At 33.4% G+C, this 72,089-nt stretch overlaps 2 protein-coding genes across 2 annotated transcripts in view; one reads left to right on the top strand and one right to left on the bottom strand.

Moving 5' to 3' along the window:
- The first annotated feature begins 17,739 nt into the window (after positions 1 to 17,739).
- LOC145295949 (uncharacterized) lies at positions 17,740 to 38,975 on the top strand. Its single transcript, XM_080141839.1, has 2 exons — positions 17,740 to 19,927; positions 37,762 to 38,975. Exons 1-2 carry the CDS (start codon positions 19,255 to 19,257, stop codon positions 38,517 to 38,519), a joined length of 1,431 nt encoding a protein of 476 aa, XP_079997965.1. The 5' UTR covers positions 17,740 to 19,254; the 3' UTR covers positions 38,520 to 38,975.
- Positions 38,976 to 64,376: 25,401 nt separating this feature from the next.
- Positions 64,377 to 72,089, bottom strand: part of LOC145295952 (myosin regulatory light chain 12A-like) — an 88,629-nt gene continuing 80,916 nt past the window's right edge. Inside the window, exon 4 of the mRNA XM_080141841.1 lies at positions 64,377 to 66,771. Coding sequence (XP_079997967.1) covers positions 66,563 to 66,771 — 209 coding nt within the window. The 3' untranslated portion in view covers positions 64,377 to 66,562. The remainder of the gene's footprint in view (positions 66,772 to 72,089) is intronic.

Below are 72,089 nucleotides of genomic sequence, written 5' to 3' on the forward strand. Positions count from 1 at the left end.
GGTGAAAAAATGGTTGCATCATTCTACCACTCCAGAAAGTATCTCACTTATGACACAATCCTCTACCTGTAAAAGAACCAAATAGGCCCTAAAATGGAGTACTGTTGCCATATCTGGCAGGAGCTGCTCGGAACATCCTAACTAGCCTTGAGTTCAAAACGGACTTTGAAATCTAGTAGGTGATGCTCTTTTCTGTTCCCTGCAACCTCTTTCCCATGGAAGAGATATTATGAGCCTATCTCTGCTCTATCGTTATTTTCATAGCAAGTGATCATCTGAGCTTCATTCTATAGTCCCTCTTCCAAACTTTCATAAAAAACACTCGTCAAGCTACAACCACTACCAACAATTTTCCCTACTCTCTATCAATGCCTAAATCTAAACACAAATTCCATGAACAAAGCTTCTTTCCTAGACCTGCTCTGTTCCACTGACCTGCTTTCCAGCTGACTATAATATGGTCGTCTTCAAGTCCAATGTGAACAAGTTCTTGCTATTCTTCCCCCTTAAATAATCAAATTCTACCCAATTTCTATAAAAAATGATCACCTTACACTCATTAACATTTCTCCTCGAGTGGGCCTTGATAAGTGATGATTTCATTGTAAAAAAAAAAAAAAGGAAAATATTTTGTTTAGTTTTAAGCATACAGAGAAAGAAAGGAGGTTGTTTACAATGATTGTAGCTGAACAAATTTTTGCTATAAATGTTTTAATAAATGTCCATACATTGGAGCTCAGTCGAACACCTACCATGAAAATAATGATAGAGTTGAGAAAGACTAGCAACGTATCTTCTGTGAGAAGAAAGAGGACATCCTTTCATCAGATTTCAAAGTCGGTTTTGTACTCTGTCAAGACAGGAAAGAATGCTCTGAGCAGCAGCTCTCAAGAAGTAGCAACGTCTTAGAATGTATTTTACTCTTATATAAGTAGTAGTATATTTTAGTAGCTTTATTTATTTAAACAGAATTGTAATGAGAAAGTTGTCTTGTATTTAAACATCAAGTCAAATAAATACACAAATAATGACTGCCACTGTTGTTGTATTTTGATATGAATTAATTTGCATATCAATGAATTAGCTACACTAACAAGATGCTATAAAAGACTGAAGGCAATCGGACAGGGTCGAGTAGTTGACAGCGAATAGAACAAGACGAATGTAAAAACTCGTACTCATGCAGACAATTTTTTTTTTTTCTAATTAGATTACAAGCTAAATTTGGCAGAAATGTGAAATTGATGTGATTGAGGTAAGAGTCAGATTTTAGAAAATTGCCGTAGTCATGAAATTACAATTTGAGTTGTATTTTTGAGATATGGAATCATGAAGAAGTTTAAATGTGCATTCTAAAGTCAGACTTTGTGAAAATTCGTCATCAAATGGAGAGATTAAGTCGCGATTCAGGTCGAACTTTATGAAAATTGTCACTGCCATGAAATGGAGAGATTAAAAGCCTATTCAGGTCAAACTTTATGAAAACTGTTCTTGTTGTGAAATGGAGAGATTAAAATACGATTCATGTCAAACTTTATGAAAATTGTTGTCGTTATGAAATGGAGAGATTAAAATATAAGTCAGACTTTTGAGATATGCATCATTAAGTTATGGAGAGGATTGAGTTACAATTTTAGAAGAATTAACATCATTGTATAGTGAGGGCTAGCTGTGTCTAGTCATGTAGTAAAGGGCTAGTTGTATCTAGTTTTGTTTCAAGAGTTAATCGTGCATGGCAGTGTAGTCAGAGCTAGTCCTTTACTACACGGTTAGACACAGCTAACCTCACTACACAATGATGCCATTATTTAACTATGTTTGAAGAGCTAGCTGTGTCTAGCCATGTAGTGAAAGGCTAGCTGTCTCTAGCCATGTAGTGAAAGGCTAGCTGTGTCTAGCCATGTAGTGAAAGGCTAGCTGTGTCTAGCCATGTAGTGAAAGGCTAGCTGTGTTTAGCCATGTAGTGAAAGGCTAGCTGTGTCTGGCCATGTAGTGAAAAGCTAGCTGTGTTTAGCCATATAGTGAAAGACTGCCTAGCTGTATAGTGAAGGGCTAGTTGTATCTAGCTGTGCTTGAATGTCTAGTCGTGTCTGGCAGTGTAGTTAGGGTTAGTTGTGCCTGAAAGCCCTGAGGTGTGATTGCCGATCTCAGCTCAGGTTTATGTGAGATGATCTTTAAGGATCATGGAGACATGTATTTTGATATGCATTAATTTACAAATCAATGAATTAGCTGCAGTAAAAAGATGTTATAAAAAGACCAAAGGTGAAAGAACAGGGTTGAGTGGTTGACAGCGAAAAGAACAAGATGAATTTACAAAGCCATACGCATGCTGGCAATAGTTTTTTTTTTTTTCTAATTAGATTATAGTTGTATGTCACATATTTCTAATTGGGGTACTTATGCAGTATGAAACTGTGCTATTATCAGAATCATCCGGGTGATTTATGGAAAACGCCAGAAGGTGCTGAAACACTGAACACCTTAACCCTAATACAAAAAAATCATAAAAGAAACATGTTTGCTATTATTGATTTATTATAAAAGAAGATCGAAATATTTATATTTTGATTTGAATTAAAAAAATCATAAGCAAAAAATAAACTCATAAAGAATTTTTTAAAAACTTTTATTTGCTATCAGTTGTTTGTTATTCAAACAATAAATACAGGGTGACCTCCCCCCCCTCCCCCCAAAAAAACGGGCCCCAACTCTAATTAGGCCCTGTTTCTTAGTGTTTTATCCGAATGAAATGAAACTTTGGTCATAACTAGTTTATTATATTCAAAACATCACATCTAAAACATTAGGGTATTTGGCTTTTTTTCTCCGTTCTACAGCATATGTTCTAGATGGCGTTCATTTAGCTTTTGTTTTTTTTTTGGGTCACCCTGTATTTATTCATAAAACTTACCTTACAATGAATGTTTTTTTTTTTTTCTTGATTTAAATTTTAATTTTCTAAAAGTTTAGTAAAAATTCAAGAATATTGTTTTAATTTTTCAATTAATTTTCCTATTGAATTAGCTTCATACTAATAGAAATGATATATTTTTCATTAAAAAAATTGGCCAGCGTTTGTATATAAAAATAAAATAAAATCATGAAACTTTTATCTGGCACCTTCTAGCGTTTTCCTAGATGATTCCGACGATAGAAAGGTTCTTCTGCTGCATAATTAGTGAAGTTATATGTTGCCAATAGTCTATGTCATATATTGCCAATAAATATACTTCACATATTGCCAAGTGTGCACATCCTATATTACCAATAGCATACATCATCTATTGCAAATAATGCATGCTATATATTGTCAATATAATACATCATATTTTCCAATGGTGCATGTCATATATTGATAATTGGTTGACATTGATATTCGCCTTATCTTGCCAATATTTTATGTTGTATAATATCAGTGTTATACATTAAATTTTGGCAAAAATGTATGTTATACATTGTCAATAATGTTCGTCATATGTTGCTATTCATGTACATAATCTTTTGGCAATGTTGTATTCCATATATTACCAAAAATGTATGTCATACAAAATTGTATATCATACGTTGCCAATAGTGTTTGTCATATACAGAGTGGCGTATAAGTAATTTTATTATTTTAAAATGGATTTTTTTCAATAAATTGGTTTTGATTTACATGACATTATTTTTCATACATAAATAAATGAAAATAAAATTCCAATCTTTAAACTATGCAATAAAAAAAGAATTAATAAAGTACGCTCATCTACAAAATTGATAATTTTAAAATGGCAAAGTTATTTCTGCGCCGCTCAGTGACTTATGCACCACCCTGTATTATTAATTTTGTACGTCATATACCGTTGCCATTATTGGACATCAGATACTGCCGATAGTCTACGTGATATATTTCTAATGATGTACGTCATATATTTATGTTTGCCTACGTCATATATTTTATCTCACATGCAATGCTTTTATCTGGAGTGTTATTAAGCTGAGTTAAAAGTACGACTTTTAATCAGTACAGAAATAGATTTTAGCTGTAAAATTTAAAGAACAAATATTATCTTATGATTAATAAAATGAAGGTTCATATGTAATACAGAGGGGGGGGGCTATACTTAGATTTTTGTATAGTCCTTGGATATTGGTTTAGGACGTTGGCCGTTCCTCTCATCCTCGTCTCTTTGAGGTCAATGACATACTTCTTTGCTATTCACTCAAATATGGAAGAATGGAGACAGCAGTAATTTACTCTACACTATATATTTTATCTTACTTATTTTGGGGGGATTTATTTATTCAACTATCTGTCGATTCTGTCTAAATAGGGAATATTTACTTGCTGCCCCACGAGCAAGCTTAGATACGAGGTCAGTTTTTAAAGTGGGGGAAATTCAGCTGCTTCAAAACAAAAATAAAAAATTCCTCTGTCTAGAAAGATTTTTCCTTTATTGACCGAAAACAAAACGGATACTACACTTTGATCCAAGCCCAAGGCTGTGAGGCCGTAACGTTTAATATATGCTTAAAGGGTAAATACAAAAAGCAAAGAAAAAGCTATTTTACCATTTTTTTGGTTAAAAAATTAAATTTTTAAAAATAATTAAGAAATGATGTTTCTTCAAAAAAGAAGAAAAAAAAAAAACAAGTTCTTTGTTCTTTAACTGCAAAATTAATAACTTATAGAAACAGATACTACACTTTGAAATATTTATTTATAGTAATATAAAAAAATTACATAAACAACAACTTAGGCACAAGGCCATTCAAAAGTGTGAGAAAATGGGTGTCTTTTGTCACAATAACTCGTAAATGTCTATCCTACCCTTAACTAGAAACATCAATCACCATAATACCACATTTATTCCAGGGAGCCTCCTACTTAAAATTTCCCAAATATAATTTAAAATTTTTATTGAAAATAAATAAATAAATAGATACTACGTATTGATCTCAGATAGTAAGTGTTGACATGGTGTTGTGTGTCAATAATATGGTTAACAAGGTACTAGCTTGAACCAACTTGCTTATGTTCAAGTTAAGTGTAGAGCGGTCAAATGGTTACCGGTGACATATATCAAACTCATTGACTTGAGTCCATGAACACATTACACTGAGGGACTGACAAGAAGTCACGAGGCAGGTGATACAGGAACACTTTCAACAACTAACCCTTTTTCTATACAACCCGTTTTTGTCCTATATTCTTACTAACAAAGATAACAAATAAAGTTACTTTTAAATGTTAGATTGAGACTTCTTTTCTTGTCTTCATCTATAATCTATGATATAAATTTCACTTGTCTGTTTAAATGTATGTATGTATGTATGTATGTTTGTATTTCTTGCAAAAACTTTTGACAGAGGCGACGGATCCTGACAAGATCGGTATCATTTTGAAGCTCGACATCTTGAACGACAAATATCGAAAAATTGGCCAAAACATTAATTCCATCACCTTAAACTCGACCGTTTTGTACAAGGAGGGGTCGATATTTTTGCCAACATTTTAGCAAGTCATCGTCACCATTGGATTGACTTTGATTAATTTCAACGTTTTTGACTTCCAATCGTGTCGTGGAGACATCGGCTAAGACGTCAGATTTTCTCTCACTTTCTTTCCTACGTTTGCATCACAGGTTCGAGCCTGCCTGCCTACAACCACTTTTTTTTTTTAAACACCTCTCTTCACCCTGGCTATCTACAGTTGTTTTGATTTCCTCCCCATGCTACTGCTATTTTTTTAACACCTCTCTCCACATTTATAGGTTCGAGCCTGCCTAACTACCACTTTTTTTTTTTGCTACACACACATCTCCAAATACCCGGCAACGCCTGGTACCCAGACTAGTTTCAACTAGAAGAGCAATGTTTTTAAGATTTTAATAAAGTTAGGGTCGATTAGCTACCCATCTCCCACTCTTCTGTGTTAAGAATGGGTTTAATATTTTTCTTCAAATCAGTAAGTGAATCAACTTTATTTATTCAGGGGAAGGGGAGGGGGAACTAAATATTTTTTAATCATAATCTAATCTGTTTTTTTTTTTTTACTCTTGTTCACCTCAAAACAAGAGATATTGCCAGTTGGACGTAAGAAACTACTATTTGGGACCATGTCTACTGGAGACTATGTGAGGAGATGAGCCATGAGATGTTTGTTTGCATTATATTTAAACTTCTGCATGTTAGTATAGTCAAGAAAGTGGGAAACAGGGAAGCAATTCCAAAGTCTAGCAGTCCAAGGGAAGAAGCTATTATTCAGCATCTAGAGATCTCTACAATGAAGGGGTGAGATTTTGCTACTAGACGGATTTGTCTGGTGTATGTACGTCGATGGGGTACAAGAGCTATGAGTTAATCAGAACACATTCCATTAAAATACTTGTAAAACAGGTACAGAGATGCAACATAATGGCAATGGTTTTGTATTCATATGCTTTAGTGTTGTCTGCCTTATTACATTATTTTCACGGCTTCCAAATTTCATATTATCTGGGTACCAATTCTTTATAAATACTATTCCAATGTACACTGAAATATTTATTCTTTTATTCCATCCTAATTCAAATTTCAGATACATTCAGTCATCTATTTGCTTTAGATCCCATTATAATGTTAAATAGATTATTTGCGGGAATTTTTAAGTATGCATAACGCATCTACACTCAAAGCTCTGTGAAGGTCATATATGGAATTTGGTATTACATTCCAGGCATGGAAAATTCTTCTATACATTCGAAAAATTGTTTGTTTTTTTAAATCCCTTTTCAGTCACTTTTGTCAAAACAACTTTTATTTGTTTATACATTGTCAAAACAGAAGTGTTCGTTATCAAAATTAACCAAAAAAAACAACAAAAAAAACACACACACACACACACGTATATATATATATATATATATATATATATATATATATATATATATATATATATATATATAATATGAAGAAATCTTATTCTTTTAACTCCCCCATATATATATATATATATATATATATATATATATATATATATATATAAAAGCAAACTTGTTTCTCTCTTTTTTGTTTTATTTTACTTCAGTCAAAGTTCTCAGAAATCAAGGGGGATCTTCAACTAGAACTAACACTTGATCTCTATATGATTAGATACATATATATTCGAATGTTTCATTAAAGTTCTCCTTTACATCTCAAACACTGAGTTAGTAAAGAAATTGAGAACATAATTTTCCTCTCCCCAAGTGATCATTTTAATTTTATAATCTATCTTTCTTGTCGTCACTTAGTATTACTGGATTCCATGACAAGAATCCATCTAGTCTGGTGGAATATCCAGCTTCATGTTGTTACTTGTAAAAGCGAGTGTGGGTTAACCATATGAAGGATATCTTATTTGGGCCACAAATACTATGTGATTTTAAATATTTAGTCAGGATTTGCTTGTATGGAAAAGTATCCTTGTGTCAAATTTTTCTGACAAACCCCTGTACAGAGAGACCTTAGACATTCGAAGACAGTGTCTAGTAAGCATTCAAGTTCTCTCCCAAAGTTGTCTGTATATGTGTATGTGTGTCACGGCGTCACAGATAAAGGTATTATTCCACTTCTTTCCAGACTATCAGACTGACTAACACTCTTCAGTGAGCTAGAGCCAAATGCCTGATTACTCTCAGCAGGCCATCCGCCTTTCAGAACATGGGGAGACGAATCCAGCAGACCCTATTCAAAAATGTGAAAATTTCATGTAACTTTTGGGTAAGATCAAAACAAATACATTAAAGTAATACAATTACACAAAATAACACATTAATTATCTGAACATTTATTGAATTAAAATAATATTTATAAAATTCTGAAATGAATGAAAGCTGTCATTATATGAAAATGTATGACTTTTAAAATTTATAGTTTTGAACAGTCATTATTCGAAAGTGTGTGACTTTTTTTTGGAAAACGAACTTTTTCTCTACAAAATTTAAACTTTCTCAATAAATAAAGGCACTTTCAGAATTTTCTTAATTTTATTGTAATTCCATCAACGTTAAAACAATTGATGTTTTATTTTGTGCTAATTTAGTGTGTTTGTTTTTGTATCAGTTCTGCAAAGAATTCTTCAAAAGTGAAAATAAAAAAACATTATTCAAAATAACCAAAATGCGCAAGCGTCTTTATTGCTATTGTTTATGAATTTCTTTTCGGTCATTGTCATTCGTTTCTTAATTTATTCAAGACTAGCGGAAGTATCCGGCGTTGCCCGGGTGTGGTGAGGTGTGTATGTGTGTGTGTGTGTGGGGGGGGTTAAATCAAAACAAAATGGAAAATAAAGAATAAGTGAATGTAATAATCCTGTTTAAGTATTATAACTTTTTTTTTAATCGGAAAAACAAAAATTAAAAAAAAAAAAAAAACAGCGAACATGATGCAAAATAAAGAAGAAGCGAACGAAAAAAGAAATGGTATAAATAACCCTGTTTAAACTTTAAAACTTCTTTAAAAAATAAATCGGAAAGACAAAAGCCTAAAAAAAAAAAAACAACAGCGAACGTAATGGAAAAAATTAAAAAAACGAACATAAAAATGGTGTAAATAACCCTGTTTCATTATTAAAACTTTAAAAATCAAAAAAAAATATATCTTTTGTTTTTTTTATTACATTTTCACTCCAAACAAGGCACATTGCCACTTTGATGTAGGGGACTACTATCAGGGACATAAGCTACAGGGGTACTATGTGGGGAGTTGGGAAGCAAGATGTCGGTTCACATTACACTTGAACTTCTGCATGCTAGTACAATTGGGGAAGCAGGAACCCGGAAGGGAATTCCAAAGTCTAGCGGTTCTGGGGAAGAAACTACTAGAGTAGAAGGCTCTCTTATATCTAGGGATCTCTACCGTGAAGGGGTGGGATTTAGCTGCTTGTCGGATTTGTCAGGGGTATTTATGTCGAGGGGGTACAAGTGCTTGCAGTTTGTTGGAGCATTCTTCGTTAAAGTACTTGTAGAACAGGCAGAGAGATGCTACATTTCGTCGATGGGACAGAGGCTGAAGCTTAGATGACAGTTCAGGACCTATCAGATTGGCGACTCTCTTTTGAACCATGTCTAGGAGCGTGAGACTAGTAGCAGATGCACCAGCCCAAATATGACAACAATACTCCATACATGGGCGAATGGTGACCTTATAGAGGTACAGAATACTTTCGTCCGTTAATAGCTTTCTAGCACGGTAGAGAGAACCTACCTTCTTTGCAGCGGTCCTGGCAATGCTCTTAATGTAATTGTTCCAACTCTTGTTTACTGTGAACGTTAGGCCGAGGAGTTTAAAAGATGTACTTTCAGATAAAAAGTCTTTGGCCATTGCTATTGGTGGTAGAGATGGTTTCTTGTAATTATTGAAGGAAACAAGTTTAGTCTTAGCAGCATTGAATGTGACCATCCATTTTTGTCCCCATTCCACTACAGATTAGAGGTCATCCTCTAGTGTTTCTGCCATTTCTTTAGATATGTGTTCATTAGTTTTCCTGTCGTGTCTGTTATAGAGTGTGGTGTCATCAGCATATATACCTATCTCACAGACAATTTTGTCAGGGATATCATTTATGAATATTAGGAATAATAGAGGTCCAAGGATAGACCCTTGAGGCACTCCCGCATTTATATCATATTGTTTAGATGTATGACTGTCGAGGACAACCTGGATTTTTCTCTGATCTAAGAAGGATTTAATTATGTTAAGTATTCTTCTAGTGATGCCGTATGATCTGATTTTCCTGAGAATACCTTCATGCCATACCCTGTCAAAAGCCTTAGATATATCTAGAGCTACTGCTCTACCCTCCCCTGCTTTGACAAGTGAATGGTATATATGCTCAGATATTACAGTTAGGATGTCTGCTGTGGAACAGGTTGTTTAAATCCATATTGTTTGTCGGTCAGAAGCTTAGCATCTGTAAGGTGGTGGACTAGAGTTTGGTTAATTATGGACTCAAATATTTTGGTGAAAAGTGGAAGGAGGCTAATGAGGTGATAATTTACTGGGTCAGTTTTTTCACCAGAATTCTGATATCTAGGCTCGAACGTGTAATCTTAAGATAACGATACTGTCACTATAACGACTGGTCTATGATCACGTGAGCGAAGTTAGGTCGTTTTTTTTTTAAATATTTAAGCTAATTTACGAAAGAACTTTTTTACGTATGCATGTTTGGCTAAATTGTCATGAAGGAACAATTTTTTGCTACCCTTTTGGTAGAAAAGTTCCCAGTTGAGGGTGAAGAAATTAATGTTTTTAGCCAATTTTTTGATATTTGTTGTCCAAAGGGACGAGCTTTAAAATGATACTGATTTCATAAAAATTTGTTGCCTCTGTGGAAAGTTTTAGGTAGAAATACAAACATACATACATACATACATTTAAACAGATTTTTGCCCTTTATATACAAGACTAGTGGGAGGTACCCGGCGTTGCCCGGGTGTTTGGAGGTGTGTGTGTTAAAAGAAAAAAACGTTGGCCGGGTGTTTGAGGTGTAAAAGAAAAAAAAAGTTTTAGTAGGAAGGTAGGAGTGAACCCCCGAAGCCTTGACACGAAGCGAAGGTGGAAATGAAAGGGAAAAAAGCCAACCACCTAACCATCTCGGCCACGAGGAGAGAGAAATTGATAAGCGTTAAAAAGTGAGTCATGTCAAAGAGGTTTGATTGACAGGTGGCCGCTTAATGAAGTCATCGCGGGAGCGTTACGATGACGTGGCAGTTTTTTATTTACTGAGGGGCAGCTTTTTGGGGTCTATTTACTTTGTTTTTCCCTAGCTCCCCATTTAAAGGGGATTGTCCAAATTGAATAGCAATTGTCTGATATAAGGAGAAACTCCGCATTGATCAAAGCTGATTGCTTTTGGATGTTCCCGGCGATCGCGACCAGAACAATGACACCAGCTCCGAATAGTTTCGCTTTTATTATACAAAAAAGCCAAATTCACACGCGGCGATCAAAAAATGTAGAATATTTAGCTTTTCAAAGTTGGGCAAATTAAATAGACAGGCAACCCCGTTCGTAACTCGTAGATATTATGATTTTGACGTGATAGACTTAAAGAAAGAGAGAGAGAGAGAGAAAGAGAGAGAGAGAGAGAATGCAGAAAACAAAATTAAGCGGCCGAATTCATTAAAAAAAACAAACAAAACATGGCACACAAAAAGTGAAGAAAAATAAAACAAGTAAAGCAATCGAGAACGAAGGAAGGAAAGAAAATCGAGGAATAAGGGAAATGCGAGATGGAAAAAAAGGATATGCAGTGAGTAGTTTTCTCTTATTTTGTGGCTCTGCACAGAAAAAAATAATCGGCAAATTTAGGCCAATTTATTTTTTCATTTTGATGAAATATTTTTCTAGCTTTTTTTGTTTAGTTTTGTTTTAGACGTATGTTTTCTTGCCTCATAGAAACATGTGCAAATACAGGTTTGTCCATGTGTGATTCATTGAGAGAGAGAGAGAGAGAGAGAGAGAGAGACGGAGAGAGAGAGAGAAAGAGGGGTGCGTCATAGCATTTAAAGAAGACAGAGGAAATCAGGTAGAAGCGACCTGACAATGAAAAAAAAAAGGGAGTGACTGGGGTAGTCAGCCGAGATAGAAGAAAAGAGAGAGGAGTATCAGGAAATTGGTGACTACATTGAAAAGTGTGGAAATAACGGAGAAGCTTAGTTTGATGAGAAAGAAGGTAGTCTTAAAAAAAAGAAGGAAAATGAGGGTGGGGTTGCGCACATCTGTGTGAACATAAATTTGTTTTTTTTTAATATAGTGGGATACATCGCAGTTTTTCTATATTTTTTACATTTATGCTTAAAGGGATAGGAGAAATGCATTGCTTTTTTTTTTAAAAAAAGACAGAAGCAATGTCGTTCTTTTTATATACATATTTTTTTCTCTCTTTCGTTGATCATTATTTTTCCTTTTGTTGTGAGAATTGATCTTTTTCTCTAGATGTTTTTTTTTTCTCTTTACTGGAAGGTCCCTCCAAGTGGAGGTGAGAGTAGGGACGGGGTGCAACACGCTGGTGCGAGGATCCATGAGAGAAGGGAGCCTCACAGCTGATAATTATTTTGGGAAATTTTGATATTATATAGTGATTTGTATTGAAGGAGTTTAAAAGTGAGGGGAGCAATTCACATATTGTGAAGTTTTTCTCCCTACGTGTTGACTAGGAACATGAGATGTGTCCACATGCATCAACTCCTGATGCACGGATTGCATTCACTCGGTGTTAAAGTGGGATCAGAGTGTATGGTGGTGCATCATTTTGTTACTTTGTGGAAATGTAAGCCTAGGACGGAATTGCTAAACATTTCAATTTTTGTCCATATAGAGGTCTTCTACATTTGTGGCAATACGGCATTCTCACGTCTTTTCTCTCCTATGGTTTACAAGAACTTCTAGCAGCATAACACATTTTACGAGAGATGTTCGTCAATTTAAGGAACTGAGAACTTTATCTGTTGTGGGAATAGGGATTTATCTTACGTCGCGTGCTAGGTGATGGGAGGTTGGGGCGATAGTTAAAAAGAATTTGAGTCATGGTGATTCGACTTGGACAGGTTGTTGACAGAGAACAGAACATGAGTTTTTGTGGGATGCAGGAAAAGAAGCATCCAAGAAATTGGATAGTTAGGGACATGACACACTGGCACGTGAGGTACGTTGGTTCTATAATCCGGTGGCAGATAAAGAATCATTGAGGAAAATGTGTTTAGAGATAGAGTGAAAATGTGTAACATGCATCGACAGCGTGGATAAATGGCTAGCAGATTAGATGAAAGCTTAATGTTTGGAGAGTGAGTTAATGGTGAAGAAAGTTGACGCGATGAGTGATTGCACTGAGGTCAGTCAAGAATTTTAGGATTTTAATGTGATTTCTTTTATTACTGTCTATGATTCAAAGAGACAATCACAGTAAAATTTCTTTTATTGAATTTTTTTTATATAAATGGAGACTGCTTAAATATTTTTATATAAATGGAGACTGCTTAAATATTTTTATATAAATGGAGACTGCTTAAATATTTTTTCTCTACATTGGCATACAAACTTTATATTTTTATTGTTGGTAAAAAAAAAAGAAGAAAGAAAAGAGACTTATTTTGATTTTAAAGATAAACATTTTTGTCATGTGTTAAAAAAACTGCTTAAATGTATTTTTATATATTTCTTACGATGAAGATTACATAAGTTTCTTGCATGTAAAATTGCACAAAGACTTCTTAATCGATTATTACAAGAAATGAGAAAAGATTGAAAGAAAAAAAGAGACTTATAATTGTTAAATGCTATTTTTTTCAGGTTGTGGGTTTTATTGTGTTGAACTATATTGCTGTTTTAGTATTGTCAAAAACAGAAACAGTAGAAAAGCAATTTTGTTTTGTCAAAATGTTACTTGTTTTTTTAATAATGTTACAAGTGTTGTTTAAGTAAAATATATAAGATCGTCCTTCTTATTGAAAAATAAAAGATAGTGAGAGACCAGACAGGTTCAGGGATGTGCACAAGGTTTTCCCCGGTGGGAGGTGAGAAAAATCCTTCTGATTTCTTTTGGGGGAATGAAGGGAGAGAGAAAGGAAAGTGACAGTATGCCTGTTATAGTTGACGTGGTTAAAATTCCTGTCTCTGCTATTTCATTATTTATGTAATATGTATGAATTGTATATAATTTATGTTGATATGATTTTGTGTTTTTGTAATTTATGTAATAAATGACAAGTTGGTCATGGGAGGTGTGTGATACTATAAAGTGGACCTGAGGTGGACTTGAGTCAGTAAGTGCTGAGAGGGGGCGGGCAATAAACAAAGAGATAGGAAATGTCCTACAATAAACAATAGATAGAAAGTAGCAAAGAATGAATCTGTAGGTATTTTTAGATCGAGCTTTTTAGATTTGACACTGACAATAGAAACCTACAGATAAAACAGGTAAGGGCAACTTCTGGTAGCCGGGGTGTGGAGGCGACCTCAGATACCAATGCAGAGGAGACAATTAGTTGACAACTAGATGCCCTTCGCGGTGGATGGGAGTTGATTTTGACAATGGTTGAACAGTTTTTAGAATTAACTGCGAAACAGAAATAGAGACGAATTGCGACTGACAGACGAACGTAACATCGATAGAACGGGGAGAAGACACATACACATACACAAGTCCAACCATCAACTATATGTGAAACATTGGCATTTGTGTTTTCCTTTCTTTGTTCCACGACTTATAATATTTTTACTTTGTGAACCCACACGTGTTCCTATCGGCAGTCGCCAGCGAGAAAATGACGATCCGGCCATAAGAAACACAGTGAATGAAAAATCCACAACACATGACATTGGGAGTCAGCGATCTGTCCGGGGCAATACACGTTCTAGGCACAGAACTCTGTCAAGGTAAGATAGGTTGGTTTGAGAAGCATCTCCTCAGATGCAACAGTATTCCATTTTAGGTTGTATTTGGCTCTCATACAGGTAGAAGATTGCATCAGGAATGAGATACCTTCTGGAGTAGTAGAATGATGCAACTATTTTTCCAGCAACCTTGGCAACAGATTTGGTGTAATGATCAAGAGTGAAGGTCAGTCATAGAAGATTGTCGAAGTAGGGAGCTTCTTTGAGACAAGAATCATTCATATCAGTTGGGGCTAAATGGGGATCAGAGCGTTGGTGGTGAAAATAGAAGCTTGGTTTTGGATGCATTAAAATTCACCAGCCATCTTTTGCACCATGAGAGAGACTTAGAGAAAGTGGTTTCGTTTCTCCAACTCTTTCAATGTTTTTCTTTTTTAATTTGCATACAGCTTGAAAAATCACAATAAAATTTATTTACATTCAAATAATGAACTATTTACATCACCGCTTTTTTTTTTTCTAGAAAGAGGTTAGGAAATAAAATTAATATCTATTGCTCATGGCTTTCAGATTATGAGATTTTTGTCTTTATTAGTTCCTACCTCATACTCCTGCCCTCACACAATTTCTTGTCCCATTCACCCTTCATTGTCACATATTAGATGTTCAGTAGTTATAGGATGGAGGGAAAGCATGTTTGGAAAATGGTGGTTGAGAGTGTATAGGAGAAATTTTATGTGAAAAATACACAGAAATAAGGAGTAAAAAAAGCATGTGTCCACAAAAGAGTATTACACACACCCACACACACACGCAGATATTAGTGATGGGACGATTCCAATATTTTTCCCCATTCTGATACAATTACCGATTTCATACTAAATTCCCAATTCCGATACAATTACCGATTCTGATACTTTATAAATCTCTAAATATTTAACTATAGAGTTGTTATTTTCCCCGATTTCTGTAAAAAAAAAAAAAAACATATGTTAAATGTGCAGATATTTTCCTAAACATAAAATTACACTTGTGCAAGATGATCTATTGATTTTTTAGCTTTATTGGTAATTTAAAATCAATAAATATTTATTATTTTATCATTATTACCAGCAATGAAAGATTTTGCTTTAAACAAAATCAAATAAAAAAGGACAATTAAAAGAATCGTTTTAGCATTAGAAAATAGGCACCAATTTTTTTGGATTCTGATACCTCCAAATTTGTTGATTTTTCTGATTCCGATTAATCGTCCCAAAACTAATATATATATATATATATATATATATATATATATATATATATATATATATATATATATGTATATATATAGTCTTATTTGTAGTATTTCGAATTTTACTGGGTTCATATAATTCAGTAATCGTTCATATACCAATAAATTTTAAGCCAAAAAGAGATGACTTAAACTGTAAGCTACAAAATTGACATAATGTTTGGATTTGTCCGAATAGTCTTGAAACAATTATAACTAACGATGAAATATATATATATTGCACTTAATTTTATTATATATATATATATATATATATATATATATATATATATATATATATATATATATATGTATATATATATATAATACAATTAAGAGCAAATCTTTAACAAAGCAAAACTTGTCAAGATAAGAAAAGCTCAACGCTATTAAGAAGAGCAAACAATAATATTAAATGAAAAATGAAGAATAAAAGTTATATATCGGAACAATAAGGAAAAGTTAATAGGGAAATTAAGAAAAAAAAACGTTTTAAGCCATGGCATTTCGAAGCTAAATGCTTCTCATCAGAATAGGAGAAGGGACAGAATTATGCAAAATGCTAGTATAGAATAAAACTGGCTTCATGACATTTAGATATGAAACGAGAACGAAGCAATAGGATAATATAGTAAATAGTAATTAAAAGTAGGTACAACATACAAGGGCAAATCAGAAGGGTAGTATATGTGTAGAAATAGGGAAGATAGAAGAGAAAGTGGAGAAAGAAGGGGAGGAGATAGAAATAGTAAATAGGGGATAGAAAAATACATATATGATTAGATAAATAGATACAAATAAAAATAAACATTATTTAATCAACCTTTAAATTTAAAAGCTGGATTATTCATCACTCATTTCCAGTTTATATATATATGATTTTCCTATCTCTAATTCCACTCTTGTTTTTTTTTTTTTTTTTTTGATTGTTTTTGAAATTTCTCTTGGATTTCAAATTCAATTTTTTAAACGTTTTTTTCTCTAATATCGAATCTGAAATCTAGATTTTTATATTTTGAATGTGCTCAACTTTCGTTCTGATTACGGATTTTCCGTCTCGGATTTTATTTAACAAGAATGTAACTTTGCCGGCTTTTGGAATTATTTCACTGACCCTCTTCTTTTTGAAGTGGTCTGATATATGCCTCTTCTCTGATACACCAAACTTTATATGCCAATATAAATCTTTACCTTGTCAGGGTTGAAACCAATAAATTTTTGGAATTCCACTAATTACCTTCTTGTTTTGAGAATTCCTATCTGGATCTTTCTATTTTCACATCAATTCACAGGATTATACCAGCATTCCAAGGATTTTGATATACTGTACAAATACTTTCTGGATATACGAGGCTTGATGCTTCACAAATTTTTACCCTGTTGGATTTGTAAACAGTTTCCGGAACCTTAAACTAAAGACTTCCCTGGAACTTGTATCATTTTATTTTTATTTTATTTTATATTATTTTATTTTACTCTTTAACTTTTTTGGAACACTTTGTCGAATATTTTTCTAATCCTATTTTTTCAATTTCAGATTGTTTTATTTTTATCTATTTAAATATGTATTTCCGTATCCCCTATTTACTGTTTCTATCTTTTCCCCTTCTTTCTCCACCTTCTCTTCTATCTTCTCTCTCTTTTCCTTCCTTCTTTTATTATTCGTTCTTCTTTAATGACCCCCATTATTTCATATATATGGCATATATATGTATTTTTACCTACATACATACTACCCTTCACATTTGCCGTTATATGTTGTACCAACTTTTAATTACTATTTACCATATCCTATACCTTCATTCATATATACACTTGTCTGTGTTTCATTCCTTACAATACAGTTAAATGGCTTACCTTATCACTAACCCTAAGTTCGATTAGCAATCCCTGGACTGAGATACAGTAAGCTTCTTTTTTTTTTTTTTTTAAACTATGTTTTAAGTTTAAAATTAGAGATCATCTCTAAACAAAATCTTTTTTTTTTTCATTTGCTCATATTTGGCCAAATAAAAGTGACAATAACATATTCAGAAATAAATCTTACAATCAGTTTTAAATTATCCAAGTGGATAGAAAATTAAATTTTTTGCGTTTGGTAAAAGTTATGTATTGTATCTTTTGTTTGTTTTTGATTCCTTATTTTTTATGGGAATCGCTCCAGGCAGGGCCTCAAGTCATTTGATTAATTAACATGATTTTTTGGTGTACAATATTTTCTTTCCGGCACATGTACATACATCACACAGATTTTTCTTTAATTTTGTGTTTTAATAGGTGGAGGGGGGATTCTGGACAAACCTGGAAAATTATACACTTTCCCTTTTTTAGATGATTTCATGTTAACGTCATTAAAAATTGGACAAAAAGAAAAATTAACAAAAAAAAAAAAAGAAACATTTTAGAAATGTCGAGTGACTCCTCTCCCTCATATGTCATTCTTCACCTCTTTTGTAACAACTAACCCTAAATCCAAGTGGCGAAGTTGTAAGACCACATGTAATTGCTTAAAAAAGTAGTTCCCCACGAAAACGTACACACACAGGATTTATCTATCATAGTTAAAAAAATTTGAATTTGGTTAACTGCTCTAAAATGCTATAATGGCCAGGAAATGGAAAGCCATTTTACGATAAATTTATATACAAAGCTGTTTTGCAACCTAAATTCCGAAATAATACTTTTTCTTCTTTCTGGTAAGTTTTTCCAAGCATACACATGTAATCTACTAAAAAAGTCGAATGTTATTTGAGAGGTGTGTGATTAACGCAGTTCTAACAATATATATATATTTTTATTATGGTAATTGCTCCAGATAAAGCATGAAGCCACTTGATATAAACACTTATCAAGTACAAAAAATGACTATCGAAAAAACAGATGCCTATTGACCTTAGTCTTAAAAAGACTAACCTTATAATATGAGGAAAACAGTCAGCAGGGAGAGCGTTTCACAAAACTGCGGTTCTTGGAAAAAAGCTTTTGGGATCCATATATAAAAAAATACAAAACCCCATTTTGAACATTAAAAAAAGTTTCGTTATAATTTCCCTACTTTTGTTATATTTTTAATTGCACATCGGTAAATCCAGATTCCTTTGTGTGTGTGTGTGTGTGTGTGGTAGATTGGATTACAATGATGAGATTTGTGAATCTCATCATTGTAATCCAATCTATCACACAAAAAATAGCCAAATATTTTGTAGGCAACATTATAGTTTTTTTTTCCTGATTACGTTTTGATAAATGAAAATATTTTTCCTTGTGATTTTTATTTTGTAGAAATTTTTACTGCAGTTGTTTCTTAATAATTAAAGGGAGATAATCCTAGCTGAACATTTCACTGCTAAAAACGGTAGAAATTGTCGAGTTTACCCGATTAGTAATGGTTAATTTACACAATTTGACGGTAATACAAACAAGTCAAAGTCCCAGCAAATGTTTGCATATGTCATACGCCTCAACTGTAGAAGTTGTGTATAATAGGGAAATTGGTCAGGTAGAAATATTTTCTAATCGAGGCGGCTGATACCATTTTTTTGGAAACAGCGGTAAAAGTAAACACGCGGTAATAAAGACGGGCTTACCCGCCGGTATCCCGTCATGCATTTCGACTGCCGTCTCAATGTTGTTCAAATATGACTGACTACAGATTTATGTTGAAAAGGCGATCGAAAAAACGAAATTTCTCCGAAAAGGAGGTTGCCATCCTAACGGAGGAGTACAAGAAGCATATGCTGATCCTAAATTCGAAACTAACCAATTCCATTACGAACCAAAAAAAGCAGCGAATCTGGGAGCGAATCACCGACGCCATCAACACTGTCGGTGTGAACAGGCGACGGGTTAGCGAAGTTAAAGAAAAATGGAGAAATATGCAGAGAAAGGCTCGGCGTATTTTCGCCGAGCGTAAACTGCGGTTGAGTCATCTGGAGGGTCATGGAGCAGGAGTAGTACCTCCCCCTCATCCCTCTCCGAGTTCAGGGCCGTCGAATAACCTGAACCTCAAAAGGATGAGGGAGGTCGATAAACCCCTGGTGATTGATATCGACCCCGTTGCCTCTGCTTCTTCTTCTTCGACGATAATCGAAGATAACCACCGCAACAATAATAATGGTGCTTCCGTCTGCCAAACGACATCCGAAAACGATTTGATACATGCAAATTCTAGCAGTATCATAGTTGATCATCATAGCACAGAGGATAAACGTTCTATAAACTTTAATAACAGTTTCCCCAATAGTAACAATAATAACAATAATAACGAGACTATTGTTAACGATGTTGAACTCGATGATCATCTAACCATTGGTAAGTTATATCTTTTCAGCGTGGTAAAGAATAAATGTTTACCAACGAAAGGTGGTTAAATTAAAGTTGTACTTTATCGTACCATATGGTTTTGTAATTTGTGTCTAATTCATTTTAAACCATTGAAATCACTTTTTTTTTTATTCAGAAAAATAAAATCGTTATGGACTGAGGATGCAAATTTACGAAAGAGAAGAGGTCAAATTTCTAGCCACGTCTTGATCTCGAAAAGTTAGGTCATGTGATACTAGTTGGCCAGTGGCACATAACCCCCCCCCCCTTTTTTTTTTACTTGCATTGGTTGTATATTTGTTTCTTCACTACTTTTTCAGTTTGTTATCTATAGTAATAAATGCACGAAATTTTTTTTTTAACTTTTTTTTTTTTTCTAGTTTATTTCTGTTCGACTTTTAATATCAATAAAAGTAACTAATTTAAAAAAAAAAGAACTTGTTTTGTTTCTAAAAAATAAATGAGGTGTGTGTACTTGTTACTTAGCTTATTTTTAAGGGGGAGTGATCGAAAAACCGCACGGGTCAAAAAAGAGGAGGCTATGTTAGTTGATGTTACACCGGATACCGACGTAACTTTTCCGAGATCAAAACGAGGTTATAAAGTTAGGTGGCCTTTCGTGTACTTGCGCCAACTGCTTTAAAAATGAATTTGCGAATATTTATATTTTAAGTATTTTTAGGTAATTTGGTGCTAATGCAGAGAGTGATCCACGCTATTTTTTAAAAATCATATTTCCACGATTAATTAAAGTTTTATATGTTTTTTAATTCAATTGTAAGGTTAAAGTACAGGTACAAAACACCCTCCCCATGTTAAGAATGGCTTTTTAAATAATAACGTTATTATTTCAGCACGGATCACTCTCTGCATGGTGATTCAAAATTGTAATTTGTGTTAACAATACTACAATATTGGCACAGTCAAATTGTTTTTCTTTGGTTTAGAACGCCCACCCCCCTCTAAAAAAACAAACAAACGGTGGAGTGTGCACAGTGTGGACGTTTACAATGCGCACCCGCACATCCTTATATATATATATATATATATATATATATATATATATATATGTGTGTGTGTGTTTTGCAATTTTTTTCAGCGGATTATTGTAGATTGGACACTAATCTACCAGATTATGAAAAATAAAAAAAATTGTTGTTTCAAAAAAAAAAAAAAAAAAAAAAAAATTTGCTAAAACGAAACTGGTACGTGTAACGTGTACATACATGGGTGTTACCATTAGTTTTACTTTCAATTCGGAATTAATAGAACGGTATTTGTGTCCTGGTCAACCAAATCAAAAGACTTGTAATTAAAAAGTTGATTTTTAGAGGTCGGGTCTGTTTTGTCGTCAGCAAGTAATTCATTTTCCGATATTTTACCTCTAAATTCACTGGTCGCTATTAATGTTGTTGTTTACAAGTAAAACAAATCAACCGGGTCTCGTTTCCGAAACCCGGTTTTGTTTTCAATTTTCCTAATTTTTGTGAGGTAGGTGGAGTCATATCTACCTTTTTTTTCTCTCATTTGTAATTTAATGTTTAGGGGTGCTACCCCCCCCCCTTACCAAAATGATAAAAAAAAAAAAGGTAGATATGAATTCCCCCCCCCATTCCCCAAAAAATAAAGAGCGAGAAATAGAAATGACACCTACATCTATTAAAAAAAAAAAAAAAAAAAATTCCTTGCGCAGACGGGACCCCCCCCCCCCAAAAAAAAAACAAAAAACAAACACCCGCTCTTTTAACTCCCAAGTTTTCGTCTGCTAAAATTTTAATCACGTGATTACGGTGTAGCGTCAATTTTGTATTACACAATCGGCACCCGCATCTCCAAAATTTACCACAGAATTAACCCCCCCCCCACGTATGTAACACGATGTAACTTTATCATAAGTTATCAATATAACTTTTGTACCATTTAAAAGAAGAGAAAAACAAACTAGTTATAATTAAAAAAATAATTTTTTTCATCGTACGAAAATAATGAAATTGCGAGACGAAAATCGTGTTTACATAATTGGCGCTTTAAAATAACGTTCCCATGTAGTAGGAATTCCGAACGTGAAAACACCCGTGTTTAATAAATCTAGTAAAAATCAACTAATGGTCAGATTTTCGTGGAATTTTCGATACTTATCCATTTTAGAATGAAATAACATATAAAAGGTAGTCTTCGCAAAATATATGAATGGAAATAATTATTTTTAATGCGTGCCCCCCCACACATTTATTTTTTCGAAATTTGAACAAAATATATTTAAATCTATCGAAATTTCTATTTATTATGAAGCGTAAGAGTTCAAATAAGTAAAAAATATTTGATTTAAAAAAATTTACGTACACATATTGAACAAAAACTTACTTTGAAATTGCAATTAAAAAATTGTTATAAATTTAATAGTATGTTTTTTTTTCTTAAATAGCGTTTTTTCTAATTAATATATACTATAATCAGTTGAATTGCCAAGAAAAAGAAACTTCCTAAAAATTAATTAATTTTTAAAAGATGAAAATGATTAAAATTCCATTATTTCAAAATGTCCTGTTACAACATAGATTTTTAATTAATTGTGTTTAAATTTTATTTTAAATATTAAGTTTTAATATAAACACGGCTCTTGTCAGCTATTTTATCGCCAGATTAAAACCGATTTGAAAATATTGCAAAAATATTAAGCATTTTGTAGACCTCTCTCATATTTTGTTTGTTTCATTTTACCAAACAAAAGTATGGAAGCTGGTAATTAACACTCGTACATATTTAGTAAAACCGTATTTCATATTTAATATACAAATGTTTATACTATTATTAATCGTTAAACTGTGTAAATCTTAAAACCTAACAATTATAACAAAGGTTAATTATTAATTGCAGTTTGAAGAAGATAAAGAAAGGTTTTAAAAAATCATTAAGTCGCTTCTGCTTTTCCATAGTTCGTATAGGTTACACAAGTCTGACGTCACGGGGGACATGCGCTCCATTTTTCACAATCATTTGACAGACTCTAATACACATAGATTCGAAAAAGTTGTCAAAAAAACAAATATATAACAAATAAATGTTATCAAAGGCAAGATAGGTTACTTTTCTACTTGATAATTTTTTAGTGTTTTTATTTAACGTAACACGTTTATTCAGTGCTCGAAAAACATACAGTGTATTGGAAAATTTAAAATGACGTTGGACTCTCTGTTGAACATGGTAAGTTTGGGAAAAGGAGTAAAAACTAAAAAAACTCTACAAAATACTGTTAAAAACCCACCGAATATATGTCAGCCTATTTCACAGTAACATATAGTGAGCAAGTTTCTAACTGTTTTTTGACAACTTTTTCGAATCTATGTGTACAATAATACCAACCCAAATAAACCATTCGTTCAAGTGTCGCTTGTTATGGATTTAGCTGAATACGATATTAAAAATCACTTTATTGGTACTTATGAAATCGAGAATTGAATCTTTCATCAGAAGGCCCCTTCAAATGGCTGTAATTAATCCGATCTTTGAACAGTGCTGAATTCGAATTCCAGTTCCTGCTGAAGATAAAGGACTATTACCTTTCGAGGTGTTAACAGCTCTGTTCAAAGATCGGATTAATTACAGCCATTCTGATGCCTTCTGATGGAAGATTGAATTCTCGACCAGAATCGATATCACAGAAGTTCATAAGGAATGTTCATTAATGACAGATCAATAATTCCAACCTTAAAAAGTCTCTGGGAGACATATAATAATAACTTAGTCTAATCACTTAGGCTTTAAAATAACTGCCTAAAAAAAAGAAAAGTCATTCAAAGGCTAATCTTGTTAATCTAAATGAAAACAATGGGCAGCCAATCAGCCAATGAGGGGCCTGCTTATAATTGTAGAATTTCTCACAAGGTTTCAACTCACCTTCTGCCGAGCAATTTTTTTTTTTTATTGTTTTTTCTTGTATATAACAAACAAAAAAATGAAATCAAAAAGATTTAGGTCCTTGTATGCTTATGTTACCATGCTATTTTTTCTTAGCAAATAAAAAGCCTCATTAATTAATTGATGCACACCTTTTTTCATGCGCGTGTTTGTTTTATTTTTACTTTGTTACGGACCGGTATGAAGCTGAGTCGGGGTGGATGTCCCCTGGTAAGAATCTTATGACTCTAGGTTAGCGCTTCACCCTACGTTGTCCGTAACACAATATAAAAATAAAAATAAAATAATGACAAGTAAAGTGTCGTCCACGATTTGTGACCTATTTGACACGTTGTCTGAGGTTCTCATTAGCACATTTTGTTCCGAACGATTCAAACTCAAAGCAAGAATGACACAATGCTAAAATCTTAAAACACAAATTTTATTCAGCATCCTTAAATTTAATATCACACCGCAATAGGTTGGGGTGAGGTCGGATGATAAAAAGGAAACATCATAAAAGAAGGAAAAGAAAACAAGGTGACAAACAAAAAAAAAATAATATAAGAGAAAATGTATATACCATTTCCATTATGGTATGACAGTTCAGCCAAGGACAAGGAGCAGGGATATCGGGATGGGGAAATCATAATAGTCACTTAACTTTATCCAATTGGACTTTCGTGTTTCATAATGTCTCCGCAAAGTTCATCATTCGTGAGATTTTTCCTGTTTGGTTACTTCTTGGATGGGGACGTCCGTCGACATGACGATATTTTTGTTCGTTGCAACTCTCTTCTTATTCATCTTTAATATTTTCGCCGTGAACTTTTCATGATGTCCATTCTTGGCCTAAAGAATTCAACTCCTGTTTATTTTAGGGAAATCTGTTTATGTTGCGCTTTGGGCATTCCTAAGCATCACCGGCTCATAGCGAATTTTTGTTATTTTATTTTATTTTTTTTATTCATTATTCGCTCAAACGTAAACAAAACAACCAGTCCATTTGACAACGTTCACTGCTCTCCACAGTCTCTTTTTCTTTTTCTTCTTTTGTTTTCTTGCCTCTCAATATTTTTATACAAACGCTATCATTTTGCACCGTTACAAAAAAGTTCAGTTCAAAAACTGCTTTCTCTACTTGTCCGCGTCGACTTTCACTTTTTCTTTCTCTCCCTTTCATCAGCTTCGCTGATAGTGGGCTCTCTCGCGCATTGCATTTTCAGAGGGAGGGAGGGAGGGAGGGAGGGGTGTGTACGCCTCGAACACTAGTGCGTTCATTTGTTTGTTATTATTATTTATTTATTTCCCAATTTATCAACTGATATCAACTAGCCTCTCTACCAATATAATAACTTAAATACATTTCTTTCATGTATTTCCAATATTTGCATCAATGATGCAATATAGTGTTTGTCATGACAAGATGACATTTAAAAAGGGACCATTTGTTAAACAATAACTTTATTTTTCAGCATGGTAACATAAGTGCTTTAATACAAAAAAATCAATTGGAAAGGCGCCACTTTCAAGCAAAATTCTGAAAATAAAAATGCCAAAATGCTTAAAAAAAACAGTTAAATTCACAAAATTTGGCCTAAAAACGTTGAGTGGTTCCAAAATGGGTTTATATTAGAAACTGAGCGTACCCACTACAAATCTTTACATTTTTTTTTTCTGCCTTAATTTTCTCTAATTAAAGAAATGCATTATGCAGTTATCAAAAATTCTTTAAAAAAAAACAAAAAAACAGTATGGCAAAATCCATTTAGAAACAAGATGGATGGCTAGGAACATGAAGAAATAACACAGCCTGGCGCATTCAACACTGTGGCCAGTGCCTATTTGGCAATGGGGGTTCGGCTTGTGTATGTCAGCCGCTTTTTGTTTTTGATAATCTGATAGATTAGTGTCCAATCGATAATAATCTGCTGAAAAATTAAAAAAAAAAAATGAAAAGAAAAAAAATAAATAAGGGGGATGCGAATTGTACACGTCCGCCAAAAAAGGACAACCTTTTAGTCTATGGTCCCAAGTTTCTTTCTTAAGCACGTAAACAGATATTTTCCTTTCCTGGTAATTTGTATGTGCATAATAAATTAATGATTTTTACATTGTGTCCTTAAATTAAATAGGAATTGTTACCTCCCTTGTTGTTTTTACAAAAAATTGGACCCTATTTTGGACTATTGCCATTTAATTCTAGCTCTAAATTACTTTCGAATCAACACTTTAAGAACTTCAAAATCACTTCGAATATCAAAGACTACAAAGTAGGTAGCAGGTAAACAATCTATCGGCATGATCTACCAAACCAATGTGCATGTTTCCATTTTTGGTACTTATACAGAGAAGTTGGTAGGTGTGACCAATATTTTACTTGCCTACGTGAAAAGTAGCAAAAACACAGAACCATCACTGAAAAATGAAACAAAATAAATAAAATACAAACTGAAAAATGGGGTTTGTTTTACATTACACATTGGTATGTAAAGGTGGTAAAAAAACAAAGATATAACAAATGTTATCAAAGGCAAAATAAGTTACTCCTATACCTATCTGGAAAAGCTTTTAAGTGATTTTACTTACTTTAAAACGTTTATTCGGTTCAAAAGATATCTTTTTTGCACTTATGCTACCGTGCAATATTTGAAATGGCATTTTCAAGTTAAATTCAAGTCTTACGATATCATTTATTAAATTGTTGGGTGAAAATACAGAATAGTTACAAAACACCCTCCTCTCCCCATAATAGGAATGAGTTTAGAATAACTTTATTTCAGCATGGTAACATAGGCGCATAAATAGCTTTATGTTGAAAAGTAAATAAAACAATAACACAGCACATTAAACTTAAATTGATATATTTAACAAGAAAAAATTTATTTTGAATAAAATAATTAAAAAAAAATGTGCTGCAAAAAATAATTTCAAGATTTTGAAGAAATTGTTGGAAAGAATTAAAAATATTTTGACTTATTTTCCATTTCCAGTTCAGTGTTTTGATTTCGGAAATCTATTTCAAGACGAACTATTTCTGATGCAGGCTGAATCACAACAAAAGTAAACTATTTGTTACACCAATTATCGTGCTGAAATAATAACATTATTATTTAGAAACTCATGGGGAAGGGCGGGTGTTTTGTAACTATTCTGTACTTTCACCTAACAATCTATATATATAAAAGCGAAAATGTGTGTATGTATGTGTGTTCGCTTTTTCTGTATGTCTACAAAAGGCTTTTTTCGCCGTGATTCTCGGTTGGCTCGCTCCTTCTTAAAACTTTTTATATGCTGTCTAAATAATAATATCTACAACTAAGGAACTCGGGTCGCAGCTATCTTCAATTTACCCGACTTTTACAAGCTATTTTTGAGATATGTTTTGATCGCCGTGTAGCGGGGAAAACAGAAACTGGCTTCCAGCGCAAAACTAGTCAAATATCACGCGACTTAACGTTCTCGCACCTGTTAATTTCACTTTATAAACGTCAACTTAACACACTTATCACTTCACCTATTCCCGTGGTCGAGATGGTTAGGTCGCAGGTTTTTGTTTTCCATTTCCTTTCCACCTCCGCGTCAAAGGTTCGGGGTTCAAGCCTACCTTTCTACTAAAACTTTTTTTTTTCTTTTGCACCTCCAAACACCCAGCCAACGTTTTTTTTTTTTTTCTTTTTTAAACAGGGTTGTTTTGATCTACCCCCCCCCAACACACACACACCTCCAAACATCCGGGCAACGCCGGGTACCCCTCGCTAGTTTATAATATAAATCTCACCTGTCTGTTTAAATGTATGTTTGTATGTCTGCCTAAAACTTTTGACAGAGGCGACAGATTTTCACAAGATCAGTATCGTTTTGAAGCTCAAACCCTTCGGATGACAAATATTGAAAAAATTGATTAAAAACATTAATTCCTTCACCCTCAACTTGGCACTTTTCTACAGGGAGGGGTCGCTTTTTTGGCCGATATTTTCGAAAGTCATCCCCTCTTTTCAATTGACTAGCTTTAATTTAAACATTCGTCACTTCCAGTTTGGTGATGGTCGCAACAGCAAAGATGTCACTTTTTTTATTTATTTATTTTTTTTTCACATTCTTTTCCTCCTTCACGGTACGGGTTTGAGCCTGCCTGCCTACTACCACTTTTAACTCAACACACACCTCCAAACACCCGGGCAACGCCGGGCACCTAAACTAGTGTAATAAAAAAAAGATAGAATACTATATAAAACAAATAGCGCTGTAACTTCACTGCATAAGAGTATTTTTTCCAGAATTAAACTTAAATAAATAACAAAAATACAGAAAATCGGTATAATGTGCATCACGGAACGAAGATATTATATTCCAAAAATTACGTAAATTGATCCAATAAAATTAAAAATTTTTTCTAATATTGTCATTATTCTTTCATATACTAACTCGTGTTTACTACGAACTGCATTGATATAGCCTTCAAACACAATTCCTTTCACACTAGACACAATGCTTCAAGCAAACTACATCCTTCTTGATCCAGTAGTTTTAGTTTTAACTAAAAAATAAAATTTCATGACTAAACAAAAAAGGACTGCTGCATCGCTAGCTTGAAAAAAAGGGCAAATAACTCTGCAATAATTAAAACTTGCAAGATCGGCCTTATAATGCTAACGATTTCCCATTAGTTGCTTAAAACGCTTTATTAGGGTAAACCCATGGCATTAGCATGGCCGTTGTAAATATAGATTCATGCCCTTGCACTGAAAAACAACGTCATGGTCTGAAGTCTTAGCAAGCAAGATCTGTTGAACAATCAAACTGCCCATAATAAAAGATTTTTACAGATATTTAGCTACTACAAGTATGATTACATTTATGGCCGCCTTTCTAATTTTTTCTTTTTATGAAAGTTGATCTTTCCTCGAATTATATAAATTATTTTTATAAATAATAAAAAACACGCATTTCTTTTTTTTAATAATTTTCCTCAATCTTGAAACCTTGACTGTATTGAAACAAACTAATAAAGCGTGTTTACACTTTTTTATTAATAAAATAGACGTTAATTTTTTTTTTTTCACATGAAAATGCCGTTTTCATTTTAAGAAAAAACCATAATATCCTGCAGATATATAAGCATTTGTAATAGTGTCAAAATACATACTTATAGCAAGTGAGCTATACAAACAATTGTATGAAAAAAAATCAAAGCTGACAGAAATATCATAAAGCAATTGCGACTACTCTTCCGATTTTTTTTTTTTTTGTTATCATGTGGGTTATACTAAAGCTATACGACCAAAATTATGCCCGATCAATGTACAAGTGACTGCTCCTGCTGTTTGTCATATAGAAACGTGTAAAGTTGCTTGAATCACCGGTAGCCGAATTGGACATTTAGTTATGCCAGATTTTGGTCGTACATAAGACGCTTTTCTAAAAATGTATGACTAAATAATGTAAGATTATTTGCTCTTGCTGTGGATTTTCTATTAAAGCAACTTCGACACAAATGAACTACTGCGTTTATCAGCGCAAAATATTGTAAAAATCTGTTGTGGTATTATTAAAACAAACAATAAAATGAATTTACTCACAAGTTTCAGTCGAGAGGTTATTTTTTTGGCAAATATATTTTTAGATTCATATAAAAAATATTTACAAAAATATATTATTTTTTTTAAATATTCTCTCTTAAGGGAGATAGTAAATAGCTACATAAGTATTTATTTACATAATGAACTTCTTAAAAGCTGAAACAATTATTTTTTTCCAATTCTGTGTGCCATTAAAAAAAATTTTTTTTTTTTTTTTTTGTAAAAATCTTTGTAAAAAAATAAACAAGTTTATTTTTTTGATTAGTTGTGCCTTGATTTTTACTAATTATGCATGCCTAAAAATTAAACATGATTTTATGTACATTTAATTAAATCCTGAAAGACTGAGACAATTATTGGGCACATTGTATTGGAAAAAAGTAATTCTCAGTCGTTAAGGGTTTACTTAGTCAAAGCAACTTTTGACAGTTTCAAGTCTAATTTAAAAAACAAACAAACAAAATCAAGTAACAGTCGATAATAATAAGGATTTCTTCTACTTTTTACAAAGATTTTCTAGTTTTACATTGTTATTGTGTTACAAAATTTTAAAAAATTGCCAAAAAAAACAAAAAACTCTCAGCTGAAAGTTGTGACTGATTAAATTCGTTTTATGTTTTATTTCAATAAAAAAGAAATAAACTTGTTTTTTTTTTTTTGTTTTTTTTTTCTTTTTACAAAGATGAAAAAATAAAAAAGTGGAACACTGGATTGAAAAAAAGTCTGTCTTTAAGAATTTGGGGAAAATAATCGTGATTGTGATTAAAGTCGTTTTATTGTTTATTTTAATAACAGCATTTTTTACGCTAACAGACTCAGTAGATCGCCTGTGTAAGAGAATATTTAATAAAAATTGGGAGTTTTCTTTAGTAAATATCTTTAGGGATGGATTTAAAAAGATATTTGCCAAAAATAACCTCAAAACTTTTGAGTAAATTCGTTTTCTTGTTTATTACAAGATTGTTTTATGGTATTTTATGCTGACGGACCCAGTCGATTGCCTGTGTCAAAGTTGTTTTAATCAGTAGTAGTAGCAATTAGTTGTACAGGATGTCGAAAAAGTCACTGAAGGGTTTTGAACTTAAATAGATTGATATATTTCTGTAATTTTAACACAGTCTAAGATATTGAGAAATTCAAAACAAAAAATGCAACATTCAAACAATTTTCATTTATGAAAAATAATGTCTTTTAAATGTTGCCCATGATACCATCCCTTCTACCACCTCTGCAACATTACTCAGTGTCAGTATCTCTAGATGTTGACAGTGGAATTTTTGATCATGGTGGTGATGATGTTCTCTGTCCTGGTGTACTTTTCCCTTGCCTTCTTTCTTTTCCATCTACCACATCCTCTGGATGCTATAGCAACCTACTAGCGGCAAATATCACCATGTGTTTGTTGATACTTTTATCTGTTGTAAGGCTCTTCCTATATCGGAATCATTGTATTGTGGATGATCTCCATCTTGTTGCAGATTGAAATTGGGTAGTCAGTTTTTTGAGGAAGAAGTCTTCCAATGAGTCATACGAAGATGTTGAAGTCAGCAAGGAAACAGGTATGTCTGAGGATGAATATCATTGAGACGGACTTGAGCTGAAGTGGAGGGCTATGCAAGCACTGGAGAAGCTGGTGTGAAAGAAGGTGTGGAGGGCTCTGTTTGAGCAGTGACACAAGGCTGACTTTTCATGGTGAAAAAAAAAAAGAAAAAAAAAAAGGACAGATGATTGTGCAACTGAATCCTGCTTTGACGATCTCTCATTTGAAGGATTCATATATGTAGGCCATAAGCATTTTGGGAAAGTCTTTCTTTCCCATTGATCCTATGTGGGTTTGGGAAAACTTGACGAGAAGAGATCATCACAGAAGTGCGTTCCCAGCCCAGCACTGTTGCTTCCCAACATGTTTATTGATATGGATTTCTCCAGATGTTATCCTGAGCAATGACTTCTTGTTGATTTTAAAATGCTTTGTTTCTTGATTGACATGCATCTGCTTTTTCATGGTAACCTCATATCCTTTGAATGGTTCAGATTCTACCTTTTTCCTTCAAACAAATTTTTCACAGGACATTAAACACCTGTGTACTCAAGTATTATTATCAATAAATATTGACTTGTTATTACAAATTTCTAGTTTTAGATAACTTTATCAATAATAAAAATAGGTCAAACGTAATTAATATAATCATGTTTCTCATTATTTACATCACAGTATGGGATTTTCAACTCTTTCTTCAGAAATATACGGATGGGGCATTAAGCACCATCTTTTTTCACAGATCAAGATATTTTTTGAACAAATAAATTACACACTATTACATGCATTATGCTTAAATGAGTATCAGTACAAGGCAATTAACATACTAAAAGTGAACAATAACAGTTTAATTTTAAAGGAGAGTATTTTTTGTTTTTGTAAGAATTAGATAATAAAATCGAACAATATTTATTAAAAGTGAAGTTAAAATAAATTACAAATTAAACATCATAATAATAGTGTATCCAATATAGAATATTATTAAAGAACTTCAATGTAACCAACAACTTTAAAAAAAAATTTGGATAAGTTATTTCCATGGCAGGTGCTCGTCTGAACTCCAATCTCTGGTCCCCCCTCGCCAATCTTTCACGAAAAACACCCGTCTAGCTGAATCCACTGTGAAAAATTTCCCCCACTCTTTATCTGTGCCTAAATCAGAACGTGGATTCCATGAACAAAGCTTCTTTCTTAGAACTGCATGCCTGTGGAACTCTGTTCCGTCTGCCTGCTTCCCACCTGACTACAACTTGGATGTCTTCAAGTCCAACGTTAACAAATTTCTAATGAACCGCCCTCTTAAATAAACACTTCATTAAATCTCCACACTTACGTACTGTACTTGCAATAACCCTTATCCCTGAGTGGCTTCCGGGCCTTGATAAGTGGTGACCACCGTGTAAAAAAAAAAAAAAATGTTGATAAATAAAAAAAAAATAAAAAAAAAATAGGCAAGAATGAAAATAAAGCAATTAGCGTTTTTTATTATCTGAAGTTCAGAGTTGGTGTGGTTTCCTTTTAGCTGTTGTAATTCATTACCAAATTTTACTGAGCCAATATTGGCAGTCATGGGGGCTGATCTATATAAAGCACCTCCTCAAAGTGTAGTATTTAGTGTATCCTCAGAGGACATTTTTCTAGACTGAGACAATTTTATTTTTTGTTTCCAATTCAAAGTCTCTCCTTTTACAAAATTGAGGTTTTCCCACTTATAAAACTGAACTTGTGACTTGAGTAATAGACAATTTGGGCATTTGTTACCAACATTTATATCTAACAAAATGTTATCAAAGGCAAGATGAGTTATTTTTCTACCTACCTGAATAAGTTTATTTGTGTTTTAATTTACTTAAATTTAAATGTTTTTAGTTTAAAACAAAATTAATATCCACTCTGTTAAGTTAGAAGGAAAGAAAAAAAGCGATAGCCGCTCATAAACCTTGTGTGTGGAACCTTCATAATCATTCAAAAATTGCAAATCAAACAAAATACTGATAATAAAAATATATAGTTTGATTGAATATTACGTTTTTGTATGATTGGTGACATTTATTGAATGTGTTTCTGTTTAAAATTCAGCAGTAGTTTTGTTTTGAACAAAAAAAAAACTCTTTAAAATAAGTTAAAACACAAATAAACTTATTCAGGTAGGTAGAAGAGTAATTTGTTTTTGGCCTATTTGTTGTATATTTGTTTTGTTTTTATTCATCCCATTTTCATTTGCTTAAAATCAAATTTTGTGTGTCTTTGTTTACTTTCTTTGTCAGCTGATCATTCTGCTTCACAATGAATGACTTGAAAAAGTTCCTTCTGATTAGTGTTTACCAGTTTTAAAATAAGCAAATGAACCTGTCTGTTTTTTTCAGAATTACAGAATATTCTTCAACTGATAAACATTAATGAAAAGGGACTTTTAGAAGCAATTTTGTCGGGAAAGTAAAGTTGATGCGACTAGTTGGGACCACTTCACATGTTCAGTAAGTGAAAAAGAGACATGATTAAGTTTGCATCATGTTTAGGAGAATTGTTAATTACTATTAGAGAGTCAAACTTTTTAAGAGTTGGCATCGTTGTATTTTCAAAAAAAATGAAAAATGAAACTGTGACACTAACCCTAAGCAGTTAAGCGCATATGACCAGAACTTACAACTGTGAATTTGTCCTTTAGTTGAAAGGAATTCAAGTGGATATGTATCAGATGTCTTCTTGTCTAGATAGTTGTATATTTTCAAGTGCCATATGCTTAGAGTGTCTAGTCAACAAGTGCCAGGAAAGGGTGTAGGCATCTTATGCCGTGACTGTCTTGAAACTCTATCTGGTCTGCAAACCCTAAAAGATTAAGGATGGAATCATAAGAAATATCTGATAGAAATTACTGTTTCTGAATTTTTTAGATTAAGATTGATTATTTGTATTCTTTGGACTACTGTTCTCATCTTGAGTGTTATTTGCACAATGTTATGGTCAAAGTAACCGCCAACCTTCTTCACAAAAATATATGAGGTGTTTTCTATAAGTTTCCAGGCTTTTTTCGTATGGGCACTTTTATTGATAGCACACACATGAAACTCTAGTCTCCTTTGAAGTAATCTCCTCTGGCTGCAATGCACTTATACCATTTTAACAACTTCTGGAAGGCCCCATGGAAGTCCTCTTGTGTGAGTGTGTCAATGATCCTCATCACAGCATATTTCATTTCCTCAATTGTTTAATAACAACCTTTAAGGTTTTTCCTTAAGCTTAAGGAATAACCAAAAATCACAGGGAACAAGGTCTTGGCTATAGGGAGGGTGAAGAATTGTTTTGATGTCCATCTTGATCAAATAGTCTGTGACAAGGATAATTGTGAACTGGTGCATTTGCACAAATCTTACACATCTTCAGATCCTCGTGAATAATTGTGTGTACAGTTCCCACACTGACATCAAACTGTGCACTTATTGTCTCTATAGACACACGATGGTCCTTATCCATGAAATTCTTTATTTGGCCAATCAACTCTGGTATTATGACTTCCTTACTTCTCTCATCATCTCTCACAGACTCCCTGCCTTCCTTGAATCTCTTATGCCACTCAAAAAATGATGTTTGATTCATGCAAGATGGTCGAAAAGCATTCCATATGTTTCTGTGGCATTTTTTACAAGTTTAAAACTGAATTTTATTGTATATCATTCTTCTAAAGTGTCCTCGCCTCCAGATTGCATTTTTTAAATTCACTTGCTTTGACAATCAAGCTTTAGTAGGGTGTATTCCAATTCCTGCTGTAGCTGTTCATTTGAATCTGAAATGATAAAAATCGGTCATTCATCTCATAATATGTATAGCAATAACATACTGAATTTTCAAGAGTCTACGACCAATTAAATGCCTGTACAAAAAAAAAGTCTGGAAATTTATTGAAGGTACCTTGTATATATAGTATTAATATGTAGTAATAAATAGTAAAATGATCAGTAGTAAGATTGTACATCTAAAACAAAATAGGCTTAAAATTTATGCTAGAAATTATCGCTATTGTCATGTACTAAATACTTGGTAAAATTCAGTTATAAGTTACACTCTTCTGGAGGTTGAAGGTTCAATTCTCAGTGTGGGTGACTCTCAAAATACAATATAGAATTACTTAAGACTTCTACCCAGTCATGGATGTTAGGCTGTATAAGGGCGTTAACTTTAGACAAAATTGGACTATTCCTTCTTTAATCAGATTTTTTCGATTATGGATTTTCAATATTTATCGGAGGCATTTTGATACAAAATTTATCTAAGAACACTCCCAGACACATAAAGTACATTTATGTGAAATTTTAAAAAATTGACCCAAACCATTTCTGAGCCCAAAGGAAATAATCTCACCGACACACACGGTGACAAATTGGCTTTTATGTAGATGTAAGAAAATTTGTTCAGATCATCTAGTTTTTGTGAAAATGCAGTATCTTGCTACGTGATAGTCGGTGTCCTTTGTCGACATGAGAAATCCAGATAACTTCCCACATATGCTGATAGTGTATGTTACCATGCATGAAATATTTTGAAATAAAATGTGTTAGTTTCATTGCATGAGACAATACTGTGCGTCCGTTAGTCTGGACGATTGCCAGATAACCATCCATTAGTTTCTCCTAAAATTTTGCCACAAATTGCATTTTATTAAATAGATGTGCACAGTAAAAAAAAAATTTTTTTTTGCGAAAATTCCTGTTGCGTCTCCAGGGGCTCAAAAGAGGTCAAAAATGGCCCAAAATGACAGTTTTTGCCCCCATAGCGTTTCATCCATCCATTAGATTTTCCTGAAACTTGGCCAAAATGTGGAGGCCATTGTTCTTAATATAAATTCAGTATCGGTGACCCTGGCCAAATTCTGGTTCGTATCCCTCTTGGACTTTTAGGGCTAAAAAAACATGCCTTTTTTGAGCTTTTTTTCATATTACTCAAAAACTTGATATCTGTATGGTGCTGAATTCAAATATACATGTTTTTAGGCATGAAACTGCACTGTTGGTCCATTTTCACTGGGATTCGGCATTCCCAGGAACTCAAGTGGTCACAAATGCCCCAAAATTGAAAAAAAATGACACTTTTTACCCCATAATTTTTGCCCCATTTATTAAATTTTTCTGAATCTTGGCGAAAATTCATCATTTCTTCACAATTTTTTGTAGTGTCATCTTACATGCAGCACCAGAGGGGGACCACGCACGCGCGGCTTGTTATCTTTTACAAATATAGGAAGTTCGTGAAATTATTTCTATTTTAGACAGGGAAAACAAAACTGTTTTATTTTGAATTTTACACCATGTGAAGAAAACAAAATTACAAACTCTTTTGTCAAAAATGCACCCTATGTAAACGCCAAAGTCTCCAAGGGTGATAACTCTTGCTCAACAATGATTTTAAATAACTCTATAGTTAAAATATCTAGAGATTTATAAAGAATCAGAATTAGTAACTGTATTGCAATCTGGAAAAATATTGAAATCCGCCCATTACTAGAACTGAAGCGATCTCAATTATTCTAGCATGTATTGGATGGCTTTTAGAAATTGACACCCAAACCAACCTATCTCTACTCAGGTCTTCATTTATCGCTTTCTCTCGAGTCCATCTGTATTACTTCCTCTTATATTTTCCTTTGCCTTCCCCTGTGAACTGAACCTGCTACTTCAACTGTTCTGCATCTACTAACACAAGAACTCTCATGCATTCTTTCAAAGAGTAAAGACAATCAAAGTCTACTCTTTTGCACACATTCCCCTATACTGCTGAGATTTAATCTTCCTCTGAAGTCATCAGAACTAAGCACGTCTTTAAAACTCATACATCTGTTGTATCATTATCATATCATTTCTCTCCATGCAACATATATCCTCAACCATCACAGGTCAGCAGTAGAAACACTTTGCTAGTTAGTAATAATAGAAATTCCCTGAACTTACTCTATCCACTCTTAACTCTAGCAATCACACTAGCATCTGATCTACTCTGTACTACAATTGTATCACCAAATTAACAAAATTTCTAGACAACCTCAATAGTTTTGCCATCCAGATATACTGTTTCCACATCTGAGTTCTCATCCACGTACATTATTTTACACTTCTTGCATATAAAATGACTATCTTTTCTCAGCCCACCAATAATTCCACTGCACTTCTTGTGCAATCCATGCTTACTACAGGCTCCACAAAATATTGAATTGCATCTGAATCCCTTTCTACAAGGTAAGAGAACTTTTCTCTTTGTATTATTTGGATTCATCGGACTATTGTTCTCATCTTGAGTGTCATTTTCACAACGTTTCGGTTTATATAACCTCCGATCTTCTTCAGGTGTATCTTGTTGAACTTGGAAATGTTTCTGTCGAGCCTGTTTTTTTTTTTTTTTAATATTTGCATTGTGTTCTTACTTGTGTCATTATGGTCATCTGGAAGTTCCATATTGTATGATATTTCGGGAAAATTTCTCTTCCTCAGATATGTGTTTGACTTAAGTTCAAATGTGCATATGGGGGCTATTGTGAGCAGGTTCGTAGAAACTGAAAAGGAATTGAAATTAATTTTATTTTGTTTGAAAATCTATTATTATTCTTTAAACTTTAAATGTAGGGCTTGTTAGTATTTAATATTATTTTTATCTTATTTATTTTTCCATGTATTTTTAATTTAATTTGCATTTTATCATTGTATATTCTTTGTTATTACAATTTTATTTCATTTAATTTTTTTTTGCAAAAATGTATTAATTTTTGTCCTTTGTATGCCTTAAAGACATACTAATTTTTTGTTTAAATTTTTCAGTTATAAAAGAAGAAATCCCAGATCCCATGTTAAAGAATGATGACCTTATAATAACCACTGTACAGAATGAACCAGCAGAACCCAATTTAACAGACAGAACCCAACTGGAATTAGTAGCACCTTCCATAGACTGTGAAAGATCCCCACCTTCTAGAAACACTGTTAGTAGCTATGGTTTTTCTTCACACAAATACAACACAAACCTGGCGGCCACACTTGAAGAGAAATCTGCAGTTTACAACTCTCTACAAGCACCACGCTGGTCAACTCATCTTCAAGCACCCTCACAAGTTTCATCATCCAAATTGCACCCACTGTCAAGCGTTTCGTCTGTGACATCTGCACGATCGTATGCACCGACAACGCACGTTAATTCTGATAAATCAAATGACGTTTCCTCATCGTTTAATCTGAACAATTCCATACCAGAATCTTTGGCATCACTTTCAACAAACTCTACTGTTGGTCGATCACACCTTTTTGCTACTGGGGGTCTTTCGCTGTCTCATCTCGGCCAGGACATTACAGTTGGGCCTGGTTTGGGCATATCTCATAATACAAAATCTTCAAATCGAGGCCCTACTAATACTGCTGCTGCTTCTTCTGCCAGTGGAATAACACAGGCGGATCTCTTACAGCTTCAGTACGAGGTGCTCCTGGCGGACAAGAAACGTATCCTCATGCAAACCAGGTACTATGAGATGAAAATGAAGAAAATAGAATTAGAATTATGTGGACAAACAAATTCATTTTTCTAATAACAAAACAAAGAGAAAGAATATATATATATAATATATATATTTTTATTTTCAGTTTAAGTGCTTCTTGATTTGAATGGACCCAAAATGAAATGGAAACCAATAATTAATTTATACGTCACACAAACATTCACAGTACTGAGTGTATTGTGATTGGTAGTGTCCATCTTGAAATTACATCCTATAATGCCCTGATCATAGCAAGGGCAGATAAATCTTGTTTCAGTATCTCTTGATATTTGGAAACTTTAACATTGAAATATTGATTCTGTCCAGAATTTCCTCTATGTTAAAAAACAAAAATAAAAAAATCTGTAGGATGTACATATGTGTGACAAAACGAAAATATCATATTCCAAGTCACATAAATTGATTAAGTAGTTTTATTTTTATAAAGAAAATAATTGTTGTGGAATTGTCTTCCGTTTTCCTGCTTTCCAGCTGACTACAATATGGTTGTCTTCAAGTCTAACGTAAACAGGTTCTTGATGAGCCGTTTCACTTGTTAATAAATTTACCGAATTTCCATTACTAACGATTACTATATTGTCCAATTTCTACTGCACGCTCTTTAATCCTTATCCTCGAGTGGCCTCTTTGTCTTGATAAGTGATGATCTCTATGTAAAAACAAAAAAAATTATTGTCTCTTGAGATATTTTTCAAAGTCATGGGTGAGACGATCACATCTCTTGATACTCATAAAATTTGATTTTCTTAGTTAAAAATAGAACTACTTGATTAATTTATATGATTTTTGGAATATGATATTTTTGTTTCATCATGGGTACATACATCTTAAAGATTTTTTTATTTTTGTTTTTTAATATAAGGAATTCCGGATAAGAACTGATTTAAAAAAATGTTTTTTTCTTGGTGTGGGAAGGGGGCACATCAAAGCAGGCGAGGGAGGGGTTGTATTGGCATTGTACATAGAAAATTGCTATATTAAAAAAAAAAAAACAGACCAATAAAAACAATCAGTAAACCAAATCGCAGAGAAAGTAACTGAACTATTTGTTATTTAAAATTAATTCATTATTCCAGCCATTTCATTAAACACCAAACAATATAGAAATAAAATAGTTAGAGATGATTCATAGCAGATAAAAAATTTAAATGATTTATTTAAAACTAAGATTTTATAGTGGTTTGTTATCTGATTCTATTTGGAATTCTTTTCTACATACATTTGTATGAAATTTTTCACAACCAAATACCACTGCAAGTAGCTCTTTTTCGATATTTGCATATCATGATTTGATATTAGTCAATCTTTTGCTGGTGAATGTAACAATTTTGTTGTTGATTGACATTGAACCTAATCATAACATGCTTTAATTTACTTGAATTGTTTTTGTGTTTGGTTTGAAGTATGTTAGGCAGAGATTCTCATGAATATGGTCTTTCAAGTTTTCATAAGATTTACCATATATTTTGTTCCATTTATATTCAGTGTCTTCCTTGAGTAATGACCTCAGTGGAGCCATTTTATAACTGAGTTCTGGTATGTAAGGCCTTAGGTATTGGATCATACCTAAGAATTCTTGGAGTTCTTCTCGGTTGGCGAGTGTAGGTTTTACTTTAATTTTGTCATAGTTTTCTGGGTCTGGGTGCGAACCATTTTCGTCCCAAATAAGACTATAGAATTTGATCCGTTTTTGTCTTATTTTGCATTTCTCTTTATTAAAAACAAGACCATACTTTTGGGCTGCATCCATTGTCTTTCTCATTCTTCTGTCATGCTCTTCAATTGTTTTGCTGTATATGCAGATATCATCAGATATTCCAATGGCTCGATCACAACCTTCTAGTATTTGGTCCATTTTTTTGTTGGTATATGTCCTGTGACATCTTAAAACCAAACAGACATCTTAGATATCTGTACCTACCAAACAGAGTATTAAAACATGTGAGCAGGCTTGATTCTTCATCAAGATATATGGCTGAGTATCCATGTTTTGTAACTAGTTTTATAAAATGTTAAGCACCAAACAGTTTATGGGAGGTTTGTTCCAGGATTGAAGTTTGTTGGTGTGCTCTTGTGATGCATTTGTTCAGTGGTTTTGGATCTTAGCATATTTGTAACGCACCATTTTTCTTCCTGCTACATAAATCGCATTCACCCAGTCTGTAGATTTGCTTACCATTTTTTATCACACCCATGTCTTCCATATTTTTAGCTCTTTCTTTAATTCTTCTCTCATGTGTACAGGATACTTTCTTGGGGGTTGGATGACTACTGTTGCATTCTCAGCAATATGCATTTTTTGTTTCCCTAGGAAACTTCTAATACTTTGAAATATGTCAGAGTATTCATCTGCCAGGTTCTCTATATTTTCTATTTTTCTTTTTGCATCAACTGTTGTTATATTATAGTTGATTTGCACTAACCTCGACTGTTCTGATTCTTTGCATTTATTGTTTTAGAAATTTTTGCTTTATATACACAGAATACATTAAGAAGTCAAACTTTGGAAAGCGTGCTTCACGCAGACAAAACAAACTCAAATTAACTTCATGTAAACAATGCATTATGTTGCGAATGTTTTATTAATTAGATTAAAAAAAAAATCTGAAACATAATTAAAATAAGAAATTGAAATAAAATAAAAAAGTAATAAATAAAATAAATTCTGTGCAAGCGAGAAGGGAAGATATAGAAATGGAGAAAATAATAAAACACAAAGAAGAAAGAGGGAATAGACTACAATTTTCTGAAATTTGAAGGCAGAAAATCCAGTTTTGGTAATTATGCACCTGTTGCACTGCACTGAAACAACATTATTATTTAGAAAGCCATTTCTAACATGGAGAGATGAGTGTCCTGCAACCATTCTGTACTTTCACCTAACAAATTTAATGAACGAAATATCGCAAAAATAGAATTTAACTTGAAAATACTATACAAAATAATAGCCCGGTACAACAAGTGCATAAGCACACAATTTTCTAACATGCATGATAAGTTAAAGAATAATATATAACATGGCTATGTGAGGGGGGGGGGTCCCTTGCTAGAGTGAAAAAAAGGAACATTTTCTTGTTCAAAATTCAGCAGTAAAAAGGGGAAACACATTTCTGAGGCTATGACCAGATCGCATGACATCGTGAGGTCTTGAAAAGGGGAGGACTATGGTATAAAAATATAGTGAAGTTTATAAATTCAATTTTTATTACTTTAAAGGCAATGTTTACCACAAACAAATGGGCAGAAAAGAAGGCAAATTAAAAGAAGTCTAAAATGAAAAACTTGCACAGAAAGTAAACAAGCATGAGTTCAGCTCGAAAAAGCGGTAATGACCAAATGTGGCCCATCCTTAAACAATGTCCTGTCTGAAGACACAACACCAACTGCATGCATGGTCTTAAACTTAATATTGCTGTGTCATTTTTGCACACAAAAAATTTAGCTTTTATAGTTGCTGCATTTTTAGTATTATCGAACCATATTACTGTATTTTGATACCATTTACTGCCCATAGCCTGGCTATCTCCCTTTTTACGTTGCTCGGCATTTCTCTGTTTTCATAATTTTTTTAGGGGTACATTTTTTATAAACTCTGTATGTTATTATATTTCCATTTACCCTAGTGTCCACTTTCATTTTTATTTTGTGTTTTATTTTTTTCTGAATCCTCGCAATCTATAGTGACGAATATTTCTTTGTTACCGTTCTCTTTATTTATGGTGTACAGGCACAAATCATCTTCTTGATCAGATCTGTTTTCTTCTTTTTAAGTGCCATTCATATTTTTCTTTACAGTATTCAGCTCTCTGAGTCTATTGTGTTTCTGGTTCCACACAAGCGTTCTTGTAGTATTTTATTTGGACTATATTTTGTCACATGTGGATTTTTCTGAGGCAGTAATTTTCAAAATGATGTAGTGCATAGCATTTTTTGCATTTTTTTTAAGGCATAGCAGTTTTTTTTTTTTTTCTTTCACATCTTGTGCATGGTTTGGCCTTTCTTATCTCTATCTCATCATACATTCCAGCTTTTACTTTACTTGCATCCTTATAGTGCGTGCTATTTTGGGTTGTAGCTTCATATCCTCCTTATCCTTTCGGCAGCTATCTTCAGTGTAAGATTTGGTTCACTTATCAGATTTGTCCACTTGTCTGAACATTTTAATCCTTTTATAATTTGTTCCACGAATGTCATCCTTGTTGGTACCGAATTCGCATCCATTTGCTTTAGTCTACCATCTGATCAAATATCCATCTATTGTTTCTTCATTCTGTTGGAATGAGGTAAACTATGAATGCTTGACCCATTTATTTGGTTTTTAGAATCATTTGTGTTTTAAAAACTTTGAACACGTTTATTGAATTTTTTTTTTTATTCGTTACTGAGCTGTGCATTTTTTATAACCTCTCGACCTTTTGGTCCTGTGCTTCTTTAAAATATAATTATGTTTTAATTTTTCCTCAACGTTGTTAATTACAAAGTAGGGTGACATAAAGTCAACCCATTCGCTGAAGGCTTCGTGTTAGTTTTTATTTGTCCAGTCTAACATTGATAGTGAAATATTTGAAGTCAACATCTTTTTTTTTCTGTTTAGAGAGGAAAAAAATTTTTTTTCGTTTAAAAAGGAAAAGTTTATCGTGATTTATATCCACTTTCTTTCTTCTTGAGGTTGTTATCTTGCCAGTCACCACTGCCACCATGTAATATTTTAGTGGGTCGAACAATAATTATAACAATTAACGCACAAGAAGAGTTTTACTTGTACTTTTATTCAACCATAATCTATGTGCATCCAAACCTCAATCCAGGGAAGGCAATTCTTATATCTTAAAGAGCTCTCTACCTTGTCACAAAAAACATAAGTGTTGATATTTAGGTTTTTAACTGAATACCGTTTCATGCACAAAAAAATCCGTCATTCTTTTTCCCACTGACACGCAAACTATGTACAAAATGACTCAGTGAGCAAAATAAATTTTCTCTCCAATCAAAGAAATATGGGCTTTTTATATGCTCAAATTTGACATATGCAAATTAAAACGTGATCGAATTTGAGCACATGTCGCCTTTTCATGTCCTATCGGTTGGGTTTTGAGTTTTGAGCGTCGCGCACGCCACACTTGGCTCCTCCTTGATCTCATGACCACACAGGCTGCATCCCGGTGATGGTCGTCTTTGTCGAGTGCTTTTTCACAATTGTGAGGCTTCTTCAGAATCGTGGGCTTCATCAGGGGCACACGCGTGTTCTACTCCTGCCTCATCACCATCTTCTGTTTTGTTATCAGGTATCGGACTTTCTGACCTGCTCTCCGAGGATGTTGTACTGTTAATCTTCTGACAAGAGTACACGGTATCGGAGGGCGCAGGTCCTTCATGTGTCAAGGGCATCCCATCCACCAACAGGGACTGTGAACTGATTATCTCAGTTACCTGACCCTGGCCAAATCTTGTGGTACAATGACTTTCTAGTGCCTTCATCCATACATAGTCTCCAATTTGGTATGGACTATGCTTGCTACTAGAGGCATAACATCAATTCCTTTTACCTGGATCATGTACCGGTATATGGCATTGGCTGATGAGTTAAAAGTGACTCGTCTTTTGGAGTCACGTTGTACCAGTAGACCGCCTTTGGTATTGAGCAGTGCATTCTAGCTGCAATCAGTTTTACAGTGCGATGGCATCACTCTGCTATGCTGTTCCCGGCTGTGGCATATGCACAGCGAAATCTCAAGTTCGCACGCCATTCATCTGCAGACATCCTGATTTCTTTGCTATGGAAAGCTGTGCCATTATATGTCAGTAGTTCGCGAGGTGGTTCACGTTAAAAAAAGATAACTTCCAGTTGGCAAGTTATAGTTGCCGAGTCTTGCCGTGCTAATTGCCTTCACACTGAAAACCGCAATGTCCACAATCCATGGTAGTTAGAAAATGGTAAGCATTGTAGTGTCTAATGTCCATTCCTAGCTGTCAGTAATCACTGTTCACCTCTAGCTTTCTTTTCTCCTAGTGAACTGGCGTTGGATCTATAGATTGGCATTTCACGCATGTTCTGACTGCTGCTTTTGTTGTCACAGGGCAAACTCTCTGGGTGAAATAAGCAGTGCGTCGCACTCCTGGATGTCCACTGTTTCTGTGAATGATCTTCAGAGCTTCGACCAGAGTTTGATCAAGAACTTCGGGCATGGATGAACTAGGGTTGGCCTGTGCCACACCCGGAAAACAGACTCGGACCTTCCAAGGGATTAATTCCATTGATGGCCATAATGCAGCAGAATAAGGCAAGTGATAGACTACCGCAATCATATAAATGCATTCACGACGAATGTAGATGTTTGCGCTGCCAGGATGCGCGAGTGTCATCAGAAAAGGCCGAATGTATCACTGCTTGACCTAGAGAGAGCGTATCTCCAAGTACGAGTGCATAAGACACTGTGGCCATACCAGATGGTAGAGGTTAATGTAAGCCGATGTTGCGTGGTCCACAGCTTCCTCCTTTGATAGCATCCTGCTAATGATAACTTTCATTATGAGGGAAGCCACGTTCAAGCCAATCCCTAAACGTGTCAGACAGTATCTATTTCCATCGACCTCTACCGTTGAGGAGTTCTTGATCATACTCTGGTCGAAGCTCCACAGCCGCTCTATATTCTGGCACTCCATTACGAAGTTCTTCAGGTGGGCGGTTATCTGGCCATTTCTTTGCTGCTATCCATGCTTGCTTCTGATGGTCAAACGTAGAAGTAAAGTCCAGTTCACTGATGGAGATAGCCGCACACATGAAAACTTTCCGGACGCCGATCCGAAGTGCACCTGTAGGTCTAACAGTGATGCTTTCCAGTGCTTTTATCGCATCGATCCCTATCAACAGATCAAATCCCAGTGGTTTACCATGGACCACCAGAACATCGATCCTAACATAGTTACTGTTGTTTGTTGAAACAGTGACTTCTTCTCTTCTGCAGCACGCACTGGACCAGCCTCTAATAGTCAGGACGTCCACTTTTGCTGTCTTCCAGGATCGACATCAATTCGCATCTGTTATTGTATGTGAGCATCCTGTGTCAATTAATGCTAAACACCGCATTTCATCAGTGTTAACGACAATCTCCGGGAGCACCAAATTTACATCTTGGTGGAAGAGTAGACTGGCGTTTATGCCTCGTCCCCTTGTTTGTTTCCTGAACAGTTCTGGACCCAGTGTCCAACCTTTCTGCATTGGGAGCAATGGGTTTCATGTCTTCGACAATTTCTTGCTATGTGATCCTTGCGGCCACATTTGAAGCAGTTTACTCCTGTGCCAGAGCTATCACTGATAGGAACAGCAGATTTACCATTTGATGAACTCACAACTGCAACCATGTAAAGGCATTAGTCCCTGGTTAACGTCAACACCCTTGCTCTTGCTATTAGGTCTTCCATGGTTAAGGTCTCAATTTTTGGTGCCTGCTGTAGTTTGATGGAAATGGCATCAGGGAATCCTGTGACAAACACCAGTTTGGCAAGTTCTTGTCTGACTCCCTCAAAATCAGCCATTTCAACCAATCAAGTTTTGTGTTTTGTTAATTTTTGTAGTCTAATAGGTAGTTTGACAACACAGCTAGATGTTGGAGGTTGTTACGGCACTGGTTTTGCCTGAAAATTGCTAGCTTCTGCTGGCTGTGGCAGGGAAACATGTTGAGGTACAATGGGTACACTAGTTCAGAGGGTGGTCCATTGACAGATGTGAATTCGCTTCCTTCTGTAGTTTTTTCCATTTACTTGGACTCCGTAGTGATGTGAGGGTTGTTTGGATTTGGTTAAAAAATTAGAGCTGAACAATACAAGCAAAGGTTTAAACAGTTTTATTTTAGAGAATAAACGGCCTAAAGGATTACATCCGGTTCTGGGCAATTCGCAACAAACAGTAACTGATACTATAACATCCCCTCTATTTAATTGAATGTTTTTTTATAAGTTTTTGTATCACAAGGATGTTCTTATAATTCTGTCTGACTTATTTTGAAGTCGGCCATATTTTTTGTTGTCTAATAGAGTCCTGGTGATGTTGGATTTGATGGTTTCGTCTCCGACATCAGTCCCCTTGGTCTTGTCGGGTCCGATATGGTGTCAGGTTTAGAGATATCAAAGTGAATCTTTTTTTTACACCAGAGTTGGTATGGTGTGCAAATGGGGCGATTGTGACGGAGTCTAGTTCCATAAGGTGACTCTACTACGTAACTTCTAGATCCTTTGTCATTCTTGATAGTTCCAGAGTGCCAAGTGTTGTCAAGCTTATTTAATACTCATACACACTGGCCGGGGAATAGTGTTGGTAATTTTCTGATTCCACCATAATGGTCATGATGGGCTTTCATGCTTGCAGGTCTTTCATATAATTGTTTGCGATGTTCTTCCTTTCTTGGTTCAGATCGGCTGGGTAAGGTGGTTGGTATGAGTCTTCCAAAAAGTATTTCAGCTGGTGATTGGCAGTTTGCTGTTTATTGGTGTTGCCCTAATCTGTAACAGAGCAAGTTCTTTCTTTTTTTGCATATTTTTATATTGTTGATTTGATATATCTCACATGCTGCTCCCTGAAGCTATTGCTTCTAACATAGTGAGGTGAGCTTGTGACATGCCTGATGCCGCAGGAATTTATGAAGCTTTGGAAAGCCTGTCCAGAGTACTGTGAACCATTGTCTGCCATGATTTCCTCTGGGTGACCAAAAAACGAGGTATAGTATTTCATCTTATTTGCCACTGTTTTGCTGGTTACTGGTGCTAATAACTCATCGACAATTGGATATTTTGAGTACCTTTTGACAGTGAGTAAGAATTGCTGCCCATCAATTTCAAATATGTTTGATACAATGAACTTCCAAGGTTGAGATGGAATCTTGTGTGGGTGCAGCGGTTTGTGCCTGTGCGCATCTTGATGTTCCTGGCAAAATGTTCACGACTTGCACGTTCTTTCAATATCTTTGTTGATGTTTACCAAGTACACGCTTTCTCCTGCAAGTCGGTGTGTTTTCTCTATATCTTGACGGGCTTGGTGGAGTTTCTTGATGTGTATGATACAAATAGAAAAGGCCTTTTTGACAGCATTATCAACTTCCTGTCCAAATATGGCATTGCCATAGAAGACTGCCATGGTCAGGGTTATGATAGTGGATCTAGCATGCGAGGAAAAAACCATGGAGTGCAGCCACGCTTCTTGAAAGTAAATAAAAAAGCTGCATACATGCCATGTGCCAGTTATCGACTTAATCTAGTAGCAAGGTCGTCAATTACATCCATTTCTTTCTTTGGCTGTCTGCAACGTATCTATAATTTGTTTGCTGCGTCAACGAAGCGATGGGTTATTCTGAAGAAACATGTGACCCACTTTACAGTTAAAAGCCTTCCTGACACAAGATGGGAAGCAAAGGTAGAAGCTGTAAAATCATTACGTTTTCAGACAGCAGAAATTTTGGAAGCAATTGAAGAGTTAGAAAGAGTGTCTTTGGATAATCGAGATGGATTTATTAGCACGGAATGTCGAGCTTTAGCCATTGAAGTCAGGAGCTGGCGTTTCTTGATTTGTTTGATTACATGGTATGACTTGCTTTTTCAAATAAACATAATAAGCAAAGCGCTACAGAGTCCTTCAATATGCATCAATGACCAAATTTCTCACATCGAGACTGGCATGTCATTTGTTTCACAGTACAGACATGGAGAAGTGGCAATAGCTGAAGGGAAAACAAAAGAATTAGCTGATGAACTTGAAGTAGATCGTGCCTATCCGGAACCAAGGAGAAGAAAGAAAATGTGTTTTTTCAGCTACGAATCGTCAGATGACTCAGATCATCAGACTGGTGTTTTCCCTCATGGAATTGTGGGATGAGTACCTGCTTGCCCTTGAACAGGATACCAGATTCTACAGCAAGTTCATGGAAAGACCGATATGTTCGGATCTCGGCAAGTAGTTCACGGATGTTATCTGCCCATCTCTGGTACATAATCTTAATGAGATCCATGGATCCTTTGCTGTTTCATTCAGAGCATTTTCTGCTTTTCAATAGAGAAATTGATGATTGAGATGATCTGATTCTCATTGACTCTAGTGTTTATGCTATCCGCTCTTTCACCTAGCTCAAATGATTTGTTGTGTTCGGGGTTGGGCAATCGGCTTAGGGTATTGACAAGGATTATTTTGCTATCTGGTCTGTATATTACCTGGTAAAATAGTTTTGGATCTTCAGTAGCATTTGGTGTGGTGCTGAATGCAGTTATTTAATGCATATTGTAACAAGTGGTCAGTGATGATGAAAAAAGCTTTTCCGTAAAGGTAGGTGTGGTGTCGTTGAACACTAAACTCTGTATCGCTTTATTGCAGGCCAATATTTTTAATTTTGAAATTGCTATGAAACACAGAGAAGTGAAATTTGGTACACTGGAAGAGCATAACAAGGTGTCTTATTTCCCTGATTTTTGTGGAAGTTGAACAAATATTTTGAAAGTTATGCTATTTTTAAAATTTTCTGGTAATTTTAAGTTTGTATCATTTCATTGCAAGTGTATAAAAATGTATGTTTTCGGTAATAAAACAATATTCTAACTTCATATTCTATTTATATGAATTAAAACCATATCCAGTAACAATATTAACCAAAAGCAAGAACGAATTTCACATTGTTTAAGGAAATATTTATTTATCAACATAACTCCCATGCTTCAAAATCACTTTGAATAGCCTCTTGTCAACTGATGATGTCAATCGGTGGATTTGACATGATGTGATGCTATAGGAAACTTCCAAAGTCTTCCTCCAAAGTTCATCCTTCGAAAATTGAACACCTCCTTCATAAACTTTCATCTTTATTATTGATCTGAGCTGCTCAATTGGGTTTATATCTGGAGAACAAGATGGCCATGTCATCAAATTTTCTCCACTAATGTCCAATGACTTAAGGTAGAATGTCATAGCTTTGGCTGAGTGGAATGGTGCATTGTCGTGAATAAAAATCAATTTGCAGTGACGCCCAATGGAATGTCATCAAGCCATGATGACAAATGCTCATTTAAAAATAAAATATAAGACTGGCTTGTCAGTTCGACACCTTCTAGCACTCAAAATGATCCAATAAGTTCATTGCAGATTATTCCAGTCCAAAACATGACACCTTCGTCTCCCTGTTGACGATGGAATCGATGACAGGTAGGGAATCCAAGAGGACTCCAAACTGGCCCACCCATCTGGTTCGTCAAGGATTGCTCTGGCTTCATCGGTGAAAAGAACATTTTCAAAGCTGGTTTTCATGTATTTCTGAACCCAAGCCAAACGTTTTTCCCTATGAGTTTGGTTTAAAACAGGTCTTGTTATGGGCTTAATAGTTCTTGCAATTTCGTTGAAGATATTGTAGCATGTCTTTCTAGACAAGGAAGGTATTCCAGCCTTATCAAATATAGCAGCACTGTTGCTGCCCACCTGCTTGATAAATTGACGGCGAATTTTTCTAACATCACGAGCAGAAACTGACTTTCTTGTATTTTTGTCCTTCCTTAGTTTAATGTTTGGATTTTCAACGAATGAAGACAATGTTCTTCCAAGCTCCTTGGCTAGATCTATGAGAGATAAACCTTCTGCAAGACCTGAAACAACTTGTTCCTTTTCACTAGCTGTCAATCGACCTTTTCTAGGTATTTTGGAAGACCTGCAATAAAGTGATACACACTTAAAATTACCAGAAAATAGAAAAATTAGCATACTTTTCAAAATATTTGTTTAAATTCCACAAAATCAGGGAAATAAGACACATTGTTATGCTTTACCAGTGTACGAAATTTCACTTCTCTGCATTTCATAGCAATGTCAAAATTAAAAAAATATTGACCTGCAATAAAGTGATAAACAGTGTTTAGTATGGCTTTTTTCATTTTGGTTGCAATTTCCTCAACAGTTAGTATTAGGTTATAGTTGCTCCTGATCACCTTGTTCAGGTAGTATGGGTCAATGCATATCTGCAGTTTATTTGGTTTCCAGACTTATCTGTTATAATAACCAGATCAGGTTATTGATCCATGGAGTTGGATCTGTGACCCAAGCTAGTACTTCATTAGTTTTCTTTTTAATTCAGTTTTCAGTGGCGGAGGGACTCTGCAGGGGTTATTTTGCATAGGCTTGATATTCTGTTCGATTTCAATATTCTATTCACCTGATAGTTTTCCCAAGCCAAAGAAAATGTCTTCATATTTACCGAGAATATTTTCTTTTGTTATTGACCTTCCCTCCTTTACTTTACTCAGCTGTTATACGCATTCCATATTGAAAGCTATGAGCTTCAGAGCTGAGTTAGTCTGTCCGGAAAGTAGTGATGGTGAGTTGCTGTCCATCACTTATAAGGATGTTTTTTTTTTTTTCTTTATACCATTTGCCTCATAGTGGAGTGTTACTGAGCCCAAAGGTTGAAGTATGGGGTTATACAGCCTCAGTTTTGTATGAGATGGCTGTAGTGGTGCTTTTGTGATGTGTTTGTAGTCGACAAGGGCCAGAGTACTGTAGCTTGCTCTGGTGTCCACTCGAAATCTGTATGTAGTTTGTGTGCTGTTTCCTGGGATGGACAGACAAATGTCTACATGATACTGTTTGCAATCTGGCAGAGACCCCAGAAGATAGATACTTTCATCACTGCTGGCCACTTTTGTTTCAACATTGTGCACTTTTGCAGTTTGTTGTGTTGTGAATTTATTTGTCCATCAAGGTGGCTTAGGCTATACTTGTGATTGGCATACCCTGGCAATATGATTGCATTTTAGGTAGATAGCACACAAGTCCATAGAGCTGATACTTCCTTTTGTCATGGCTCTGTCCACAAAATTTACAGTCCTTTATAAATTCATGTTTTATTTTTTTGTCCGCTTTTGTGTAATGGATATTTTCTGCTTATATGTTCAGTTTGCCGAGTTGTTCGGCTTGTTCAGTTCTTTTGTAAATGTCTATTCTCTGGTCTAAGGTAAGTCCAGATTCACAGAGGAGCCTGGCCTGTATATTGTTATTGCTGGTGTCTATTTCAATTCGGTCAAGGATCCTATATTCACATGTTTTGATTGTTTCTTAATTTGTTTAAGTAAGCATCAAATTTTCTGTCCTGTTCTTGTGTACAGGAATTAAACATATACTGTTCATATATGGTATTTTGTTTTGGATCAAAGTAGTTTCTGATTTTTTTCTCCAAATTTTCTTGTGTCCACTCATTCCTTTGCTAACATTGGCAGGTTTTTATATATTTGCAGACATTCCTTGTCAATAATCGAAAGAAGGGTTCCTACTTATACATTTGCTGATTTTTTTTTCCAATTTCCATTGCAGCCGGATAGTTTTCCTATGTTAACTTGAAAAGGGCCTAGTTCCCTCATAACTTGCTGCTGGTGGAATTGTGTATGCCATGTTACTTGCCTAATAATGTGTAAAAATGTCTGAGTTCTTGAGTTTGTTTGAATCCATGTGGTTTTTTATCAACCACATGGATTTTATTCCATGCAAAGAGATGTAAACACAAAAATCCAAAGTAAAGTGTGTACATTTTACCAAATGAGTGAAAATGTCCACAAAGTGTTTATATTTCTCCAGAAAGAAGGAAATAAATTAAAAACTATCCCACTTTATTACACCATGCTGTGAAGCAAATATAAAGAGAAGACAAAGGCTGTGCTGTAAGTTTAAGTGCCAGGAGCTTTATTGACAGGAAAATACGAGCTGAGTATGTTTTGTAGCCATAGCGATGTATTTGATGATCTTTTAAACAGAAATGACTTTGGATAGAATATGATTTCCTAACTCACTTAGAGAAATGGTGCCTCTATTTTCTTAGTGACTTTTTTTTTCTTTTTAAAACATTTTCTTGTATTCTATAGAATCATATCAGGAGAAATAAGAAACCAACAATTATTTTAAAACAAATAGAGAAATAAAAAAAAAAATGTTTTTCTAATTATTTGGAAAATTAAAAACAAGGTACAAAATTTGAGGAGCAAAATAGAATTTACAATAAAAGAATTAGTTTTAAAGTTTTTATTTTATTTTTGAAATTTCTTGTTTGTGTTACAATTATTTGGTATCTGTGTAAGGAAAAATCATGTTTTCAAGACATACAAAAAAAAAAAACGGCCACAACTCTAATTAGCCCCCATTTCTTAGTGTTTTGTCCAAATGAAATGAAACTTTGGTCATAACTAGTTTATTATATTCAAAACATCACATCAAAACACAAGGGTCTTTGGCCTTTTTTTTCTCCGTTCTACAGCATATGTTCTAGATGGCCTCCATTTAGCTTTTTTTTTTGGGGGGGGGGGTCACTCTGTATTTCTCGCAGCACTGTGACTTTTTTTTTTTTTTTGTATAACTTAAGATTCACTTTTATTTTCATCTTCATTCAAAGCAAGAAGCACCCATTTCATACTATTTTTTCTGTTGCTAGTCAGATGAAAACTGGAACTGTGAATGGCAATGTTTTTATATCAGCGATTAAAAATGAGCTGACAGAAGGACAGCTTTTTTTTCATTGCATCTGTTGATGAAAGAGAAATTTAATTAATCTGCATGTACGTCTTTATGAACCAGAATCATTTTGCATTTACAACTCTTGGGTTTTGTCTGACATGAATTTTCAGACATTTCAGCTTGTCATTCCAGTAGTGCGTGCGTGTGTGGGTGTGTGTGTGTGTGTGTGTGTATATATATATATATATATATATATATATATATATATTTGTGTGTATATAAATATTTATGTATAAATGTGTATGTATATATTCATATATAAATATGTGTTTGTGTGCGTGTGTATGCTTGTGTTCATGTTCATGATAAAAAAAAAGATTGTGACATGAATGTTTTGGATTTTTTTTTTTTTTAATGGAAATCGCTCTAGACAAGGCATGAAGACACTTGATGTAAGGAGCTAAAAAAATAAATACCACTTTAAGGTCAAAAACTAGTTAACAATAAGTGTTAGATGGAATAGATTCCAACCCAGCAAACAGAAATTCTTCCCCTTTTGTCAGAAATCTCATGAAATAAGAGGACTAAAGAACAAAATAAGGGAAGCAAGAATTACAAGACGGACAAAATTAAATCCGACGTCCACTTTCTACTTTCCATATGCAAGTTAAAATCAATTTAGTATTTATATAGTTATAGGGCAAAAAAACAAAAAGAAAAAGAAACATTTTAACACTTTTTGCATCATGAGTGATAACAAAAAAATGATTATGCATGCTGCCATTTTTGGAAATCTGTTGATTATATATTTACTTATTTAAAAGATGTTTTTCTTCAGATTTCATGCATGGTACTAAAAAGATTTCAACTCCAAAAGATTTATCATGTTATATTCTTAAAAGTTTTCATACCAATTCCAAAGAGTTTGGTCATAAGCCTTTTGTGCAGCGCAGAATCAAAACTATTAGCAAAATTAAGGTAAACTGCATTCATCCATAAGCTGCTGTCAGTGATTCAAGTGATGTATCAAGAAACTCAATAATAGAAGTCATAGATAAATCCAAACTATATGGGCTTATGTCTTTTCATACTTCTAATAGCATTAGTGCTCTAAGTACTAATTACAATTAGTTCTAACTGACGAGTATTCTGGAGGTTGAAAGTATAATCCTCATTACAAGTAATACTAAAAATATAATTGATAAAACTTCTACTTGGTCATGGCTAATAGAACAAGAACAATTGACAATCATGAAGAAACACTTGTTCGTCTAAGGGACTTAACTCTACTTTTACTAAGGACATTAAAGTAAATTTAAGAAAAAAAATGTAAAAAATAAAAAAAACAAAATTATTTACTTTTTAAAATTTTTTGTTACATTAAATATAATTATTGAAAAAACAATATTTTTTTTTGTTTTAAATAGATAATTTTTTATTCATTTATTTTTTTTACATTTTTCTTACATTTACTTTAATGTTCTTGGTAAAAGTATGATACGTCCTTTTAGATGAACAAGTCTTTCTTCATGATTACCAAACAATTTAATCCCATGAATTAAATAAAGAGTTCCATTCAAAATTCTGTACAGATTTCAGTGTTTGACAAGATGAACTTGAAGAAAGTCAGAGGTAATATCATCTGAACCATGAGAAAAACAGTCCAGATGCGAATAATACAAATTATTAATCCTCATCTAAAAAATTCCAATACAAATATGATGAACTTGATAATTGTATTAAGTTGAAGAACTGTGAATGTGAGTGTTATTGTTGAAGAACAAAAGGTCTTAAATAAGTATTTCAGTCAGATTTTTGCTGCTCATAAAGACGTTACAAAATTGTATTTTATTTATTAAAAAAACATGGAGTATGAATTATATCAATTAAAATATTGAACGATAGAAAAAATGTCTTATTGTTTTTGCATGTGCATGCATCATGCAAATCCGTATACAACACAAATTCAGTGAAATGGAATATTTATTTTTATATTTTATTTTTCCAAATAACTTTCATGTTTCCTGTTTAAAATTTGACATTTATTTTGCACAGTAGATTCATTTCAATAAATTTGAGAAAAAATAAAGCAAAAATTCTTCAGTTGCCATGTAGAGAAAAGTGCTAATAGAAATTTACACAGAAGTGGATATAGTAGCCCAATACCTGTTCAATTTTGTCTTGAATTGTGTAGTTGGCATGTTTATTACATTTCCTGGAAGTCCATTCCAAGATCCAGGGATCCTGATTATATCTTTGGTTCAATTGAAATCAGCAGTGAAATAGTTTCTAGTAATTTCCGCATAGACCTTTTACTGGTACACAATTGAATAGAAGGTAATGAGGGAGGTTGTAACAGTCATTCAGAAGATTGTAGTCTAAAATGAGATCACTGTATAAATGTTAGCACTCAAGGGAGAAAACATTAAGCTTCTCAAGTTGACTTTTGTAAGGCAGATCTTCTAATCCTTGCACCATTCAAGTAACCAATCATTGAACTCTTTCCAGGTGATGGATATCCCATATTATTTATGCAGAAGAGATCTGGAACAGTGGTCTTACAGGGGAGATATAAAGTGGGAGAAATATTTCAGAAGTCAATATACGACAAAAATTCAACAAAATAGAATATTTAGGGTTTATTGTTTTTTTTTTTTGTTTTTTTGTTTTTTCTAAATAACTTTCATTTGTATTTATTTAAAATTTGACAGTTTTTTTTCTAAATAATAGATCACCAAAGTTAAGCAACATTGAACCAAACTAATACCAGATTGGTGATCATTGAAAATCTGGTATGTTGTATGCTCTGAAGATGGTTTTAGTAAGTACTTCAATATATTTATTAATACGCACATTTTGACACATAAGAATACCACATTTCCCCCATGGACAGAAATTCTGTTCTTCATCATGACAAAGCTCTCCAGAGATATTATGCTATCCTCTACTTTATTAACCTGCTTCTCTGCAGATTACAACATGGTCGTCTTCAAATCAAATGTCAGCAAATATTTGTCATAAACTGTCCCCATAAGTAGTAAAACTGTTGTGACCTTAAAGGGTCAGAAAACAGAAGTAATTGGTTGACAGAGGCTGTTTTTCACTTCACTTCTCTTCTTACTTCTGATTGGTCATAATGACTATTCAAAGTTGGTGTATCCCATATAAGTTGAAATTCTCATCACCAGTGTTGTGGCCTCAAAGGGCCACAAGAAATTAATCTTACAGAAGGTAATTCACAAGAAATTGTATTTGCAGAAAATACAGAAGTAATGGATAGACATAGGTTTGGAATTTTGCTGCTTGTCAGGTTAGTTGGAGTTATTTATGTAGAGGGAGCGACAGTGGCGTACCTATGTAAAATGGCGCCCATGGCAAAGTTTGAATGTGCGCCCCTTCTTAATAATTTATACCTTAGATATACCTAACTAATAATTTTAATTTTTGTCAAGCAATTTTTGCGTCCATGTCAGAGTGGCGCCCATGGCACGGGCCATGCCTGCCATACCCTAGATACGCCACTGATTGGCGCACATTACATTGAAATACTTTAATACTGAAAAAGAATGAATTAAAAAATTGGACCAAATAAGAAAATAAAAATATTGTAACTGCAACTCAAAGCCCTTTGAATAATTTGGAGCTTGGGATATGTGAGCTGAAAAATTGCAATAGATATGTGGAATCAGTGGCTAGCAGGAAGGACCATAACAGTGTGTTCTGAATGTATCCAGTGTAGACAATGTTTGATGTGAACATCATGCTGACTGATGCAGAAATGGTACTACACATGTGAAACTGCACTCAAAATGAGGTCCATATTCATTTGCAGATGTGCAAGCATTGTCTGACATAAAAGATGGTGTCCACACAAGATTCATTGAAACGCTATGACAATGTAGGCAATGCGCACCTTGATGAAAGAGATGGGTGTCAGAGTGATGGCTATGAAGAAAGTGCTGAACAAGGATCTTCACTGTTCGTCACACGAGTCACAAGCACAAACTACTCATTACCTACGACTAAGAGAACCATCTTATGAAAGCCAAGAAACTCCTCAACAAGGTGAAAAAAAAAAAGCCGAGCCTGGGATGTTGTGGTTTTTCTCGGAACCAGTTGCACATTGTGCTAACGTAGTCTGCTTCAAGACCTGTGCATCATGAAGATTAAGTTTCTTCAAACTGATTTGGGTGTGTTTTCAGCGGAAGTTAGTCTTGCTCCTCTCACCACCACCACAACCACCTCCACCACCTCTTCAAAAAGGGATGAATTCAATTCTGGTAGCTGTATTGAGATGTTATCCATTGTTGTCAAGCACTAGGTGTCTGCAGGAAGGCTGTACATGTTTGACAGCAAGACTCAGCTCCATGAAATATGTTAAATATTCTGTATATTATTTATAAACATAAATAAATGCATTTGTATTGTTTTTTAGTTTTCCTTTCTTTTTTTACCTCTTTTTTTTTTTTTTTTTTTTTTTGTTAGAATACAATTACAGATTAAATAACTAGTTTGCACCTCCATTGTTGGAGATACCAAACGATATGGACACAAATATGAACATATATACTACACTTTGATCGGTTGGCATCAGGTGTTGGTATTGGCCTGATTGGAAGTGTAACTTCTGAACCCCTTTTGTCTGATTAATTGTTTAAGTTTCTTTTGAGTTATCTCCCTTTTAAACTTTCTTCTTAATTTATGCTGCCAACATTTTTGAATAGAAACTCAAACTTAATTCAGATGGCCATATCCACTGTTGTCAAGCGCTCGGTCGACAGAGCAATTGTGAGATGACGATACCTGTGCTAACAAGGCTAAGCTACAAGTGTCACACCTCTGGGGAAACAAACAGAAGTGGCTGAGAACTTCTTTCTTCAACTTCACCAGTCACAACAATTGGCTCCTCAACTCGCCTGTTTGCAACTCCATGGACTATTATATGTAGAACATAGTTGAGAAAGACCAATTGTATCGCCTGTAACACTATAAGGATAATCTAATTTGAGGTAATTATCAAAATATTCTCTATTTTGAATTTTGAGAATACACCAATTGTTAATGTTTTTTTTCCTTTCTAAAAAATGTCAAATTTGTCTCAATACAGTAATTTACTGTGAATACGAAAAATAATTTTTTTATTATAATGATATCATTTTTAAATTTTCATTACTACAAATTACATGCCATTAAACTCAAATTAATCAATTATTAAAAATTTTTGTTCTTAAATCATTTAATAATTTAAGACACACACACACACACACACACACACACACAGCATAATGCAAGGGGAGTAATTAGAATAGAGTTGCTTCCCTTTACTGTAGCGTTGAAACTTATTTTTTAGTATTCAAACTGGTTATAATTATGTAGTTTTAGTCACATATACGTTTAAATAGAGACTTATAAAAAAAACAATTGTGTCATGAGCTTTCCAAATTCGAATTCTTACAACATAAGGTTGGTAGGAATAATCAAATATTTTTTTCTATTAAATGCAGTTCTTTTCTTTTCCAATATATACTGTTTATTTTTGGTATAGATACACATATGAATGAGAATAGATTTTAATTTGACCACAAATTATCGTCTCATTTAAAGGTTTTAAAATCACTTTTAGATTGCCAAAGGAATCATTGTGTTAGACATTTGTTTTCATTATTATATCAGGGTCACTATTTTATATTGATGAGATGAGATAAATGAAATCTGTTCTCGATTATCATTGTAATGTAGTCGTTAAATCAAAGAAACAGGACAAGAAAGGAGCTCGACTTGCTTTCTTTTTTTTTATCAGAAGCTTTTATATCTGGTATTTTCAACAACACATTTTTTAATATTTAAACAGTTGATTTCTCCTTTTGTGGCCGCATGTAACTTTTCATCTCTGCTCTGCTGCCACCCATTCGTCTCAAATCTCACTTCTCCGAACACTTGTGTCTCAAACATGTCCTTTTCTGCTCTCTTGTGTTTTGAATCCTTCTCAAATACGTGCTTCTCTGACTATGTGCGTCCTTTTTATCTCTGCTGTGACGTCACATGGCACAGTGCCCTGGTCATTTACATATGGCTGTTACTGCTAACCCAGGCTTTGTGACATCATTATAATAGGCTATAATAGAAAGTCTATCCTAGTTCAAAGGTGAATTAATAGATGACAGCAGACGACATTGAAGTTTACATAAAATTACCTTTTATTTGAGCTGTGCTGAAAAGGAATTAAAAATACATTAAAAAGGCAATCTTTATAAAGAACAATATATGACTCGGCGGATTTAATATATCGTTGACAATTTGGAGAAGCTAATGAAATATACCTTGTCCAGTTGTGTTCCAACTATGCGAGTGTCAAAACGAAATTATGTGAGTGCTGTAAAAGGTAGGTATTTATCTCCCTTCCACCGTTGGAAGATTTCGATGTAAGAGCCATGGTCATTAGAAACAGATGAAGATCACATCTCTACACTTTGTCATCTTTTGAGAATAGTTGAAGTACTAAAACTTGATAAGACATCGAAAAGGCAGTGGGTGGTAGCTTTTTGATCTCCCTGATATTTAGGACCATATGACCCCAGATTGGAAATCACTGTTGCAGACGCACTTTCAGTTCATTATGAAGAATATTTGGAAAATTGATGGCATAAATTTGGGATTGTGTTCAATATGCATAAAAGAGTCTCTTTATTTAAAGGTTGCTTTTGTATATTGTAAATGGCAGAAAAGGGAGAGCAACTTAGTCTGGAAGATGTTTCCATAGATTTCTGACCATGTTTGAACTCAGGATGCCAGCATTTTACAAGGTCATATGATGAGGCATCATCACCAAACGTTTCTTTCATTTTATCAAAAGTCTCCTTGTATGTGCGTCCTTTCAAATACAAAAACCAAATCATTGTGCAACACTCAACAGGCTCCATTTTACACCTGACAAAGTTCAAACACTTGCAAATCAGAAACCACAATTAATTCTGTAATTTACCATATAACCCATAGAGATATAAATCATTGCACAGGCAAAGTTTCAGCTAGATCAGATAACTGGAAGTATGTTAGGGGCATTACTTATTGAACGCTCCTTCATAGTACTCTACCTCTAGTCTAATTTCATTGGTGGTTCATTTTTCCTCTGCATTGTCTTTTGTTTGTGTAGATCATAGTTATTTACCTATATTTGGTCTATTGTATGAAATAAGAAGAGCCAACATTTACAGAATGCCAACCAGGTCCCACATGTTGGCTATCAAAGGAGTTCCTGTTGATCATGACACTCGGATCTTTCTTCTGAGCCCCATGACTTTTATATTTATTTGGTGCCATTTTTTTTCATTATTTTGTTGGTTTATGTTGTAGCACCAGTCTCAGACTTATTATACCCATTATCTTGTCCGGTATAGTGTTTATCCCATATGTAGAAATAATAGTGCACTTTCATGCACATCGCACATGTTAGATGTTTACAATAAAAAGAAGTTGATCAGCAATTGTTTCAATGGCTTATATAAATCAGAAACAATGTGTTTCCATACTGATATAAGCATATAGAACATAATTCCAAAATTATATCACAGATTTTTCAAACAGCCTGTATAAGTAAAATGTATAAAAAGTAAACAAAATTGATAAAATGAATAAGACACCTATTTTAAATTATGGCATAACCATATTGATGCACTGGTTTTCATTTGATCACTAAATTTAACTGATTTTAAGTGAAGTACTAAATGATTAATTATTTGACGATATCAGGGGCCGTATGTAAGTAAATGATGAAACCTTTCTGTAAATATATATGTTGCAAAGGCAGCCAGTGCCCATCAGTACCTGCAAGTGACTTTCACTAGCTGCCACTGCCAGACAATGCCCAACAGTGGAAGCCAGTTGATTTCATTTTGGGCACAGCTGCCAGTGCTAGCTATTTTACAACCATAGTTTAATTTGTTTTCAAGAGGGGACTTTATTGAATCTGTTCTGGTTTTGTGTCATACTTCCACTGTGCAACGGTGGTACATGGGTTCTGCTTGTATATAATTTTTTTTTTCTTATGTTTATAAAAGTAATGAACAGGTGTTTCTTGCTAACTAGCAGTCATTTGAGTTTAGCAAGGATCAAACCGACAAGTACATTTTCTGTAGTCTAGCATTTTACCATTGAGCTATGAAGCCTTGCCTGAAACGTACGGTTAAATATTCAATTAATTTTGTTGTTCTTCTTATTAGCGATAATAGCGGTGCAGGAACATCGCCTTTTATATTCAAATTCACTTACCTAAGTGATAGAAAGTTGCCCTCCTTTCAAGGGATGCATTTTTTTTTTTAAATTTTTATATATTTTTAAATATTTAAGCAATCAAAACCATGCCTATTTCAGGCAAGGCTTTGTAGCCGAGTGGTAAAACTCGAGAATAGATAATTTTTTTTTACATACACAAATGTTATGTAAATGATATAAAAATAATAAATGTGTCCTGCCAAAAAGGACATGATGTGGACAGTTGCATGCAATGAAGGAAAACACTACCTCTTAGGTAAGTGAATTTGAATATAAAAGCCACATCTCCATGCTCTTACTATTGCTAATAAAAACAAGAAAAATAATGCGTTGTTTTATATATATATATATATATATATATATATATATATACATATATATATACACACACACAGCCTTGAAAATGCCTTTAGTAAGTACTTCTGTATAACCTGCTAATCTACACGTGTTGACCCAATGAAGCAGCCACTATGCCTTGGCAAAAGTTCTGTTCTCAATCATATGGTGAAGTTTTCTGGAAAACATATGCTTTAAAATCTGTATAAAAATATGTTAAGGCGTTTCATGTTTGTACCTATCTTTCACACACATTAAAAAAACCAAGATTGATCAGAAAAGATGATGATTGGTGATTAATCTGATGTCGCTGAGGTAAAAATTATGACTACCTATTTTAAAATGAATTGTTCTAAAACTGAATTCTATCAACACTTAAAACTGTAATCTTTAAAAGAATACATCTAAAAAAAATTACATTCGTTTTTATTGATTTGAGAAATATTTAGCTGACAATTATTTTTACAGTAAGAAGGCAGAAAATTTATGTTATGTACTGGAAAGGGATATATTTGTTTGAAGTAGACGAGTGGTCTTAGCTACTATAATCAAGTTATACAATATAGTAAATAGCCTTAACAAACGATTGTTCATAATTATAACTGGTAATGTGGTTAAGCTTTCGGCATATCTTTTAAAGTCTTTTGTTGGCTGTTATACCTGTCCATATTTATGGCTTATACCAGTCAATCATATTCTTGTGTGGAGAAACCTAGATGTATTTAAATTCATTACGTCAATTTATTATTAAAAAAAAGTAAATTTTTACAATTTGAAATAAAAAGAAAGAAGAGACATCTACGTTTACTTATTCAAAGTATATTCCACTAACAATGAGAATTATTTTTGTGGAAGAAGAAAGAGTAATTTTTTCTCTTAATAGTACTGAGGCTGACAGCCATTATTTAAAACAGAATTAATAGAGAATTTTCGTGGAGGTCCTACTAGTACAAAAATATAATTTTAAAATGATTTTCATTTTATTGACTTTCAAACACTTTCTACATTCTCCTTGAACATCATCTATGGTTTACTATGTCGGGCATAAGCTTTTCAGATTGATATGCGAGTAGGTGTGTCACGCACACGCACGACAACATTCATCAATAACGCAGTGGTTATGTGCTCTTGTTTTAGTTTTTGATTTGCCCAACAGGTGACATCTCTACTTCCTGTTTCACATTTCCCTATCTATCTCTCTCTTTTACTCAAACCACTGATGTAATCAGACGCATATTCCTTTCGACTCAGTAGATGATACTTTCATTTTAAGATAAAACGAAGATACATCCTTTCTCAAGGTAAGACAACACGTGTCTACAACAATATTAACAAACTTGTGTGAACACTCGGTACACACACATTCACAATCAACTTATCGGAACTTTTCCTGTCCGTGCATTTATATTTTATATACAACAAACATTTCAAGAACTTGCATGCTTATACGCATACCCCCCCCCCCGTTCTTATTGTTCGTTTCCATTGTTTGTAAATAAATGTTTTGTTGAATATATTGAACTCGGTACTTTTGCTGTCTCATTTTGAGGTCAGAGTTGTGAACACGCATTTTAATCCACTACAGGTTGGCAACCTCGATCTGTACAACTATAACTTTTCTAGTAATAATTACAATTGATATATATATATGTTTTAAAGTCATTAACTCAAACCAAATAAACCAATATATTTTTTTTTCTGAGACAAATTCTGGTAGGGCTAAGAACTAACTATTGGCAGCCATTTATGATTTCCATAATTATGCTTGCTCATGACATTAAGTGCTTAGAATAAAACTGAATTCCCATTAGCAAAGCTTCTTCACAAGGGCTTCGCATCTATGGAACACATTATAAAAGGTCTGCTTCCTTGCAGATTATAACATGGTCTTCAAATCTATGAACCATCCTCGCAAGTATTCGAAATAATCATTCTCAATTTTTACATAATATTCTTCATCTCTCAACTAACAATCATTCTATCTCATTAGTTGAGTGGCTTTTGGCGTTGATAAGTGCTGACTCATCCAGTAAATAAATAAATAAAAACTTCTCTGCATTTGTCCTTATAGCTTTAGATCTAATATTTCTACATCAGAGAGCACCATAGAAGAAAAATATAAGAATGCATTTTTAAAACTAATCTTTATGCTAGAAAATTTAATTATTTATTTTGAATAAATTAAAATAATATAAACCAAAGATTTTGGCCAAATCAGGCCTTCAGCAGTGAGTTATAAACATTTTTTTTCTTTTTTTTCTTCTTCATTGTTAAGCTATAACATTAACCTTTTATCATAATTCACTCACTTATTAAAATAGAAAAAAGGAATGTCTATAATTTACTGATGAGGACCCGAGTTGGCTGAAATATTTGACTCATTGTTTTCATGTATACATTTATAGTAAAATAAAATTCTAGGATCAAATTTGATTTAAAAAATGAGTTATATTTTCATTTTATGGTGCTCTTCAATGTCCAAATGTTAGATCTATTACCTGTACACAAATCATGAACATTTTCTCAAGACATTAAAAACCATCTCCATTTGCCACCTGGTGAGGTCAGCTATCTTTAGTGTTTGTTGTTATAGCTCAACAATAAAGAAAAAAAAAAGGAAAAAATGTCTATAACTTCTCACTGATCAAGGTCTAAGTTGACTGAAATATTTGATTTATATTGTTTTCATTTATTGAAAAAGAAAATATATCTTTGAACATGGAATTTGGGTTCAAAAATGCTTTCTTGAAAACTAGCTTTGATTATTTATGTAATAACAAAGAAAAATAGTAAGAGATGGGGAAAAAGAACAAAGAAAAGACAATGAGATTTTGTTTATTTAATTTTCTTTAAATTTTTGTTTTTTTGTTTTTGATTGAAGAATTTTTAAAAAACTTGTTATCAGTTCTATTCGATGCCAATAATTGGAAGTGGTAAGAATTCACTTTCTTTTATTTTAAATTTGGTTATTTTTGTGCTTTCATCATTATCAGGAAATATTCAGTTTGTAAAACATCGTATAGCTGATCAAATTCTTTTTTCTTCTTTCTTTTTGCCTTTTTCACAAAAGATTCAAGATTAAAAAAAAAGATTTTTTGTTTTCTCTTGGGTTTATTTATGCAAATTTTTCATCAAAATGGATGATTTTACAGCTTTTGATTTATAAAACCCTTAAAATATTCCATGATAAAAGAAATCTAAAAAATATTTTTTTAATTTTCCCCCCTCCAAGAAAAAAAAAAATGTACTGAATCGGAGTGAAAAAAAAAAAAGGATGATGTAATTTTCTTTTAAATCCGAGTAACACAACCAAATTCATTCCTTTATGTATAAAAGATTGTCAAGAAAATAATGTTGCATTTTTAGAAATATAATAATAAAAGTAAATCTATATGTAATAAATGTTTATTTGTTAATAAAATAGTTTTCATTATTTTTAGTGAGAAAAGTTTAGGAAGGAACTAATTCTTTTATTCATTTCACAACCACAAATATGGATTATCTTCTAATTTCTATTGTTAACATATTGTTATGTTAATAGCATGATGGTAACCAGGTTAATAAACATGCAGTGACAAAAAAAAAAAAAAATTTGAGGGTTTTTGATTATAGAACAAAGTTCCATTCTATCATCTTGCCAGTTGTGAAGTTGGTTGAATATGGGAGATTTTATTGAATTTTTTTTTAAGCAACAAATTGGTTTACTAAAAAATGTGTTGCATTTCATTTTGAATCCTAAGGTTTAAAAGAATTTCTTCTTTTCAAGCATAATTACATTGAAAAAAATATCTGTAATGTTTTAATTACTCCCTTTGTTAACTAGAGAGGAGATATTTATTTGAATGAGAAATCCAAGATGGATGCCGAACAATACAAAAGGCTCTGGCATAATATTCATAAAACTCTTCCTTTGAGACAAAATCTCAAGAACGAAAGAAGGTATCAATTCATCATTATTGTTAAATAGAATTGCCCCTGTATATGTGTATGTGTGTGTGTGTGGGGGAGTAATCAAAGCCTCTGATTGGTCAAAGAAGATCATGTGTTAAGACAGAGGGGTAATTTTAAAGTAGTCAGTAGTTTGATTAAGCAGTTGGTAAGATCCTAAGCTAAGATTATGACTGCATGAATAATAGGAATGGAAAGTGCATGGTCTTATAAATTGACGATGCAACCAACACAACAGGTGATGATGATGTGAAACTGAATAAATAATATAATTATTCAACTTACATCTTACATCCATTCACTCTAAGCCAGCTTCCAACACGAGAGAGAGAGAGAGAGAGAGAGAGAGAGAGGAAACAAGAAGATGGCAAACCAGATCTGGTCAGTAGATGTAGGATCTAGATAGCAGATGAAACCATTCAGATGATCACTGGGAAATAATTTATAAGATTATTCTAGTTTGTTGCTTTGACCAGAAGAGATCACAAGAATATTAGAATTCTTTTAATTTACTATCTCAGATTCTTTCTGTCACCAAAAATCGTCATGAAATCTCAGGAAGGATGGAAAGACCAAGGAACTTAAGAACTGAATGTTAAACAGCCATTGCAATAAAGTAAAAGGATTTGCAATAATGAATGAAAGAAGCCGAGAGTACTGGATGTCTGGGAAGACTTGCTATCACCCAGATTCCAAGGAACACTACTTGTTGTTTCCGATGAGCGATCACTGGTAATAATAATTTGATTGAGAACTAGTGAATAAAAAATAATGCTAAGCTTTTCCTTTTTTTTTTTTTTTTTTACATTGAAATAGGTTTTTCCTTTTTCTAAATATGCAACATTATTTTTTAAAACAACCTTATGTATACATATATCTATATCTACATATATATGCAAATAGAGAGACATATAAATATAGATAATGATAGATAATCTATTTTGGGATCAGGAAAAAAAAATTTTTTTTTTTATAAAATAACACCGTTTTAATTTCCACTCTGTGAAATTGAATTAATATACGAGTTGTATACATTGAATTTATTGAAAGAATGTTCCTAGGATTCTGTTGTCGATGTTTGCTGTGCTGGTGGTGGGGTAGGATTTTCATCTTTGGCGCCATGCTTCAATGTTCTTGTGAATTCCAAATAATCGAATTTGCCTCCGCGGATAGGGGCCCCATGAAACAAGTCGTCGACCATTTCATCTGACCATCGGTCACCCATCGTCACTAAACACTCTCGGAGGTAATCTTCATTGATGTTACCTTTGCAACAAAAAAGAGAAGTATAAGCGGAAATAAAGATAAGAATTTTGGTAATCAGGACATCACTTTAATAAAGCAAAGAGAGAGGAGAAAAGAGGATCATTTTCCAGAATTCCCCCTATATTACAAAACAAAAATAAAGAAAAATTTGCATGATGTATGTACTTGTGACAGAAATAAAAATATTGTATTCCAAAAATCATGTAAATTGATCAAGTAATTTTATTTTTACAAAGAAAATAATTTTTAAGCAAATTTGAGCTTTTCCCCTGCCCATGTTAAGAATGGCTTTCTAAAATCTTGCAAGTTTGACTTATTTGAAGTTATCTCACAAAATCGCAAAATGGTATTGTCACTTTTCATTTGGCCACAAAATTAATTTAAAAATAAAACTATTTGATCAATTTATATGATTTTTGGTGTATTTCCATCATGGATATGCATATCATACAGTTTTTTCTTTGTTTTTTTTTGTTTTTGTTTTTTTAATATAGAGGGAATTCTGGATAAGCACCAAAAAGAGAGACTATTCTGACTAGTATAGAATAGATCCCCTAGTATTTATCTCCCTTTGTCAGTCTTTTTTTTTTTTTTTTTTTTTTTTTTTAGGGAATTTCATCAGATTCGTCACCAGTGAGATCCTTACAGTGCCTGTCTCAGTTCTATTTATTTATCTACTTCACAATCCTCGTGATGTAGTTTTCTGTTTCTTTATGTATTTTGGCCTGACGTTTTACGCATCACTGTTTTATCTTTGTCGATGATTAATAAACCTGTGTCTAAAATATACCCTGTCGCAAAGTTTTGATTGCTGATAAGAGTTCTGTCTGAGTTTTGCATGTTTCTACGAACCATATGCATCTCATTGACAGTACAGAAACGGTTGAGCTTTAAATAACCAAAGATAGAAATAATGTGCCTTTCCAAATCAACACAAACGAATGTATACCCTGAAATTATATCTGATTATGACCCCCCCCACGATCCTATTTATAATCATGTGTGATAAGAACGAACCAATCAAATGCCACAACAGCTTTATAAAACAACTGAATCTTGTTGAATTCTTCGGTATTATCTTTCTGCGTCAAAACGAGAAGAACACTACGTTTCTGCTAATAGTAACTGAATTAAATCGTGGCCTGGTAAAGTTTCTCTAACCGGATTTATGCTGCCATTCTTTTATGCTTGAAACTATATTTTTCTACAAGGTTTGCACAGGCTTCAAAAGTCCTTGAATTTTGACTTTTGCCTTTGAAAGCTTTATTTCTATTATTACTTTAAAAACTCCTTGAAAATATGGAAAATGTCTTAAAAATGCCTTGAAAATCGTATTCTTTATGTCCAGTAAAAATTTGCATTGAAATATTAAATAAAATCGAAATAATTACTATTAATTTATTTTTTCAAATATTAATAAAGATATTAAAATGTTTTTTTAAATATTGAAAATAAAATTGAAGTACATTGTTCTAAATATTGTATTATTGTGGATACAAAAGTTTTGTCCCTTTATCACAAAACTACCTGATGTTTTTCTATAATAACATCGGGTAGTTTCATGATAAAGGGACATAACTCTTGTATCCACAATACCAGAAATTCAAAATTTAAAAGCAAAACGAACACAGTGTAGACCAATCTACAATGGAGAGAACAACAACATTTGATTGCACTTGGTTGGGAATGTAAATATGATTCCCAACAGGCATATTGTCGCTTATGTAAAAAAACATTGGCTTTGAGCAAAATGGGTGAAAGTGCCTTGAAATTGCACCTGGTTGGCACTAAACACAAAACGAACAAACCAATAGTTGATCAGTTTTGTTGTGCTTTAGAGAGCTTCATGTCAATAACTGTGTAACCTTTAAAACTACTTCATGAAATAAAGAGATAAATGAAAAGGACTTTTCCTGTTGTCAATGAAGTTTTTTGGTTTATTATATCATTTTTTATATATGAAATCTTGTTGTGAAAACTTGAATTTTTATCTGGAAAAGGCTTTGAAAAATCTTAAAAAGTCCTTGAAAATGGACATTGAAAATCTGTACGAACCCTGTTCCATTTCAAGAGTGACTTTACATTCAAGAATCATTACAGACTTATTGAGGATGACAGTAACTAAGTGGTTCCCAATAATCTTCCGTGGAGTTTCGCAAAGGAACAAAGAAATTTGACACAGGTTTTTATTTTTATAGTTAGCACCAAACTGCCTGACATATATTTTCCAAGGCAGCAACAATATGGTCGTCTGAAAATCTTGTTGAAAGGTCAGAAGATAAACGATGATGTATCGTTATTTTCATGGAAAGTGTTCGACTGAGCTTCAATCTATGGTCCCCCCTCGCAAAACTTTCACAAGAAACACTCGTCTAGCTGTAAACACTATCAATAATTCCCCCCACTCTTTATCTGTGCCTAAACCTAAACGTAGATTCCATGAACAAAGCTTTTTTATTAGAACTGCACGCCTGTGGAATTGTATTCCGTTTTCCTGCTTTCCGGCTGACTACAATATGGTTGTCTTCAAGTCTAACGTAAATAAGTTCTTGATGAGCCGTTCCATATAAGTTATCAAATTTACCAAATTTTCATTACTAATTATTATTATATTGTCCAATTTCTACTGTACACTCTTTAACCCTTATCCTTGAGTGGCCTCTTGGCCTTGATAATGTGTTGATACCTATGAAAAAAAAAAAAAAAAAAAAGAAAAAGTCCAATGTGAACAAGTTCTAATTGAATCGTCCCCCTAAGTAATCCAAGTTACAAAATTCCCACTGTTTACTATGCTAAAATCACAATGACTAATGTATACCTATTAACCCTTATCCTCGAGTGGCCTCTGGGCCTTGATAAGTGGTGACACCCATGTAAAAAAAAAAAGAAAAAAAAAAGAGTCCTGCGTCTTGTTTAAAAGTTCCTGTCCTTAAAAAAAAAAAACTCTGCCGTGTCGACATGTGTTTTTTTTTTCTGTTTTTCTCTCTTTCTTTCTTCAATCATTTCCATATGTGCCAGTGACTTTATTATATGATGACACGAACTGAAAACCTGGGTGTACTAAGTTCAAATCCAGTTCATTCTACAGAAACCTGACTTTATGTCTAACTTCTTGGAGAGGAGTTAAATAAAATTACTTACAGACTTATTTATAAAATATATGTCTACAAAACAAACTGAAGATCTTAAAAGTTTTTATGTTTCCAGATCACAATGATAAAATTTGATATTAAATAACTCAGAGTTGATATGTTGTCAAACAAACAAACACCATGAAGCAGCAATGATGTTAAAATAATACAAACAAAGGTACTGTGAAGTTAAACAGCAACAGTGTACCGCAAAAAGTGTAGATCCTTGTCCAGAATTCCCCCTATATTGAAAATTCAAAAATAAAGAAAAATTTCTATGGTGACAAAATGAAAATATCGTATTCTAAAATTACATAAATTTATTAAGTAGTTTTATTTTTAAAAAAGAAAATCAAATTTTATGAGTAACTGAAGAACAGCTCTCTTGTCTACCATTTTGATAAAGTCTAAAAAAAAAAAAAAGAAAAAAAAAGGTATAACTCAACAATAATTCAAACTTGTGAGATTTATGTTGTAATGCCTGTGAATTCCCATTTATCACTTAAGAATGATTTTCTTTATAAAATAAAACTACTTGATCAATTTACATAATTTTTAGAATATATTTTCTTTTATCATGGGTATGTACATCATACAGGCTTTTTTATTATTTTTATTTAATATAGAGAGAATTATGAACAAAAACTGAAGTGTTTGTTTTTTCTTGAATCATAAGTGTACAATCTGATAAAGAAATGATATACAAACTCTCTGATAAGGAAAAAATGTTATTCTAATTTGTCGATTAAGGTTGGGGACGAGGTGAATTCATCATGTATTAACCCAGAATGATTCAACCATCAAAACCAAGGATGACTCAACAAATCGGCTCAACATGTCTGATGATTAAATGACTCAAAAATATAATTAAGCTAAGCAGAATTTCTAGATCAACTACGTAATTGATTTTGGTTGATACACCAAGTCACATGGGGTGAGATAGCCAATCAGAAGCTTGGAAAAAATTATGGAATAATTATTAAAAAGGCAAAAGATTTTTTTCAAATTTGAAGGCAATGTATTTGATCTTCATTGGTTCTTTTTTTTTACACAACATTTTGGTTCTTGTTCAGAATTTTTCTCTATATTAAAAGACAAAAATTAAGAAAATCTGTATGTATTATCTTTCAAAAATTATGTAAATTGATCAAGTAGTTCTATTTTATAAAGAGAATCATTTTTAAGTGATCAATAGGAATTTAAAGGCATTACAACATAAATCTTGCAAGTGTGAATTATTGCGTTATCTCCCTGTTTTTTTTTTGTTTTTAGATCGTTTTCAAAATTGCCATTCTTCTACTAGTCATAAAATTTAGTTTTCTTATTTAAAAATAAAACTACTTAATCAATTTATGTGATTATTTAAATATATTTTCATTTTGTCATTGATATATACATCATACAAATTTTTTTATATTTTATTATTTTTTAATGTAGGGGGATTCTTCACAAAAACCAGTATTTTTATTAATGGAAACAATCACTCACACACACACAGGGTCTTTTGAAAATTGATGGTATAACTTTAGGATTATGTTCTATACAGATAAATAATGACAAAAGTTCCCATAAACATGTGTTTGTTAAAACTCTTCTTCATTTTATATGGCATATTTTGTAAGTTTTAGCAAACAAATGTAGCAGTTTTTAAAATCACTACATGAAATCGTAATTAATTGAATGTTTGTAAATATTAATTCTAAAAGTGGATGGCTTGGGAAATATGTCAGGCAGCCTGGTATGGAAACAACCCGTAACAAATGCCTTTTCTTTAAAAAAAAAAAATTGTTTCAAATTTCTTTCCTTTGTTTTTTTGCAAGACTTTCATACACAACGTCGGATCCATGTTAAAATGTAATAACAATGTTAAAATGTAATGACCATGTTAAAATGTAATGACCATGTTAAAATGTAACAACAATGTTAAAATGTAATGACCATGTTAAAATGTAATGTCCATTTTAAAATGTAATGTCCATTTTAAAATGTAACGACCATGTTAAAATGTAACGACCATGTTAAAATGTAATTACAACATTACACGTGTACCCATTACAGAATGAAAACATCATTTTTCAAAACTCACGTAAATTGATCAAGTATATTTTTTAACTAAGGAAATCAAATTTTATGGGTAAGTGATAATGTTGTATCTTGACCCGCCATATTTAATAAAGGGAAACAACT

This window comes from Euprymna scolopes, chromosome 16 (assembly GCF_053919585.1).
Source record: "Euprymna scolopes isolate OS-2025 chromosome 16, ASM5391958v1, whole genome shotgun sequence".
NCBI classification, from domain to species: domain Eukaryota; kingdom Metazoa; phylum Mollusca; class Cephalopoda; order Sepiida; family Sepiolidae; genus Euprymna; species Euprymna scolopes.

What these genes read in the sequence shown, in the direction of transcription:
- LOC145295949 (XM_080141839.1), top strand. Translation starts at nt 19,255, where the DNA reads ATGACTGACTACAGATTTATGTTGAAAAGGCGATCGAAAAAACGAAAT. An exon ending in CGATGATCATCTAACCATTG is followed by an intron (nt 19,928 to 37,761) that starts GTAAGTTATATC and finishes TAAATTTTTCAG; the next exon opens with TTATAAAAGAAGAAATCCCA.